This window comes from Rosa chinensis, chromosome 2 (assembly GCF_002994745.2).
Source record: "Rosa chinensis cultivar Old Blush chromosome 2, RchiOBHm-V2, whole genome shotgun sequence".
Taxonomy (NCBI): domain Eukaryota; kingdom Viridiplantae; phylum Streptophyta; class Magnoliopsida; order Rosales; family Rosaceae; genus Rosa; species Rosa chinensis.
Window position 1 is genome coordinate 55,825,296 of NC_037089.1, and position 60,948 is coordinate 55,886,243.

General features: G+C 37.1%; 4 protein-coding genes, 3 long non-coding RNA genes and 1 pseudogene across 9 annotated transcripts in view; 1 reads left to right on the forward strand and 7 right to left on the reverse strand.

Moving 5' to 3' along the window:
• Positions 1-279, reverse strand: part of LOC112190673 — a 3,778-nt gene extending 3,499 nt beyond the window's left edge. Inside the window, exon 1 of the mRNA XM_024330144.2 lies at positions 1-279. This exon is cut by the window's left edge and continues 397 nt beyond it. The gene's annotated coding sequence lies outside the window, so the exon portion shown is untranslated.
• A 12,203-nt stretch (positions 280-12,482) lies between these two features.
• LOC112189559 lies at positions 12,483-17,167 on the reverse strand. Its single transcript, XR_002931968.2, has 8 exons — positions 16,873-17,167; positions 16,341-16,388; positions 15,430-15,479; positions 14,517-14,569; positions 13,981-14,063; positions 13,493-13,696; positions 12,669-12,714; positions 12,483-12,569 (listed from the first exon to the last, which is right to left on the reverse strand). It is a non-coding gene; the product is annotated as an uncharacterized LOC112189559 (long non-coding RNA).
• Positions 17,168-18,297: 1,130 nt separating this feature from the next.
• LOC121051390 lies at positions 18,298-20,832 on the reverse strand. Its single transcript, XR_005805566.1, has 5 exons — positions 20,513-20,832; positions 20,115-20,315; positions 19,034-19,116; positions 18,748-18,792; positions 18,298-18,377 (listed from the first exon to the last, which is right to left on the reverse strand). It is a non-coding gene; the product is annotated as an uncharacterized LOC121051390 (long non-coding RNA).
• Positions 20,833-24,242: 3,410 nt separating this feature from the next.
• On the reverse strand, positions 24,243-25,175 carry LOC112184560 (protein SRC2 homolog). Its single transcript, XM_040513406.1, has one exon. It carries the CDS (start codon positions 25,139-25,141, stop codon positions 24,320-24,322), a length of 822 nt encoding a protein of 273 aa, XP_040369340.1. The 5' UTR covers positions 25,142-25,175; the 3' UTR covers positions 24,243-24,319.
• A 2,348-nt stretch (positions 25,176-27,523) lies between these two features.
• Positions 27,524-28,453, reverse strand: LOC112184907. The gene is made up of 3 exons (XR_002930108.2): positions 28,345-28,453; positions 28,135-28,232; positions 27,524-27,819 (listed from the first exon to the last, which is right to left on the reverse strand). It is a non-coding gene; the product is annotated as an uncharacterized LOC112184907 (long non-coding RNA).
• Positions 28,454-44,421: 15,968 nt separating this feature from the next.
• Positions 44,422-48,086, forward strand: LOC112187707 (G-type lectin S-receptor-like serine/threonine-protein kinase CES101). 3 transcript variants are annotated; one of them, XR_005805778.1, is made up of 6 exons: positions 44,422-45,749; positions 46,177-46,466; positions 46,670-46,880; positions 46,982-47,219; positions 47,290-47,451; positions 47,618-47,758. XR_005805778.1 is itself a non-coding variant. In XM_024326596.2 (6 exons), exons 1-6 carry the CDS (start codon positions 44,594-44,596, stop codon positions 47,927-47,929), a joined length of 2,349 nt encoding a protein of 782 aa, XP_024182364.1. In that variant the 5' UTR covers positions 44,422-44,593; the 3' UTR covers positions 47,930-48,086. The 3 variants fall into 3 exon arrangements, 2 of the variants coding, with proteins under 2 accessions (XP_024182364.1, XP_024182363.1); XM_024326596.2 differs by having other exon boundaries at positions 47,301-47,451; positions 47,627-48,086; XM_024326595.2 differs by having other exon boundaries at positions 47,301-47,451; positions 47,618-48,085.
• Positions 48,087-48,523: 437 nt separating this feature from the next.
• LOC112184561 lies at positions 48,524-49,919 on the reverse strand (annotated as a pseudogene).
• A 2,702-nt stretch (positions 49,920-52,621) lies between these two features.
• LOC112187708 lies at positions 52,622-53,704 on the reverse strand. The gene has a single exon (XM_024326598.2). The coding sequence runs from the start codon at positions 53,639-53,641 to the stop codon at positions 53,129-53,131; it is 513 nt and encodes a 170-aa protein (XP_024182366.1). The 5' UTR covers positions 53,642-53,704; the 3' UTR covers positions 52,622-53,128.
• Between the last annotated feature and the right edge of the window lie 7,244 nt (positions 53,705-60,948).

Sequence of the window (60,948 nt, forward strand, 5' to 3'; positions counted from 1 at the left end):
AAGCTCAATCACAAAGAAATGGAGCTGTTTTACAGAGAAGAAGAATCTATATATATATTGGCAGCTCTGTGAGCTTTTGCCACGTACGCCTCTCTCTTCCTCTCTCTTTTTGCTCTGTGCCTCCCTCCCGCTAAAAATAAATGCGAAAAGTGGCCACTTTTAGGGAAGAAATTACGTGATTTGCCTTGGGAAGGAAGGTGCAAAAGGGGAGGGTAGTTTGGGAAGAAGATTTTTGTGCTGAAACTGCGGACTTCTCGGTTAAGGTTCTCAAGGAGGCAGTCAGATCGAGGAGGAAGAAAGACAGAGACACAAACAAATTGTCAAGAAATTTAGGAGCTCGTTTCTGATTTTGTTTCAACTTTTTTTTTGATTTATTGGATCTTTCATTAATTTTCCTTTTCTATCTAATCTTTTTTAACTATGAGCCAAAGAAAACAACAATCAATCTTAAATGGCAAGTTATCAAAATAACTTGCCCATAATTTAAGAAATCGCAAGTACAATGCTAAAGTTTAGCTCGTTGATCAATGAGCAATTGTTTCTTAATCTATGAAAATCTTCTTTTCTTCCTTTTGCCGAAAAAATCCGAACCTTTTTTTTTCACATGGATATGTGCATGAAAGTGGGTCAAAGTGTAGAATTTTTGGAAATAATTTGGCAGCTCTTATTGTTTCAACTTTGTAGGGGAAAGACCAGATCTTTTGGGGTTTTTAGCTATCAGGCAGATAATCTTTGTCATCACACTAAATTGACTTAGGCTACATTACATGTCCCTAAATTCATGAGATAAACCAAAACTGCTACATATTAGCTCTTATATAGCTGTCCTAGCTTAACGGGCCTGCCTGTATAAATTTTCTTTAAAAAATAAAATAAGTTTTGTATCACTAAAAAAAAAACTTATTTATTGAGAAATAAATATGCTCGCAGCTAAACTTGCTTCATTAAGGCACAATTATGGTTAGAATTGCGTATGGTTTAGTAACTTTTTAGGAAATTGTATTAATGATATCAAGAAACTTCCATGGAGAACCAAAACTACCATTAAGAATGTCACACATTCAAATGGGATGAAATCAGTTGCCCCAGATTTCTGTGTCTCAATTATGTCTCCTCAACATGATTGGTCCACAGAGATTAAAAAATAGAACAAAAAGATTAAGAAAAATATTTTTTAAATCTTTGTGGACCAATCATATTGAGATGACACAATTGTAATAGAATAATAGGAACAGCTGATTTTATCCCGCATCAAATCGGATATCTTTTAACACATTAATAAATTAATAAGCAAGCATTGTTAATGACACCAGAATTTGGTTCCATTAATTCTTTGCTATCAATGACTAAAAATTACTTTAATACAATTGTGTTCGCGCCATAAAAGAGTTTTCTTATAGTAATCTTAATTTTTACCAAAAAGAAAATAACCTATTACTTTCAACCGGCCTAAGTGACCGAGGAACACTTTTATCTTGTCAGTTTTGATTTTTGGTCTCTTGTGAAGTGAAAGAAAAAAACTTTGAGTACGTTGGACATGGTCAGCGTCCATTGGAAGCCAGCTGAAGGAGGCCGGGAGCATCCACATGTCAGCAGTGGCATGTAGCGTGAGGCAAGAGCAAGCGAGTGAAGCAGTCTGTCTTCTAGGTTCTATCTAGCTCCCTTTTGTGACCGACCTATTTCGTTAAGCTTTTACCATCACACCAGCTGTGTTGAACGAGTAACCAAAGTTACTTATATTCATGCATGCTGGCTTAATTAGCATAACAACTAAAGCCAATTGGCCTCCAACCGAAGGTGTTAGTTACTATAATAATCTCTTTTTTCTTGCTCTCCACTACTTCTCTCTGTGTCACTTGTGAGTTTAAAATACTAATTAAATCAAAGCAACAACCCAGAATTATTTAGTATTTCCTTTGTTTATAGCCCTTGATCTGCAAAAGTCCATTTCCTTCTTCTAGTGACTTCACGATCAAGAATCACATGCAGTACTATTAGTCTCTCAAGTGTGAGCCCTCTACAATACTTCTTCTACTTATAAAATTTTTTCCCTATCTGATTTATAATTAAAAAATGGACTGATATCTGTTCTTGAAAGAAAAGATCGCGACTTAAATCAATTTTTCAAACAAGTATATATACCCACCAGAAGTTATGTGCCTAAAAATCTCCATTGGCTTCTAAGAATATCACGTGCCCAAGCTCTATATAGAGAGAGTATCTTCGATGGCAAGGAAATCATAAAGATCAGGAATCAAATTTGTAAAATTGTCAACATCTTTTTGAATCAGTAAGGCCATAAACACGACGAAACTATTTAATTTAATTAAATCAAAGCATATTTTCTGCCTGGAAAGTAGCTTCTCTTTACTGATTAAGCTCCCATATGTATATAGCAAAATCAAGGTTAGCTGGCATTGAGCTGGTTTGTGATACTTGTGACACAAGAAATGAAAACAATTATTAGAGAATTGGCAGCTGGAAGAGATGGAGTAAATGAGTTTGGTTTAGGGTTTTCTGTGGCAGAGACAAAGACTTTGAAAGTAGCTTGACAAATAAGTCGCCGGGCATTCCATGATTGAATCCAAAATTGATGTTTACAGGTTTAAAGTTGCAGCTTGTAGTACTCAGCACGTAGTCTTAGAATTTCGACTTAAGCTAATGACATGCACTACTTAATTAATCTTGATCATATGTAGTGGGTGACAATCAACCATATTTTATTGTAATGACATGGATGTAGCCATATATGTGTATGGATGGATATGTGATGACTTGATATATATATATATATATATATATATATATATATATATATATATATACTAGAAACAGTGCCCGCGCTATGCCGCGGGGGTTTGTTATTGTTAACCATTTTGTATGTAAGGTTTACCGACAAAACATATAAATTTGGGAATGTTATAGATTTTCAATTTGCGAACATTTTAGGTTTACAAAAGGAATTCACAATGATCAACATAAACCAAAATGAGGTACTATTCGATGAAAGTGATAAAATAGTATATATCATACATCAAATTAATAATGTTTTAAGAACACAAATACATATCAATCTCCTACAACAGAGGCGGTTATTTCCTGCATATATATACAAACAACTGAAATGAATCGATTTCGCAGAAACAAAGAGTGAGATTGTAAAGAAAACAACAAATACATATCAATTTCCTAATCAAAACCACAATTTTAAACAACCCAAATCAAACACATACATCTTTTCCTGCTGAAAACTATCCCCGAAACTTGATCAAAATTTTTGAATCCACCTCTCTGATAGGAGCATTTTAATGTGATATTTTAATAGTTAATTCCTCACATTTTGCTTAGTTAATTCCTCACATTTTGCTTAGTTAATTCCTTAACTGAATCGATTTTAATTCAATTTCTATTTTTAGGTACATTGGAGTAAATGAAGGTGAAATGAGCGTTAGGTCCATAATTACCTAGAAATGATGGAGAAGAATGAAAATGCACTAAAAAGTCAACCTTGAATATTTTCTTACTCCGGCTAGGAGAATCAGAGCCAAGCAAGGAAGAAGGAGCGGCCGCCTGACCAAATGAACTTCAAATGAGCTGAAACCTTCCAGATCCATTCTAGACACCCAAAGGATCATTTCTTATGAAGAGTGCCAGAGAAAAATATGAGTGGAAGGCCTTCAAACAATCAGCCCAATTTTCTACAGAAGCAAAACCGGAAAACTGGACATGTAAGAGGTCCAGCAGCATTTCCGGCCCAACCACATGGATTGAAGCTCTGAAAATTTTTCAGGATGATCTACACTCATAGTGGAACATTTCATATGAAGAAGTCAAAGGCATATAATGAAGTCTTGTTGGAGAAATAATTGAAGGAATAAAGGGGAAGAAACTGACCTGAAAACAGCTCAACACCACATATTCATGTTTCCCACCCACATGAAGAAAGCTAGATGCTTTTCTCTTTTTCCTTGGATATATTTTTTCTACAATCTCTTTAATAGATCATCATCACTTCCATGTTGCTGCACCTTCATGCTTTGCTTTCATTTCATCATTTCTCTTTCTTTTCCATATTTTACAAATCACTTTCATACTCCACTTTCATTATTTTTCTTCCACTCATCATTTCACTCTTCTTTTTCTTCCCTATATAAACACCTTCTCCTCTCATTCTAAAACACATTCCTTCATCCATCTCATCTTCTTTGTCTCTCCATTTCCTTTCCATTTTCCTATACACATTCCTTCATCCATTCCATCTTCTTTGTCTCTCCATTTCCTTTCCATTTTTCTATACACATTCCTTCATCCATTTCATCTTCTTTGTCTCTCCATTTCCTTTCCATTTTCCTTCTCCATTCTCTAGTTGCAAAGTTCTGCGTTTTCAAGCAAGGAGAGGAAGAAGAAGAAGGAGCCGTGAAGATCATATCCGTCATCATCCACCTTGTGCCGTGATAGTGAAGTCTTGCTTTAAAGATTCAAGATCAACGTCTCAAGCTCTTCATCATCCACTCCCTTCATGGTGTAATTCTATCTTTTTCCTTGTAATTTCTTTTGGTTTTCTTTGTTTAGATTTGTAGAACTATGAATTCTAGTTAACAAATAATGTTAAGGGCAAAGTTTAAAGCCCGTTTATATGTTTTGAGATAAAGTTGTGATTTCTATATATTGATTTTTATGTTGCTTATGTGGGTTTGTTTAATTAAATTTGCATGATAGAAAACTTTTGTATTTTAATCTTATGTGGTTGCAAACACTTAGGGTTTTGATATAATTGGTGCTAGGTTTAAGAACATGAAATCGACTTTTCGTTTTGTGTAAACTTGAATCAAAGTAGTAAAGGTTTTGTGCAAAGACCGAATTTAATTAAAGAGGATTGCAATTAGGTGGACTTTTCCATACTAAGTTGTACACTTGAGTTGATAGCCTTTCTCTATGTCTAATGCGTTGAACATGTCATGATTGACTAGCTTTCTAGGGCTTGATTGCATGTTTGATAGGATTAATCTAGGTGCTTTCGCTTAGGTTAATTAGCATTGAAAAGTAAAATATGGGAAATCATTTGCTTTCGAATGTTTCACATGATCAACTCCTCTCTCATGACATTTAAAATCAACTATATGAATTGTAATTGGATTTCTTGCATATGGATGTGGTTTTGATCCACCCTTGTATATATGTTTTTACATTTTCTTTATTTTATTTATCTTAATTTTCAATTCTATAATTCTTAAACCCCCTCCCTTTTTATTTTGTTACTTGTATATATTTATATTCTTTATTTTATTTTTGTAAATAATACTTTTCTTTATTTGTTTCACAATTACAAGTGTACCCTCAATCCCCGGATAGAACGATCCCTATTTGCTTATACTACTAACGATATTTCAGGGTTAAATTGCGCGCTTGCTTTGAGCGCGTCAATTTTTGGCGCCGTTGCCGGGGATTGAAAAATCACTTGCTAAATTGTGTCATTTATTGTATATATTTGTTGTATATAAATTGTTTAAAACTTAGTTTAAATTTTTATTTATATTATTGAACATGAATTTTAATTGTAGGTTGTAAATTGAGAGGAATAGGTGAAGTCTCTTTTGTTAATATTGGCCTAAACCCCTTATTGGTACCTAGCTCAGGTCCCTTAAGGTTGAGGGCGGCCTTTATTAACACTTGTTGAACTGTCTTCACACTTATGAACTTTTTCATCTTAGTAAGTATAGCCTATGTGGAATGGTGTCTAGGAAGGGGACAACGTTCATGACGGGTTTTTGAATCCAGAAGTGCTTGCAAATGGGCATAAACCACAATGTGGGAGTAGCTCATGCCAAAATGGATTTTTCCTCTCGTGTTCGCCCTCCCCCACCTGGCTATTTTAGTAAGGTTGCCCAAACGATTTGAAAGGGAGTTTGTGTCTAGGCGACTATACTTGGGCCGCACATCCACTTGATTTACCGCTTGGAATTTGATTCGATATCAATAATGTTTATAATAAAAGAAATACTTGTGAATACTCTATACATGTAAATTATTTTGTTTCACACATTATACTTGTAAAAATACTTTTCACGTTTTATACTCACTTGAGTACTTAACTTGTGTCTTGTGTATAATATACTTGTTAATACTTGTAGTGTGTAATTAATAGTTATACTTGTTTTTATTTTGCATTTCTTTGTTAATTATAGTTACTAACTTTATTTAATGTAGGTACCGTCTGGCTGCAAGACGTAAAATACAAGCGCTACTTGGGAGGCAACCCAATTCAGAATATAATCAGATTTGCTTTCTCTTTCCCTATTTCTTTTTATTTTTCATTTTTTCTCTATTGTTTTTATTTTAGGATTTGTTTTCGTAAATGTCTTCTATCTATGCTTACTTATTTCATTGCATGCTTTTAATTGATTACATTGAGGATAATGCAATATTTAAGTGTGGGGGAAGGGATTTATATTTTTGTCTTTTATTTTTGAGTCCTATATATTAAAAAAAAAAAAAAATTTTGCATTCATTCAGTCTTATTAAATTCAGCTATTTACAAAAAAAAAAAAATAAAAAAAAAAAATAAAAAAAAAAATATATATATATATAATAATAATAATAATAATAATAATAATACTAAGCCATGTCTGCATCTCTGTAGGAGTTGAGACTGAGCTCAAGGAAAATGTGAGAGCCACCGCCATAACCGCCACCTCCCTCGGAAGTAGTCTTCATGTTGCCCAAGATGTCCTCACCATGCATGGGGAATAGTGGAAGGGTTTCAATCTCCTGGTGATATTCTCCTCGTTGTTCCATGATCGATCCTTCAGCACCATAGCCGACACGTGACCCAAAGTTTAGATCAATGGATCTGTCAGTGGATCTGTCATTACTAGTAGAACCAAAATTGAGATCGAGAGATCCACCAACCGGAACGTTCCGAAATTCCTTCAACTTCTGCCTCTCACGAGCCTTGAGGTTCTGGAACCAAAAGAAGACGTTTTTGTCCTCGATCTGCCCATACTGTTTCAGATGAAGGCAGATCTCTTGAATCTGCTCTGGAGTTGGGTACTTAAAACCCTTATCATAGTAAAGGCCCTTGAGGATTCTTAGTTGAGGCGGTGTGGGAGCCCACCGGTTATTAGTCCCGGCTGCTTGGTTGTTTCCTCCATCCTCGATTTGTTGCTGGGTCTGTTGCTCCATTAGTTGCAGAGTTCGTGGTTCCATGTTGATGAAGAAAGGATTTGAGTTTCGAAAGAAAGGCTGAAGGGTTCAGAGAGAAAGGCTGGAACTCGGAAGAATTTTCTTTTGAAGTGAACAGTCGCTCAGAATGCACCTATTTATAGAACGAGTGAGCAGATCTCCACCGTTGGATCGACGATCTCTGAGATTAAATCTACGCGTTGGATTAAAGTCACCCGAAAACACGGAAAAGCTGTTGGCGCGTGGAGGACACGTGGGGGAACCAAACGAATCTCGAGGAGCTGTGATAGACAAGCTACAGCCGAAAGCAGGTTTAATTGCCGTGAATCAAGGGAAAGAAAGGACGCGTGGGGGAATCAAACGAATCTCGAGGATCCGTGACAGACAAGCTATAGCCGAAAGCATGCCATAAATCCAGGAAAAGAAAGGAATATTTACACGTGGGGGAGTTTCTTGGGCCGTGAACTGTCATAACTCTTCTCCTTCTCGGAGAAGCTTTGTTAAAACCCTGTGCTTGTTGAGATTTCTACCCTATTTTGTGCTTTACATATACATCATTTTTTGTCTCCTCCAGATTTTACTAAGGTTTGTCTAAGCGTGCAGTTTCAAATTCCTTCTACTTCCTCATGGCTCGAACCAAGGTTACCCCTCGCAGGGGCGTCAATCAACGCCGTGTTCTCTCTTTGGAAGAAGAAGGTCGTCAAGCGGCCACTAGAGCTGGGCTTACTCGTCCATGGGACCATCGTCCTATCCGTGAGCGTACCCGCAGTCCCCCTCCTCTGCCTCGTCGCTCTCCCAGACTGCATCCCGGAGAGTCTTCTTCCTCACCAGCTGCTCGTGCTCCTCGGCCTATGGCCACCCTGGAAAGCTTGTCGGATTTGATTGATGATTTGCGTTCCTCTCTCCGCGATGGTATTATGGTGACAGATTGGAGAGTCAATTGCATGATCGATTACATCTCTGAGATGAACTGCTCTTTGATCCGCTGTCACACTGCAATAAACAAGCTTGCTCAGGAAGTCAATAACTTGCAGAGTTATCCTCCTGGGTTTCCTCGCAAGGACGCTACTGCATCACAACATGAGGACCCGCCTCCGAAGGCTGAAACCAGCAAGAGGGCTGCCACTCGCCCGCATACCGCTCCTCCAAAGGAGTAAATGGAGGTACAAGTCTAGGCTGAAAGACTTTAAACATTAAGCGCTGCATGGGAGGCAACCCATTTCAACCGTATCTGTGGAGGAGCCATCAAACGCAGATTTGCTTTCTTGAACTCTTCCTTCTATTTTATTTTCATGAATTTTAAGTTGTTTTAGGTTTCGTTGTGTTCATTTTCTCTTCTATGCTTGATTTATGCTTTGCATGATTTATATTTGTTTATACATTGAGGACAATGCATGAATTAAGTATGGGGGACGGATTATTGCTTTGTTGTGTTTTTAGTAGTTAGTATATAATGAAAAAAAAAAAAAAAAATGTGTTTAACAAAAGAAAATGTTGTGATACACTAAGGTATATTGGATTAAACATAGTCTTGAAAAAGGGTAGCTGTTTCAGTCCCATTGCACATCGAGACTCCCTGTTCCCGTACCTAAGTGTTGAAATTAAATTAAATTGTAAAAAAAAAAAAAAAAAATGTTGGTTTTAGAGTGTTTTTGTGTGTTTGAGTCTTAGGATGCTCCTAACGTCTAGGATGAACATGTCTCCGAATTCATGGCTGAAGGTTTTCACAATCAAAATAGGACTTAATTGAATTTTGTGGTTAATCGACATTGTGATGCTTGTATGAAGATTTGAGATAGGATTGTAACTTGGCTCATTAAGCATGCTAGGATTAAGTCTGATTCATTTGACCCAAGTGAGCTGTTGAGCTAAAATACTTTCTTTTTGAGTGCTTACTGATAATTTCAGAATTTCATGGCTGTATTTGCAAAACCTCATCTTTCTTTGAAAATCCAATGATCATGTGCCATAGATTTTAATGGACTAGAGAGTACTTGAACTCGGCTGTTGTGACTGTCAAAACTTGTATGCCATAATATGCACTGATCCTGGATAGGATAGAAGGCATTAGGGTAACCACCATAGCCAAACAAGCTTGTGTCCCCAATTGTGCCCGTCGTGGAACTCCTTAGAATGAACCCCTTTGAGCCTACGTTGAAAACCTTTGTTTCATCACCCTCACTACCCTACCATGAGCTTAGTACAGGATATCTCTACCCTTGTCTTAAGGACTTAGTAGAGCATGACATAGTATGTAGGGGTGACGATGAAAGACAAGTGTGGGGTGGGGAAAATCCAAGAAAAAAAAAAGAAGAAAAAAAGAAAAAATTTTGCCTTGAAAAAAAAAAAAAAAAAAAAAAAGAAAGAAAGAAAAGCGGCAAAAGAGAAGAAAACTCTTGGGAAAATGTTGAAGTGTGGTTTTGGACTTGCAAATTTGTAGAAGGCTCAAAGTTGAAAATTATGCCTTTGTCCATTCCCATGTTGGTTAGAGTGAAGGTTTGGCCCAAAACAATGATATTTGGTCTACCAAAATGATGACATAAGGTGGTCCTTATATGCTCTGCTAGGTCCTTAGGATTTTTTGTATCCTTAATCTTCATTTCAAAAACCCTAGCTTAGCCCAATTACAACCTGTTTTAAGTGCTGACTTGATCCTTGAGATGGGCAGTCTTTGGTTAGTGGAGTCAGTTACGCAGTCGAGCTTATGGTTTAGGTCCATTTGTGCACTTAGTCATTTCATGAGGTCTTTAAAAATTCTTCACAAAATGTGTTTATTGATGAAATATGCAAGCTGTTTGTTGCCTTACAATTTGTTCTCTTGCATATACTTGAGTGTGAAGCTTTTAAGCATAGCCATTTCTGAGAGAAAAATCGAGAGTATGCCCTGTGAGTTTGGATTGGACTTGTTCGAAACATGCTATCATTCACTGTATAACTTAAGTTCTCCATATCTTACTTAGTCATACGAATGTCACAGGTTTATTAACCATGGAATTATCTTTGTGATTTTGATTAAGTGTTTAACGTGAAAGCCATGAGTTTGGAGTCTCTGAGACAACAGTTAGGAGCAATAGAGTCATTTACTTGCTTTTTGTCAAGTCTTTGTTCTGTTTTGGATTTTTTTTTGTTTTGTTTTGCTAAGGGACTAGCAAAAGCTAAGTGTGGGGGAATTTGATAGGAGCATTTTAATGTGATATTTTAATAGTTAATTCCTCACATTTTGCTTAGTTAATTCCTCACATTTTGCTTAGTTAATTCCTTAACTGAATCGATTTTAATTCAATTTCTATTTTTAGGTACATTGGAGTAAATGAAGGTGAAATGAGCGTTAGGTCCATAATTACCTAGAAATGATGGAGAAGAATGAAAATGCACTAAAAAGTCAACCTTGAATATTTTCTTACTCCGGCTAGGAGAATCAGAGCCAAGCAAGGAAGAAGGAGCGGCCGCCTGACCAAATGAACTTCAAATGAGCTGAAACCTTCCAGATCCATTCTAGACACCCAAAGGATCATTTCTTATGAAGAGTGCCAGAGAAAAATATGAGTGGAAGGCCTTCAAACAATCAGCCCAATTTTCTACAGAAGCAAAACCGGAAAACTGGACATGTAAGAGGTCCAGCAGCATTTCCGGCCCAACCACATGGATTGAAGCTCTGAAAATTTTTCAGGATGATCTACACTCATAGTGGAACATTTCATATGAAGAAGTCAAAGGCATATAATGAAGTCTTGTTGGAGAAATAATTGAAGGAATAAAGGGGAAGAAACTGACCTGAAAACAGCTCAACACCACATATTCATGTTTCCCACCCACATGAAGAAAGCTAGATGCTTTTCTCTTTTTCCTTGGATATATTTTTTCTACAATCTCTTTAATAGATCATCATCACTTCCATGTTGCTGCACCTTCATGCTTTGCTTTCATTTCATCATTTCTCTTTCTTTTCCATATTTTACAAATCACTTTCATACTCCACTTTCATTATTTTTCTTCCACTCATCATTTCACTCTTCTTTTTCTTCCCTATATAAACACCTTCTCCTCTCATTCTAAAACACATTCCTTCATCCATCTCATCTTCTTTGTCTCTCCATTTCCTTTCCATTTTCCTATACACATTCCTTCATCCATTCCATCTTCTTTGTCTCTCCATTTCCTTTCCATTTTTCTATACACATTCCTTCATCCATTTCATCTTCTTTGTCTCTCCATTTCCTTTCCATTTTCCTTCTCCATTCTCTAGTTGCAAAGTTCTGCGTTTTCAAGCAAGGAGAGGAAGAAGAAGAAGGAGCCGTGAAGATCATATCCGTCATCATCCACCTTGTGCCGTGATAGTGAAGTCTTGCTTTAAAGATTCAAGATCAACGTCTCAAGCTCTTCATCATCCACTCCCTTCATGGTGTAATTCTATCTTTTTCCTTGTAATTTCTTTTGGTTTTCTTTGTTTAGATTTGTAGAACTATGAATTCTAGTTAACAAATAATGTTAAGGGCAAAGTTTAAAGCCCGTTTATATGTTTTGAGATAAAGTTGTGATTTCTATATATTGATTTTTATGTTGCTTATGTGGGTTTGTTTAATTAAATTTGCATGATAGAAAACTTTTGTATTTTAATCTTATGTGGTTGCAAACACTTAGGGTTTTGATATAATTGGTGCTAGGTTTAAGAACATGAAATCGACTTTTCGTTTTGTGTAAACTTGAATCAAAGTAGTAAAGGTTTTGTGCAAAGACCGAATTTAATTAAAGAGGATTGCAATTAGGTGGACTTTTCCATACTAAGTTGTACACTTGAGTTGATAGCCTTTCTCTATGTCTAATGCGTTGAACATGTCATGATTGACTAGCTTTCTAGGGCTTGATTGCATGTTTGATAGGATTAATCTAGGTGCTTTCGCTTAGGTTAATTAGCATTGAAAAGTAAAATATGGGAAATCATTTGCTTTCGAATGTTTCACATGATCAACTCCTCTCTCATGACATTTAAAATCAACTATATGAATTGTAATTGGATTTCTTGCATATGGATGTGGTTTTGATCCACCCTTGTATATATGTTTTTACATTTTCTTTATTTTATTTATCTTAATTTTCAATTCTATAATTCTTAAACCCCCCTCCCTTTTTATTTTGTTACTTGTATATATTTATATTCTTTATTTTATTTTTGTAAATAATACTTTTCTTTATTTGTTTCACAATTACAAGTGTACCCTCAATCCCCGGATAGAACGATCCCTATTTGCTTATACTACTAACGATATTTCAGGGTTAAATTGCGCGCTTGCTTTAGCGACATCACTCTCCATAAACAAACCCAAACCCTGCCTCCAAAGTCCACCACAATCTTGAATCCACCCTCTTCTCTTTCCCACCCCAGCAACCTATGATGACATCAAATCAAAAATGGAAAATCTCAAATCTGGCAAATAAGCTTACAAAATGAAATCTGTTGATGCAATTAGTGACTCTGAAAAACAAACTTTGTGTGAGAGCCTGCAACTTGGTGGCCTTCCTTCAAGTTTTGAGCTGCAAAGAAAACCCAAAAAGGCAATTAGCTCTAAAGAAACTGAAAAGAAATTGACATTATGATTAAATTCATTCAATACAGGATAAACAAAACTAAAATCTTTCAACATTACCGAAGTAACATTATGATTAATTCTATAATTGATTGCCCAAAACCAGATTAAGAACCGGATTTCTTTTGTTTGTTCTACTTTATTCTCTCTGTCTAAGAGTGTTAAAACAAAAAAAAAACAAAAAAACAAAAAGCAAAAAACTTTGGTTCTTGGAACTATTCAAAAGCTAGAACCAAGGCTACAGAATAAAACCAAATTTCGTATATGAATCATGCAATTAGATGATCTTCGATAAACAAAAGAAACAAACAATGAAATCTTTTGTTTTGAAAGATTGTAAAAGTTGAGAAATCAGTTACTACAGCTGAAAACATGAAACAAACGGTGAATTAAAGGTAATTGTTTTGGGTATATGAGCAAAAGATGAATAATTATGATAGTAATGTTGATTTTACTAAGTTGAAATCTTACCAAGCAAAATTCAATCTATGAACAATTCAATTAAAAACACTTCAAATTTCAAAAACAAAATCACAACCCAAATTTTCACCCTCGTCAATCGTTCTGATAGCAACCAAATTGAAATTCACAAAACAAAATGCTACCCCAATCTTGGATCTCTCCTATTCACAAAACAAACCCAAACACACAATCCAAATCGCTACAACAAATCAAAAATCAGAAGCTATGAAAACAAAACCCCTCCTATTTGCTTTAAGCCCAACCTTTATATCTCACAGCTTGATCAGTACAGTTCATAGTTGCGTTTGACGGAGAGTTTCTATCTAAGAGGAAAACCGAAAGTAGAATGAACAGTTTGCACTTGACTGCACTCGATGAAGGCTTCCAGAACATGTCTTTAATCATTAGTACTTCTTTTTGTATTGTTTTTTGTTCTTTCAACCTGTGTAGAGCTACTCCTGGCATCACTGCACATATAAATGGCTCTGCATTAATTGGTGATTTGCTTGAGCAAATTAGTCTTTTCAGCATGGTATTTTTGTGACAAAATCTAGATGATTACTTTACATATTCATCATGATTGCAGTGTACACACCTTGTTTGGTATTAATCAAACCAAAGACATTCAAGTGAAAGGTTTTAGCATAACTCAAGTGAAATCACAACCAAAGACATTCAAGTACCAGGCCTTAAACATGATTATGCTCAGTAAAAAATGTAAAGTAAAGGCAACACTCAGTAAAAATCTTACCAAATCATGGAGTTGTTCCTCTTCATGAGTTTAGTTTGTGTCTGCATTTCTTACTCCCTTTTGGTAGCCCTAGATTTCCAGATCTACAGACCACCACAAAACGAAAATAAAACCATAACTTTACTACTAAAACTTACATTACAAACACGAAAAACAGAGAATGTGCTAACCTCTTCTAAACTACAAAAAAAAAAAAAAACAAAGAGCATTGCAGAGAACATTATTTGTTGACTTTCAGGATAAATTAACAGCTTCTTGAGTGAGTGATTGGGCTCAGTTAAAGTTGTGATTCTGGAAAGAGAAAGAAAAAAAAAAACTGATTGTTCCCGTCCCCTTGTTCCTTTTATCTGAGTTATCTACTTTCTTCACTTGTTAATTTTATATATTCCCAATCAGATGACTCCAGCTCTTCCAATTATGAGAAACAAATGGAACTGAATTACCAACCTTACCAATCAATGAAGATTTTAAAGCTCGTATATTCTTGTTCTTCTTTCTTCTTGATATGACATAAAAGAGGAAAGACAGAATGTTACCTGGTACAGAGATGCCAAAAGTCAGACTCAACTTCTATCAACACAGTCTACACCTATAACAGCAACAAATACCCAATCAAAATCAAATGCAGAAAAATACAGAACAAAACCATTTGGAAAGAACGCTACCTTAATTTCAAGGGCCAACCTAGAACTCTGTTAACAAATATATTTGGGCAGAGGAAACATGTAAGAATAGAGCATGGTTCAGTTGACAAAAAGATTTTACATGCAACATTCAACTGGAAGAAAATAGAAACAGAGGAATTCCAAGCCTCATCAGAGCAATTCAACCTTAGAAAACTGCAAAACTGTAAGATCTCAATCAAAATTACTGATTCCCATACCAGAATTTCACTTTCAAGTGTGTGGATATGATTTTGGAGGTTGTGTATGGATAATCAGAGTAAAATAATCAGTATTCCTAAACCTGTTTAAATACGTGAAGACTAAAACTTAAAACCATAATCCGACATAACAGAAGAACACTCAAGTCCTACCAAAAATAAAAATGTCACATCCTGTAATCTTCAAGTTTGTACTTTTTTACCCACATTTACTTAATAACTATTAGCAAGAAAAAAAAACTAAAAAGTCCGATTCTATTTAAAGACGATTTAGTTTCATAAAGACCTTATATGAATTTATAGAGTTAAAAAAAAAAAAATCAAAGCATTTACATTCCTAAAGACTATAATGGATTCACTAAAATAATTCAATTAATTGAAGACCATAACAAAAAGAATGTTGGAGACAATGTTTCAAAAATACGATCAATATGAACATGTCTACAATTTTGACCAAAGAGGTGGTCTTGAATATGAACGTCTATAAACTCGATCAATATTTTTGATAAAACATGTTACAACTAAATAATCAGTTCACATATGAATTGAAAAGCCAAGAGGATTACCAAGTTGATCACCTCTGATGACAAAAGTTGATTCAATCGTTCAAGTATAGCTGATAATACAAACAGTAAATTGATCAGTTAGTTATGTATAAACTAAATATAAAAAAGAAAACAACAATGAACTCATTTGGCATATAATATTGATAAACTGATAGAGAACACTTCTAGACATATAATGATTATAAAGTCAAATGATGAAACACCTTAGAGAAGTAAATGATTGTCCACACTATCGATTAAATTCATCAAAGAAAAGAATATCATAAACATTTGGCAAGTTTATAAATATGCTCATAGTCAATAGTTTTAAATAATCTGCATATTGCTGTTACTACATTCAGTTTTGAATTGGCACTACTAAAAGACTAAGTTTCTTAGTTCTGAGTATTAGTAACTAAAAGTTATCAAAAATTAACAAATATGATCAAAGAAAACAATAAGTTGGGGGTTCTGTAATGATCATAAACTAAAAAATATATCAACAATTCAAATATATTTGATCCATTTAGTCGTATTTGATCAAAATTCAGAACACTTAATTGTCTAACGTCAGTTGTATAGTCAATAATGCAAGATACAAAAATAGTCAATCTAAATTTGTCATAAGGCTGGGTTGTTAATTGGCTCTCATTAATTGACACCCCAAAATAAACCCAAACCAATTCCTCCAATAAATGTTTATGGCAATTCAAAAGTTGCAGCTCAAAGAATACCAGCTCAATGACTGACTGCATTATCTCAAACCAATTAAAAGGAACCCAAAGTGATTAAACATGTTATCTGAAACCAATAGAAGGAAGCAGAAGTGAATAGCCATGCAGAAATATTGATCATGGATAAATTCCAAATGCAGAAATGTAAATAAAACAAAGGAATTCATAGATGGCTCATAGTTTTCAAAGAACCTATACCTGGATCCAAAAGATTCAAGGAATCTGACTGCAAACTGGTTCCAAAATCTGCAAACATAAAATAACAACAGTCGAAGTTGTAGATACCATAAAGTCAATAAACAAACACTCTGATAAAACTTTCTAGTTAAAATCAGCTTAATACAATAGTAATCAGATCAATCACGAACACAAAATAATTCAATATTTCTATTGCCATGATTTAATGTTTTCAAGATTTTTTTTTTTTCCGCTTTGCTACCCATTTTCAGCAAGAATATCTCCCACTTACTCAGAATCCTCTGCTAAAAATAGTTCAGAGCATGATAACTATCAAACCAACAAAACTATTAGCTCTGCCATGTTATTTGCCCAATTGCCCATGATCAATTCCCACAATCTTTTTAAGGAAAGCGATCACATCGATTGAACCCAAAAGAAAAGAAGGATCGATCCCAATTAATTGAACCCACAATCAAACATCAAATAGAGATTGATTTCAATTCTAAAACAAATTAAAATTTTGGAGGATCAAAGATTGAAGAAAGAGTACCAGGTGCTCTCGATCGAATGGAAAACCTATCAGCAATCCCTAAATAATTGAGATCGATCTCAAAACAAAACCAGATGGATGGAAGTCTTCCTCCAAAACGCAGGTCTCTCTCTCTCTCTTTCGCTCTCTCTCTCTCTCTCAGTTCTCTAGAAGCCACGCAACAAATCATGAATTATAAAAGCAATTTGTTGATTCGAGTGAGAGCAAGAGCGATTTGGATTGGGTTCTTTGGTTTTGAATTTGTGTGCGAGGAGAGCGAGAGAACTTTGTTGATTCGAGAGGGTTCACAGCGACTGGCGAGAGAAAGAGGAAAATAGATCGATAGCAAAAACGTGAAGGAGGCTTCCAGATAACTGATGTGCCTTTTTTTTTCTCTATGTATGCAACTCGAGGGCAAAACTGGAATTTCGCAGGTGAACAGTGATGAACAGTGCTTAGGAACAGTTGCAGGACTCTTAGTATATAGTAAATACTAGATACAGTTTCCCGCGCTTTGCTGCGGGAGTTAATATGATACTAATGAAACTGAAAATGAAGCAGACAAAAGTTTTTGAAATTGAAGTAAAAATCTAATCTAAGAGGGAGTGCAAGAAGTCTGCAAGGAAGTTCAGGCAAAGTTTAGTTGGTAGTGTTGTTTAGTTGGATGCGAAATTGTACTCAAGGACTCCCAACTGAACTTTGGTTGAACTTCCCTGGAAACTTCTTGAATTTCTCCTGGACTCCAAATAATGTGCACATTACGCGGAAATTTGTGCTTCCGTGAGCCACAACCAAAACGAAACCATTATTTAAACCAGAGCCATTATTAAAAGTATAGATGAATAAATAAGGATATAGATTGAAAACAATTGTTTTTTGATAATTGAAGACCAAAATTGATCCCAAACCCAAAACTGATAACTGTAGTTGTGCTTCATTATTTTCATCAAAATCTGACATCTAACCTCTTCCAACCTATTACTGAAATCGCAAACTCCACAACAAACAATATCCCCGAAACATGAACACCCATATCTGATTCTACCAATTTCTTATTTCAAGAACAACTCATCATTTCCTTCTCATAAATATGCACTACTGTTATAAACTTCAAACCGTAGACATGGAAACCATAAAGAACATAAAACCTCAAAATTCCAACTACTAAAATCCTAACCATAACTGAAAATTGATTATATCATCTTCTAGAACTCGATCAGTAACATAGCCTTAAAATCCACCACAGTACTTTATAAATAAATAAAAAAGAGCAATTTTTCTGCTATCAAATGTTTCAATATTTGCAGAACATCAAGTAAATCCCCAAACCCAATTACCAAACACTAATGTTTTGAACTCAAACAACTAAAAGTATCCCTTATTTCATATGCAAATCAAGAACATAGCAATTAATCAAGAACATAGAATAAGAACAAAAGGTAATACCTAATTAAGTCGATGCTGGATGCGGCAAAACAATCAACAAAGCAAAAACAGGGACATACTCCAGTCCACAATACTGAAAACTGCGAAACCAACAGAGACACTATTCAAATTCATAAAGTTTGGATTATCTGGCTTGACATTTTAAATTAATTCGGTACCTAACAATTTATTTTTTACCACAAATAAAACTAAAAGTATTTGAATTATATATATCCAGGGGCACCATCCCTGAGCAAAACCCAATATTTACCTTAGTTATTTTGACTAATCATTGAATTAAACAATTGATTCATGGCTTTTATTGTTCAATCATTAGTTATTGAATTAATCCATAGGGCTGGGTCTCTCTCTCTCTCTCCATTTGGGTTACACACTGAGAGTGCAGAAACTTATTTTGATAATATTTTAAACGTCAATCACTCTGGTGCAGACCAAAAATGAAAACCTTACCTTCAATCACTGAAATCCGAAACCCAGCAACACTTCTTCTGTTTTCTGCAACCCAATTTCAAAAAACAATACAAACAATCAATAACCAACAATATAGATCCTTGGCTTTATTCAGAATCTTAGTTATATGAAAATAATGAAGCACAGCTACATCAATTGAATGAAAAAATTACAGCAATATTGAAAAATATAAAAAAAGGGGGCACTGATTATATGTGTAACCCAGCCCTTGCGAAACCAACTGACGAAGAATAAATGAAACAAATTAGAAGCGATGGTCCCTCACCTAGTTGATCTAGGACAATTATCTTCAAAACCCAAGCACGATTGGTTTAGTTGTAGCAGATCACCTACCCAAACACAATTATCCTGAAACCAAAGATAAACCAAACTGTTAAAAATGGAGTCAGAAACAGAAATGAAGACACATTAATAAAACAATACCAGAAAATAGAAATTTGGTACATACACCTCCCCCAATCTCAGTAAAAATTTAATCTTCACTTTACCCTATTCTACTGGAAAAAAAAAAAAAAAAAAAAAACTGTGCATCTTCTTTGTCCGCTTCTCCTCACCATCTCTCTCTGTTGCTCATGCTTAACTCAAGTCACATGCTCTCCATTGCTGCTTTCTGAGTTCTTGGAATTTTAATTACACACCTACCTAGTTACACTTCACAGTTTCTTCATGACCCAAGACCACTTTAGGTCCCCTTGATACTGCTTTTGTAGGAAGAACTTCTGTTTTATAAGCTTCTCAAGTGCATTTCTACAGGTGCTTTGTTAAAAAGCATGTAACACCTCAGTTACTTTTGTGAAACGCTACCAAAAACACTTTCAACTCTCAAATTAGCAAAAGCCAAAACGGCTCTGGGCATGAATAACTCTCCCTATAACCCTTCTCCATTTAATGATGTTTACTTTTGGTCTAATTATTTAAAGTCCACCTCTGAACCACACCAACTTTTGGTTATGGTCATTAATCCCTGGGCTTTCACCCCTATTTCTCTTTGGTATTGTAATCTGGGTCTCTCTCTCTCCATTTTGGTGAAGCATGAAGACGGAGTGCTACAGAAGGAGGAGTAGATACAATAAACTAAGCAGCTTGGAAAGTAGTGATGATGAAGAAGATCAAGACCAGAAGAGTCCAATTTTTGAAAGTGATTAAGCCAATATCACTTTCACAGTGCAATTGAGCCAGAAATCTCACAGACATCTCACAATGATGTTCATACAATATTCCCAAAAAAAAAAAAGAGATAAATTGAAAGACTGATTGCAAAACAATTGACCAAGACTGATTGCAAAATCGTTGCAGATATATTCAATAAAAATCAGAACTAACCCAACTTTGATTCACACCCATACCTCTTGTCCTGCTGAAAGATCCCTCCCAAACCGGATCCAAACCTTGCTATAGACTTCGCTGTCAGTGTTTCTGTCTCTCCCTTCTCCTGTTGAAAGATCCCTCCCAAAAAAATCGTGCTGACTTGAATAACAGTGAAATTCTTCCCGTTTCCTTCTCCTTTTTCTTCTTCTTCTTTTCTGCTTCTTTTCTTTTCTTTGCTTCTGTTTCAACAAAATCCCAAAAGAAAAAACAGTTGTATTTCGATCTAATGAAATAGAAACCCAACCTCTATCGAGGGCTAAAGAGTTGATCATCGGTGTTGCTATAGAAGAGAAAACAAATCCCAAAAACAATACAGACAATCAACAACAACCGATCAATCATCCGAAGACCAGATTAAGAAAAAAGAAAAACTCACCAACGATGAACTTTAGCCAAACCGTCAAACCCAAGGACTGAAATCGCCTTCCGCAAGAGAGCGTTTTCAAAGATCTATAATTGAAAAAACTGAACAAATGAAAACCGCGCGCAACAGCGCCGCACAACACAACCCTATCTATCCTCCTTCAACGACCGCAGAGAAAGTGGATTGCTTCTTGATTATAGAAATCCAGATCACACTCCCAATTTAGATCATAGCTGTAGAAAAGAGACTAAGCAACCCACCCTCTCAATTTAGATTAGACGACTCTAGAAGAGAGAAGAAGATAAGATCGACACACAGAAAAACAAAAAAATCTGAAACTCCGGCACTGTAACTGTAATTAAGAATAAAACAAAGGGCAAAAGCGTCAGTTTACTGTTCACTAAAATGAACAGGCCTTATGAACAGGGATTTCCGGCTTTCTACATTAGATGTATGTATAATATATATATATATATATATATATATATATATATATATATATGTATGACCACGTCAATATATTTTTATGAAGTATGAGACAAGTGATTCAATCGACATGCCCTCGTCACTATATACATCTAGTTTGAGACTCGAAGTCTCCTCTCGTTAAATATTGTTTGGGACGTAAAATATGAATTTTTTTTATTTTAATAAAAAGAAGAAAAAAACCAAAAATTAGACAATGTTAGTTTTTTGGAATAAAAAATTTATATACCAATAAGCAGCGGCGGATTCATAATTTAGCTTCTCTGTGAGAGAACTTGAACTACAATAGCTTTTCGGAAAAAAAAATTAATTATTAAAAAAAAAAAAAAAACCCTTACACTACAGTAGCCTGCATAAAAGCCTAAAAACTTAAAAACACACAATTTAAAGATAAAAGTATACTATGAGAGGAGCAGAAACTATTGTGTTTTTAATCATTCTCATGGATAGAAATTTACGGCCTTAAAGAAAAAGGTTACGAGATAGAGAGACTGTAAAAAAACTTATGCAATGTTTAATCATGGCTACTTACGGTTTGCGCCTTCTTAACGGAAGCTTATACTGGATCCGCCAGTGGCAATAGACCGAGAGGACGTATAAGTTTGAGTTCCTCGTTATACGACATTGTATAATTCCTTTAGATTTTTGTGTGCTGGGTCATTAAATCATGTCAATGATTGGATGATCGAGGCTATTTGTTGTGAAGACCTTTGTCTTATTGCGATTAATATAATTTGGTTCTTGGGTATGAAATAAATCAAACTATTCAGGATGCCTCTCCTAGTCCTAAAGACTCATTGTTGCAGTGCATTCTTACCTATTGGGAAGGCCAGGCTTCATTGATATTCCAAAAGCGCATTAGTCTGATACTTCGTCATAAACCCAAAGTTTTATTTTTCTACCCTAAGGTGGATTGGGGGTACAAACATTTCGCATGGGTTATTTGAGACTAGAGCGGTCTTTTAATGGGTGTTTTTATAGGGACGGACCCGTAGCTAGTGATCATGGTGAGAATATGTGTTGCGGTATTATACCCAAACTGGTTATCCCAATGCGTTGTAATCTTTTCGTTTATTAATGGTATTATTTTATTCTTAAAAAAAAAAAAAAAAAGAGGGTGTTTTGCTACTAATCGCTGTTGAACTTCTTGCTATAAATTAAGACTCGTTTGGAGGTTGCTATAAAACTCTGGTTCTTGAATTAGATTGCTTCGAAGTAGTTCTCTTCTAAATGATAACGATGAGTGAACTACTTTAGAGCATCTCCAATGGAGTTTTCTTTTAATTTGTGTCAAATTCAAATTTGACATGTGACATGGCAACCTTCATTTTTACCTAATTTTAATCCAACCGATATGTCAAAATCGTATGTTATTTTAATATATTTTATTCTATTTATTTTGTTTTTCTCAATATAATTAATTTAAAAAAAAAATCTCATCCTCATCTCTTTCTCTGCTGCTTCTGTTTCTTTCGATATCTTCTTTCTTTTCTCTCTCTGTAATCAAGTCCCACCCATCTCTACCCATTGGTCAGTCTTCCTTTCTATAATCAAATGGTACCCAACTACGATCTTCTTTACTCTTCTCTTTGTTTATGTAATCAAGTGGTACCCGACTATTCTTCCCAAATTATTGATCAATCACAGCCCAGATCAATCAAAATTTGCTTGATTCTCAGCTTTATGTTCTACGCCTTCACGAATCCCAGATCTCAAATTGCCATTCCATCAAAGCCCAGAAGGATTCATGAAAATTTTTTATGAGTTGCTTTGGTCTGGGTAGGATGTGAGAATGAAATAAAGCAGCAACAACAAGAAGAGGAGTAGAGTGAAGAAATGGCATGCCTCTTCTGCCACTGCTACTGTAATAATAATTAGAAGATGGAGAACGCGCTTTTCCCATCATTATCAGCATCTTGAGTTTCGAATGGGTATGGGTTTCCTTGAGAAAGCTCCAGTCTTTGAATCTGTCTCCTCAATTCCAGAATAAAAGGTGAGAACGCAGAAGGGAAGAGAGAGAGAGAGAGAGAGAGAGATAGAGAGAGAGAGAGGCGAGAAAGAAAGAGGGAGAATGAAAGAAACAATAAAAAAATAAAAGACAGAGAGAGTTGGGGCTGTCAAATTTGACAGAGCAAGCCTCAATGTCAAATCCACGTGTGTATGACCTATGGGTTGGAGGAGTGTTTTATCAGTCATTTGTTACCGTTTTGCCCTCCACGTGGATTTGACCACTCCGTTGGAGATGGTCTAAAGGTGTTTTTGTTCAAGACGTATGACAATTTTTGGTACACTTGCAAATATTGGCAATTTCTTTTATACTAAGAGAAAGTAACAATTATTCAAAAAAAAAAAAAAGAAGAAGAAGAGAAAGTAACAAAGTGGATCATACGTACTCTATACATTAAGTTTTAATGTTTAAAATAAAACGCTTAATTATCTGTTTGATGACTGGACTACTTCACTAATGGAAAACATATATAACAAAAGTTTAGGCTGCGGGTAATTGCACCTTACGTAGGATTCGTTACGCCCCATAATTAAACTTTTTAGTATATATTACTGTCTCCCTACACTATGTGGGGTGCTCATTACAACCCATAATTAAAAACTTTCATATATATTTTGCTACCTTGCCCTAGCCTCTTCTCCTCTCTCTACACCCCACGTCAATCTCAAACCTGTCTTGCCAAATCCCAGAAGAAAAGGACTCAAGTACCCTATGTAGGATTGCAAGGATTGCTATCTTCGTGTTGCAGTAGATTACTTTCCCCTGAATTATGAGACTCCTTATTGGGACTGCTCCCATCCAAGCTTCAATAAGAGGATAGAGAGTTAGGAAGATGGAATACATAAAATTGCTACCATATGTCCGCTCAATTGACGTTGAGAAATGCACCAGATTTTTCTTTTTCTCAACTTAGAATTGGAATAAGCTTTGTTGGATTAGAAATGATCATGGAAACGTGTTTTTGTGTGTGTGCGTGTGAGGACATTATTTCTCATTCAATTATCTCATCTACAACGCCTTTCATTAATGAGTCAAGATTATCAATTGAGCTGCTTCATTCATTCAGGTATGTTATTCCAAACCAGTACGATTAATTATCATTTATTTTGGTCAATCAAACGATCATCATTTTCCTTTCAAAAAAAAAAACGATCATCATCATTTTCATTTTTACAATTATTGAAAACAAAGAGACAATGAACCTAAAAATAACAAGGCAACAAATGAGATTTAATTAAAAGCCCAGTCCACATATGCATGCAACCCACGTCAAAATGAGTCACTGGCTACTGGACTCTTCGTCTCTCAACTCCCCCATCAACAACTTAGAAGTCATCGCCATCATAGTAGCTCAGATTATCCACCACGTCGTCTGCAATTTTGTCCTCTACATAATCAACACCCTCAGCCAACGCAAATGCACCCAGCGCCCCCGCTACCGCCCCCACAGCCAATCCCGTTCCCATCCCACCAAACTTGCTCTTCTTCTTCTCCTCCTGCCCGTACTGCACTTGACCATAACTTGGCTGAGCTGGCTGACTGTACGCCACCGGAGTCGCATTGTAGGGATACCCGGAAGGCGGTGCAGCGTACGTTCCACCATACACCGGCGGAGGCTGTGGTGGTGCGGCGTATGGGTCGCCATAAGCCGGCGGTGGTGGTGGAGCATGGTAACCTCCAGAGCCTGCCGGTGGAACCCCATAAGGCGGCACATAATACGGCTCCGGCACACGATAGCGCGGCTCCCTCACTGTAACCTTGACGTCCACCTTTCCCTGTGGCCTACCGGAAGGCCTTTTGAGGTGAAGAGTGCGGCTGGCGCGTTCTTCATATCCGACGTCATCGACAACGTCGCGGAGCCGGAGCCGAGCAGATCCCACCAGCTGTTTGGTGTCGGGCTCAGCTCCGGCATGGACGATGTCGATGTGGAGCATGGTGTCGTCGTTGACAGGACCGGGGATAGGGATTGTCAGCGTCTCGTCCCATTCGGGCGACGTGTCGCCATCCTCGTCCACCTTGGTGGAGAGCTTGTTCCTCGGCTCGACCCACCCAACGGCGTACGGCTTGAGGGGGCCGTGTCTCCAGTTCACGTTCTTGAGGTCTCTGGCGGAGGAGAGCTTCACTTGGACTTCGTGGCCTGACGCCATTGGTCGTCAGCGGTGTTTTTTTGGGAGTTGCTCAATGCTCTGCAGGTTGCGATTGAGAATGGGGGAACCGACCTTCTATTTATAGGTCTCAAAGAAAGGGAAGGTTACGAATGAAAAATACGGTGTTACCCATGTTGATGCTTAAGGGAGGCTGGGAGGGGGTTGGTGCGAGGGTATTTCGAGTATAGGGGAAAATGAGGATATCAGGATAAGGTCAAATGATAATAAGTGCAGTTAACCTAGGAAGGAAACAATTGAGGGAAGGTAATAAATATGATATTTATGAGATGGTGATTTTTTTGGCAAGAAAATCCGAGATATGGATACCGTTTCTGATATGCATAAATTGATTAAATTCCTTTAGGAGGAGATTGCCAAATGGGGAGAGGGAGTTGGCTTTACCATTAAGTAAAAGACAGGTCCATGCATGCATGTAAGCCACGCCACAACTACGAAAGCACTAGAAATTAACGGGACGAGACTGGCAAATATCTTAAATTAAGATACTGCATTACGAAAGCTTGAATATTGTCTTTTTTTTTTGGCCTGCATTTCATGGCTCCTTAATGGTAGCATTAGCTCATTTTGATGAGTTGTGATCAAACATAGGCGTTTTAGTGAATACTTGCTCATAAGGGTTTAGTGAACTTGATGTATTCCAACCCAATGTGCATAATTAGTTGAGTATGCTAATTACGTTTATGCATGGTTAATCAGTTAGTGGCCTACAAATGTTATCCCCTTTTACACCTTCAAAATGACACCTTTTTTTCTTCATATTATTTCGCCAAAAGTTGCTTGTATTGATAAATTTTAGGAAAAATTGTCCAAACAATCCTTGACTTTGCTCGACTATTAACCTTTGTACCTATATTTTTTCAAATATCAAAATAGTACCGACTATTTAAGCTAAATGGTAAGAAAATAACAACAGTAAAAAGTTACCCCGTTAACTTTTAAAAGATATTTTTGTCCTCTCCGTATTCATCTTCTCCAAAGTTCGATGACTTTTCTCCGACACCCAAACCAACACTTGAAATAGAGTTGCAGGTATGATTCACGCTGGCGGGACACCGAGAAGCACTGCTTGGGTGACGGAAGTGCGTTGGGCTTCTGGAAATAGAGATGTTGCCGACGGGGTGTCGGTGGCTCCAAGTTTATGATCCATCGCTGGGAGGACGTGTCGGCGAGTGAGAGTCGCGGAGATGAGGTGGGTGCAGCTCGACCGGGTATCGGAAGGGCAGCGAGAGCGGAAGGTCAGAGAGAGGCTTCCGAATTTGAGAACGAGAACTAATGGGTGTGGAGAGAGAATATGGGGGTTGCCCAAACCAGTTCCGACGTGGATAGGTGGGAGAAAAAAAATATGGCCTCCGTTAATTTCATTCGATCTCTCTCTCTCTCTCTCTCTCTCTCTCTCTCTCTCTCTCTCTCTCTCTCTCTCGTCCATGAACCCAGAACGAGAAGCTTGCAGAGACGTAGGTGGGAATTGGGATGATGATGATGATTATCCGGACAAGAGATGAGTTGACCCAATGTTTTCCTTTGTGAGCTTTGCGGTGTTGATGGTGATGCACGTGCGCGCTCCTTCGGCATGAGACCTGATCATCGTGTTGGCATGAAATCTCCGATGATGGCATGAAATCTAAAGCCCAAACATATTGTTCTCTCTTAACTCTAGTCCTAAATCTTCCACTGTTTTAAGCATAACCAAGCATTAATTGATTTTCGTTGTTTCCAATTGGAGGGGTTGTTGATGAACGCTGCATGCAGATGAGAGAGATGGCAAAGAGAAGAGAGAAGAGAGAGAGAGTCATTGTATTTGAACGATGGAGTGGTGGAAGGAGGAGTTCTGTGAGGAGCTTAGTAAAAAAAAGAAGAAGAAGAAGAAGAAGAAGCAGAAGAGGGGTTTCGATTTGGGTTGTGGTGGCAAAAAGATGAGGAGGAGTTGGGGTCGGAGAGTAAGAAGAGGAAGAACGCGAACCAGCACAGTCAGATGGAGAAGATGAATACTGAAAAGACAAAGATACCCTTAAAAAGTCAACTGGGTTAACGTTTTACTGTTATTAGGTATGAAAAATTGAAAATTAGATCCGGCTTAAATACTAAGGTATCATTTTAATATTTGAAAAAATATGGGTATGAAAGTTAATAGTATAGTAAAATTCAGGTGTTGTTTGGACGATTTTCATTCATCAGATACCTCTTGAATGTGATGATCATAATTACTTTATGCAAGTACTTGATCGATCCGCTTAGTATGCAGAGCAATCAACTATATCGCATCTTTCAATTTCCGATTAGAAACTTGGGAAAGAGAAAAGGGAGCTCGCACTTGCCAAGATGAGGAAACTAGGACGTAAAATGAGAAAAGACCTCCTCTTTTATAAACAGATCGATCGAACCCCTAATTACATGATCAATTCTGGTCAACGACCCAAATTTACATACAAGTCAGTTCCTTGCTACCAAAAGCATCTCAAAAAGTTGACAAGAAAATAGAAGAAGTAATTGTCTCGAACAAGGTAATCACGCCGAACCAGTCGCTCCAATCGCCGTGAGTCGAAATTCCGAGGGAGGACATCGCTGTAGTAAAGCAAGGTCGTGATTGTAGCCGCCGGTCGAGCAACTAACGCCGTCACAACACTCGCCATTGAACCAAGCATCACTCGACTTAGAAGCTGCACTTCACATCATTCCTAATTAGTTATCTGATTATATGCATCGACAACATAATTTTCTATAATATTAATCAATCAAGTTGCCACTAAATCTAACCGGCCACCATTTTAAAACATGGTTATTGCAATTACATGTATAGATCCCACTTACAGACAATTAATCTACGTCATCGTCTATAGGTATTGCAGCACAAAGTAGTTTTGAAACTAGAAATTAATCCTATCCAGCTTGAAGCCTTGAACTAACATTCAAAGTTTTATAACAGTACTGAATTACTATTAACAGAGAGTATGAGAGAGAGAGAGAGATCATACCATGGTGATGACAGAAGTGGTCATAACTCCCAACTCAAAAGAGAAGAAGATCGATGGGTGGACATAAGAGGAGTCAATTGTTTTACATGAAATAGAATCTTCGCGCATGCATTGAAAATATAAGAGAGTTAATTTTTATACCTAAATAAATAAATAAAAGGAGAAATCATATATAACTATAATGAGAGAGGGATGTGACTTGGACTTTACAGTAGTTTCAAAAACCACACGTCCAGGCTTCAGCTGGTGTTTCAGAGCTACCCCTTCAATGTGTAAACTGCGGAAGCTATGAAACTGAAAAGAGGGACTGAGAAACGAGAGAGAGAGAGAGAGAGAGAGGGTTCTGAAATATATCGATCAGTTTCTCACTGGCCTCCTGGTTAACACCTATACATAGGGCCTATCGACGTACAAACCACCAAAACTGATCTTCAATTTTAAATCCTAAATGATACTAACTTCTAGTGGAGAAGAGAGAACTGGTCACTTTCTCTTAAATATGGATATTATATTCTTGATCCCTAAGTCTAACCATAACTGAAAGATTTGGCTTTAATTGTCAGCCCTTTTCTGTGTTTCCGGTGTTCCCTTTGGCTTTAATTTTTTAATATTAAAAAAAAATAAACAAAAAACTAATGGATTTGAAAATGCCTAATTCATGCTACTATTTCTCAACTTTTAGTCTTTTATTGTTTGGGCAATGATATGGGGCCTCAATGAGGCTTAAGGTCTGTGGCCTTAAATCCTAGGTGTCATGCCATATAAGTAAATACAAATTTTATTTTCAATTCCACATAATATATCTTGCCACATCATACTATTGCAACACCAACTTGACCCTTTTACATTTCCTTTTAGATGTTAGGGGGTGAATCAATTATATTAATAAATTTAATTAGGTGACGAAAAAAATATCAGCTATTAATTATGTATTAATTTAAGAGATATGTCTATAGATTCTTTGACCAATATTTTTCTTCATTTAGTTAAATATTTTCCTTTAATTTTTCTTTCCAAATGGTATTAATATATTGAATTATGTGCCAAGAGATAGAGTTTAACTTTTCTTTCCAAATATTGATTAATTTCATCAAAAAAAAAATAGCATTAATAAATTGAATTTGGAAAATACTTATGTCTAAATTAAGAGGTAAGAAAAAATTCCCACATTAGCAGCCATGAATTAATATCTACAATCTAGATATAAGGGAAAAAAAAACAAAAAATAATGAATTCAAATCTAACATTTAAACCCTACCTACATAAAAAGAAAACAATGAACAAAAGAATATATATAATCATATGAATATGTATTTTTCACATTATATTTCCAAAATTTGCAGGAACCCAACAAATGTTGAATTCACATACATATGTTATGCAAATCTATTAATCGAACGTACGTGCAAATCTATTGACTGAATTACATGAATTTTTTTGTACTCTCGATTGATGTTGTTTAAATCTAAGCATGAGTGTAATGAAACGAAAAAAAAATGAAAGAAAGCCAAATTTTTTTTTCTTTAGAAAAAATCCAAAATAATTTAGAGTCCTTAGATTTTGGAATGATAAGATTGTCTTTTTCTCAAGAATTACATAGCATGATTTGACAAATAGGTTATGTGTGTGGATGACATGGCATGACACCTAAGATTGAGGCCACAAATCTTAGGCCTCATTGAGGCGACAAATCATTTTCCTTATTGTTTTCCAAGAATACTTGTTCCACAATTTTTCTTATTTCTAATTTCATTAGTTACTTGTCGCACACAAGTTATTTGTTTGAAGAACGTAATTAATATAGTCTAGAAGGATAATTATTCTATGGTCACTATAACGTGACATTATTATGTAGCAGTCAGGGCTAATTATATCACTCGAATTAGGTAGAGACCTTATACGAGGGTGAAAAAAAATTAATTTAAGAGAGCCAATCAGGAATAAGTGTACGTCATGTGGACCAATGACATCAACCCGGATCATCTGGGACCATGTAATAATTTTCCAGTCTAGAAAGGCATCATGTACAAACATAATAGTATTTCAAAGCTAAACAAAAGGTAAAATGAAAAAAAATATAGAGCCCGTACAACCATAATCAATTTGTACATCTATAAAATACTTAATATCGATCATGAAGAAAACACCTAGTACTCTGCTAGGACTTGGGAGTGTCGCCCTGTTTGGGGTCAATGCTGCCTCCACTCTATGGAGCCATAAAATATACTGGCTCCGGGTCGAACTACTCAGTGCTTCGAAAGGGCATAACTACTCTCCTAGGGAACGGGTCACAACCACAATGAATCCAGAACCAAACTTGGACCGGATAATCAGGAAACAATCTCTAAAATTGTCTCCATGAGACACGGACTCCAACCCATAACCAATCCACAATTAATATGGACCAGGTCCAATAGTCAAACAACTCGCCAGCCGAGGAACAACCAAAGTCCAGCTCTATGGCCCAAATACTAATTCGGAACCCACGGTTCCAATCGAGTCCTTCCCAACAGGACTAAAGGCCCATAAACGGGTCAGAGCATGTGGCGACTTACTTGCTAAGTCTGCTCAGCCACGTAGGAAAGCCAATCCAACCTAATTACTACAGTAGAACTCCAAAGGGTTTCGAGAAACTTTCTGTTAGACCTCAAGACAAACCCACTATGGCAACACGCCCCCTAGAGTTTTTTCGGAACACTATCATTATATATATCCTTCATTTTTCATCACTTAAGTAAGTTGAAGTATCATATCTCAAGCTACCTACAAACCCTAAATCAAACACAAAAACTAACTTAATTGTCGGAGCCCTTTTTTACCAGTACCACATCGGTCCTTTTAACCAAAGGGTTTTGATTGTCTTTCTCTTATTGTGTCAGAGATCAAGTCTACAGCCTAAACGAAATTCTGCTGCAACACACTCTCTCCCTAGTAGAGATACTCTTGGGCTTAGGCCTACTTTTTCTTGGCTCTGCCAGTTTCGCCAGAGGAGAAGATGTTCTGGTTTTTGTTGATCGCTGCTTGGGTGTTGGCTTTCAATCTAGCTGCAAGATTGGGGGACCAGATTGAGATGGAATCCAGGTCGATGGTAGGCCTCTGGTCAGTTTAGGCGGGGAGGTGCACCGGTGACAATGAAGGTAAGGCAGAGTGATGACTGGTGGGTCGTTCTGAGGTGAAAGGATGGCTGATGGGTGGCGTGATGGACTCTTCGGCTGTTGGGCTTGAGGATAGCTGGCATGAACTTGATGGAGGTGGTCAAGGATGGGTTCGACTGCAGATGGTGGCAACACCGTGAGTCGATTCCTTTCGAGGCTTTAAAAGTCTTCACCTAAGCCTGATCGCGATCTGATCTGGGTCTGAAGTTTGGCAGTGTTGTCTGAGTGATGGGGGTGCATTGCCGGTGGCTAAGACACTGGTGGAGGCGGGCTTGAAGCTAGTATGCACGGCTAGTTTCCTAAATAGACTACTCACAACCCATCAACAAATTAACAACAATATACATCAATTAAAAAGGTAAAGGTGAAGAGGAGTAACAAGAAAAGTCACAATTGCTATGGAGCAAATATAACAAACCTTGATTTATAGCTTCCCACTTTACCCAATCTCAAATCTTGATGCTTTTTGAAATCCCTTGAGAAAATAATGAAGATTTGATGTGAAAATGTGAGGAAAAGAAAATGAAAAATAGAAATGGGAGTGGTGGCTGGTCTCGGTGGTAAAGATGAAGAGAGATAGAATAGAGTGATAAGATGGGGTGGCGGTTTCTTGGGAAGAAGGGAAGGAATGAATAAATGGTATTTAATGTATTAAATATGTTTTGATTCAATAGTTTTCAATTTCATATATGGTGTATGTTCTAATATATTATATTTTGCTTAAATGCATGATTAGGAACTTGATCAATTCTTAATATGTAGATGAGCATTTTTGGAACAAATTAGGGAGTCTAATCTCCTCTCTAATTTATGGTTGGGACACTAGTTTAGAAATACTTAGTTACAATACCAATTTCGATTACCGTCTTGGCTACTTGGGAACCTTAATTCTAGGACTCTTCGCCTTTTGGTGCAACTAGAGACCCTAACAAGGCTCTAGATTGTCCAAATTGAGTTTATACGACTCTTGATCCGGAGTAGGAATATCATATAAGGAATCTAATGACCCACGAGCCTTGAAAAGCCTAGCGGCAGATTGGTGGTTGTAGTGCCTAGCTTCTTAAGTGCTCCCAGCATTTTGGATCGGTTTGGGCCCCAAGTTGGGGTTGGGCTTGAGGGATTGGTAGGGATTGCATCCTAGGGTTGTGCCTTGGTCTGTTTAAGCCTAATCTGGTTTATGGCCATGGAATTTTGATGCTGGAAAATGTACCCACTTCTGCAATTAGAGAAATATGATGCCAAGGGCGTTATGTACATCTGTGCCTATTGATTTTCATGAATGAAATTTGAACTATTTTGAATGTGCTTCATGGTTGTTTAGAAAGGTAGAGTTGTTTTGATAATGGTTTTTTTGTCAGCCCTATTAAGGTAAACTGTTATGTATGTTTTCACTTATCAATAAAAGAGCTATTATATTGCCTTAAAAAATAAAGGGTCTGGATCAAGAGACACACAATTGTACACAATTTTTTACACTCCTCATGAGCCCTTAGATTTTAAAACATTCAATGATTTAGATTAAGTGTGAGAATGACAAGGCATAAATAACCAATAATATATATTTCAACCAAAATAAATAAACAAACTTTACTTTTCTAAAGAAAAAGTAAAATACAAAAATAATAAAGAATAATGAAATTAAACAAGAACAAGAACACCACTTTGCCTTCCCTAAGCTCCATCCCCGGCCATCACCTTCCCCAAATTCCAAATATAGAAATTGAAATTCATAATGATTTGTGAATCGGTATATGGAGCACCAATTCGTTCAACTTAACCCAGACCAAAATAAGAGGGAAACCATGGGCGATGGAGATTGGGAAGTAGTGGATGTTGAAGGAAGGTGAGAGTCCATGTGGGGGTGTTGATCATCAAATGGCTTGAGGAGTCGTTGATTGGGGTGCCTCGATTCGCAACGCAAATGATGTTTCTGACTAGAATATTGTTCTTGTACGCTTGGGGATTTGGAACTACCTAGGCTGAAGAAACCCAGTTGAAATACCCCACCTGGGGAAACCGTTGCCATCAGTGATGTTAAACTTCATTACCAAAAGTTGAAGAAAATAACAAGGGACACAATTAATCCCAGAATTCCAACCCAAAAATACAAGTTGAGGAAATATTATGGGAAGTATTAATAGAAAAAAAAAAGTTTAATCCACTTTTATTTGTCTCTTGTTTTTTCTTTTTTGTTAGGCAATAAATCAAATGCCATGTCATTCACACACTTAATCTAAACCATTGAATGCTTTCAAATCTAAGGGCTCATGAGGAGTGTAAAAAATTGTGCATAATTGTGTGTCCCTTGATCCGGACCCAAAAATAAGGCAAAATCATAAGTTTAGTCAAACAATTTTGCTTCATAATAAACCTAGCAGAGCGCTCTACTAGGTCTATTATAAAAGAGCTATTATATTGCCTTAAAAAATAAAAGGCAATCATAAGTTTAGTCAAATAATTTTACTTCATAATAGACCTAGCAACGCTCTGCTAGGATGAAATTTGAACTGTTTTGGATGTGCTTCATGGTTGTTTAGAAAGGTAGAATTTTTTTGATAATGGTTTTTTTATTAGCCCTATTGAGGTAAACTGTTATCTATGGCTTTACTGATCAATAAAAGATCTATTATATTGCCTTAAATAAAAGGCAAATTCATAAGTTTAGTCAAACAATTTTGCTTCATAATAGACCTAACAGAGCACTCTGCTAGGGTTTGTGGAGTGGCAATCTTTCTTGTTTTTCGTGACCTACACCTACTCCATTCATAGAGAAAAATTCAGGCTTCGGCCTCTTCATCTTCGTCTTTGTGGACTTCAGAGGTACTGAGTCTTTTGAGAAGAGTTTGGGCGCTGCTGAGGCTGTGTCGGTGGGCCAACGAACTGTTGGTACAGCATCATAGGATGGGGGTATTTACTAGTTGGAGTGGGATCCAAATAGAAGCCACGATGATCTTAGTCGGTTGCCTCTATCCGGTGGTGCTGCTGATATGGTGGTGAATCAGTGGGTGCGAAATAGGGCTTTCCTCTGGCTGGATTGCATGACGTTGTCAGTTTCGTGTTCAACTTGTGGATCTATGCTTAGTCGTGTTAACGTCTGTTTCTGGGTAGCCGGCGAATGTCAACATGGTGAGGCAGATGACTACCCATCGATTGGCAGTAGGCCAGAGATTGGATGTGTCACCGGCGGCAGGGTCGAATGATCAGATGAGGGTATTGGGAGACAACCTAGTGGGCTCTAGGCTCAAGTTGATTTCTTGGACTTGGGCCTGAGCAACTTGAGCTTGAGCTGTAGTGGGTGGACAAGAGCAATAGGTTTTGGGCTTCCTTAGTTTTGGATCCGAATCTGGGATCTGAGTGGTTTTTGCAAATGGATTCGGATCTGGGATTCGGGTAGACTTTGGGCTTGGACCACGACCCATTATCTTTTATGGGCTGTTTGGTTGTTGGAATGGCTTGGGACTCCTGTGTGTTATTGGTATTGAATTCATGACCCCAATCTTTCGTATCTATTTGTGAAAGATCGTTTGCCAACATGGCTATGTTCTGACATCGTTGGTCGGCCTCGATCTTTAGGTGGGAGAATGGCCTCATTCTGGCGCCAAGTTGGTTTTTGTCAATTTGTGCATTGGAGTTGCATGGGTAGTCAAAACGCCGACTACTCAATTCACTAGACGGCTGCAATCTATAGTGTAAAATCAGCACTGCGTCTTGACGTTTCTGCTCTTGCATTATTAATTTTTTATATATATTTCATATGTAATTTTCCTTTTGTACTGTTTTATTTATCTATTTATGTCTTTGACATTGTATCACTGTAATCTTTCAATTTCAATAAATGAATAAATGACTGACCTCCTTCGATTAAAAAAAAAACAATTTTGCTTCATTCGAAAATTTTAGTCAAACAATTTTTCTTTGTTCGATAATTTAGTCAAATAACGCCTTGTTCGTTAATTTTAGTCAAACATTATTAAATTTTTTTTGGAAAGAAAAATACAACAATTAAATACAAGAACCTTACAGTGCAATTCGAATCCCTTTTTTTTTTTTTACATTATTAAATTCGAATCTAAGCGGTCACAAAGGGCTTTAGAAGGTTGGCAAGGAATAGAGAAATTGTCTTCCCAAAACATCATTAAGTTACTCAATCTTTCCCAAAACATCATTATTGAATTTAAAAATCATTACATTTTCCCTCAGTATGCAATAATCAGTTGATCATTGACTACACCCACTACATTATGCACTTGATATTTGAAAAACTCAACCAAAACCAAAACAGAGCTCACCGTAAGTAACCCACACTCATGCCCAGATTAATGCGATAAGGATTAAGGAAGATATGGAAATTACCTAAACTCCGATTGGCTAATAAGTGTTTGTTTTTCTCAACTAAAGTCTAAAACAAACAATAAGCAGACAGCACAAAGGTCACATAACTATGGTTTGATGGTTGACATTTGACTCAAACCATCTTAGCGTAATTGATAGCCGCCTGAAGACGAATCTCATGATTATTTTGTCACAATGACACGAACCTCTGTTGCCAAAGCTTTACAGGACTTCATGAAGGATAATTATTCTATGGTCACTATAACGTGACATTATTATGTAGCAGTCAGGGCTAATTATATCACTCGAATTAGGTAGAGACCTTATACGACGGTGAAAAAAAACTAATTTAAAAGAGCCAATAAGGAATAAGTGTACATCATGTGGACCAATGACATCAACCCAGATAATCTGGGACCATGTAATAATTTTCCAGTCTAGAAAGGCATCATGTACAAACATAATAGTATTTCAAAGCTAAACAAAAGGTAAAATGAAAAAAAAAATATAGCCAGTACAACCATAATCAATTTGTACATCTATAAAATACTTAATATCGATCATGAAGAAAACACCTAGTGCTCTGCTAGGACTTGGGAGTGTCGCCCTGTTTGGGGTCAATGCAGCCTCCACTCTATGGAGCCATAAAATATACTGGCTCCGGGTCGAACGACTCAGTGCTTCGAAAGGGCATAACTACTCTCATAGGGAACGGGTCACAACCACAATGAATCCAGAACCAAACTTGGACCGGATAATCAGGAAACAATCTCTAAAATTGTCTCCATGAGACACGGGCTCCAACCCATAACCAATCCACAATTAATATGGACCAGGTCCAATAGTCAAACAACTCGCTAGCCGAGGAACAACCAAAGTCCAGCTCTATGGCCCAAATACTAATTCGGAACCCACGGTTCCCATCGGGTCCTTCCCAACAGGACTAAAGGCCCATAAACAGGTCCGAGCATGTGGCGACTTACTTGCTAAGTCTGCTCAGCCACGTAGGAAAGCCAATCCAACCTAATTACTACAGTAGAACTCCAAAGGGTTTCGAGAAACTTTCTGTTAGACCTCAAGACAAACCCACTAGGGCAACACGCCCCCTAGAGTTTTTTCGGAACACGATCATTATATATATCCTTCATTTTTCATCACTCAAGTAAGTTGAAGTATCATATCTCAAGCTACCTACAAACCCTAAATCAAACACAAAAACTAACTTAATTGTCGGAGCCTTTTTTTACCGGTACCACATCGGTCCTTTTAACCAAAGGGTTTTGATTGTCTTTCTCTTATTGTGTCAGAGATCAAGTCTACAGCCTAAACGAAATTTTGCTGCAACACACTCTCTCCCTAGTGGAGATACTCTTGGGCTTAGGCCTACTTTTTCTTGGCTCTGCCAGTTTCGCCAGAGGAGAAGATGTTCTGGTTTTTGTTGATCGCTATTTGGGTGTTGGATTTCAATCTAGCTGCAAGATTGGGGGACCAGATTGAGATGGAATCCAGGTCGATGGTAGGCATCTGGTCGGTTCGGGCGGGGAGGTGCACCGGTGACAATGAAGGTAAGGCAGAGTGATGACTGGTGGGTCGTTCTGAGGTGAAAGGATGGCTGATGGGTCGCGTGATGGACTCTTAGGCTGTTGGGCTTGAGGATAGCTGGCATGAACTTGATGGAGGTGGTCAAGGATGGGTTCGACTGTAGATGGTGGCGACACCGTGAGTCGATTCCTTTCGAGGCTTTAGAAGTCTGCACCTAAGCCTGATCGTGATCTGATCTGGGTCTGAAGATTGGCAGTGTTGTCTGAGTGATGGGGGTCATTGCCGGTGGCTAAGACACTGGTGGAGGCGGGCTTGAAGCTAGTATGCACGGCTAGTTTCCTAAATAGACTACTCACAACCCATCAACAAATTAACAACAATATACATCAATTAAAAAGGTAAAGGTGAAGAGGAGTAACAAGAAAAGTCACAATTATTGCTATGGAGCAAATATAACAAACCTTGATTTATAGCTTTCCACTTTACCCAATCTCAAATCTTGATGCTTTTTGAAATCCCTTGAGAAAATAATGAAGATTTGATGTGAAAATGTGAGGAAAAGAAAATGAAAAATAGAAATGGGAGTGGTGGCTGGTCTCGGTGGTAAAGATGAAGAGAGATAGAATAGAGTGATAAGATGGGGTGGCGGTTTCTTGGGAAGAAGGGAAGGAATGAATAAATGGTATTTATGGCACGTTTACTAACTTGGAATGGAAATAATCATGAATCGGAGACAACTGGAATGGGAGAAGAAAGGAATCAGTATTGATTTCGGAGGAGTTGATTCCTAAACCCATCTCCCCCCTTCGGAATCAAATTCCTGAGTATTCAGGAATCGATTCCTTATAAAGAGGTGGGACCTACACTCATTCTGATTCCTACATGTGTTAGTAAACGCATGAATACTTTTACCCGGAATCATTCCAATTCCCTTATGTACGTGTCAGTAAACGCAGGAATAAATTTACCTTGTAATCATTCCCTCCCATTCCAAATAAGTAAACATGCCCTTAATGTATTAAATATGTTTTGATTCAATAGTTTTCAATTTCATATATGGTGTATGTTCTAATATATTATATTTTGCTTAAATGCATGATTAGGAACTTGATCAATTCTTAATGTGTAGATGAGCATGTTTAGAACAAATTAGGGAGTCTAATCTCCTCTCTAATTTATGGTTGGGACACTAGTTTAGAAATACTTAGTTACAATACCAATTTCGATTACCGTCTTGGCTACTTGGGAACCTTAATTCTAGGACTCTTCGCCTTTTGGTGCAACTAGAGACCCTAACAAGGCTCTAGATTGTCCAAATTGAGTTTATACGACCCTTGATCCGGAGTAGGAATATCATATAAGGAATCTAATGACCCACGAGCCTTGAAAAGACTAGCGGCAGATTGGTGGTTGTAGTGCCTAGCTTCTTAAGTGCTCCCAGCATTTTGGATCGGTTTGGGCCCCAAGTTGGGGTTGGGCTTGAGGGATTGGTAGGGATTGCATCCTAGGGTTGTGCCTTGGTCTGTTTAAGCCTAATCTGGTTTATGGCCATGGAATTTTGATGCTGGAAAATGTACCCACTTCTGCAATTAGAGAAATATGATGCCAACGGCGTTATGTACATCTGTGCCTATTGATTTTCATGAATGAAATTTGAACTATTTTGAATGTGCTTCATGGTTGTTTAGAAAGGTAGAATTGTTTTGATAATGGTTTTTTTGTCAGCCCTATTAAGGTAAACTGTTATGTATGTTTTCACTTATCAATAAAAGAGCTATTATATTGCCTTAAAAAATAAAGGGTCTGGATCAAGAGACACACAATTGTACACAATTTTTTACACTCCTCATGAGCCCTTAGATTTTAAAACATTCAATGATTTAGATTAAGTGTGAGAATGACATGGCATAAATAACCAATAATATATATTTCAACCAAAATAAATAAACAAACTTTACTTTTCTAAAGAAAAACTAAAATACAAAAATAATAAAGAATAATGAAATTAAACAAGAACAAGAACACCACTTTGCCTTCCCTAAGCTCCATCTCCGGCCATCACCTTCCCCAAATTCCAAATATAGAAATTGAAATTCATAATGATTTGTGAATCGGTATATGGAGCACCAATTCGTTCAACTTAACCCAGACCAAAATAAGAGGGAAACCATGGGCGATGGAGATTGGGAAGTAGTGGATGTTGAAGGAAGGTGAGAGTCCTTGTGGGGGTGTTGATCATCAAATGGCTTGAGGAGTCGTTGATTGGGGTGCCTCAATTCGCAACGCAAATGATGTTTCTGACTAGAATATTGTTCTTGTACGCTTGGGGATTTGGAACTACCTAGGCTGAAGAAACCCAGTTGAAATACCCCACCTGGGGAAACCGTTGCCATCAGTGATGTTAAACTTCATTACCAAAAGTTGAAGAAAATAACAAGGGACACAATTAATCCCAGAATTCCAACCCAAAAATACAAGTTGAGGAAATATTATGGGAACCATTAATAGAAAAAAAAAAAGTTTAATCCACTTTTATTTGTCTCTTGTTTTTTCTTTTTTGTTAGGAAATAAATCAAATGCCATGTCATTCACACACTTAATCTAAACCATTGAATGTTTTAAAATCTAAGGGCTCATGAGGAGTGTAAAAAATTGTGTATAATTGTGTGTCCCTTGATCCGGACCCAAAAATAAAAGGCAAAATCATAAGTTTAGTCAAACAATTTTGCTTCATAATAAACCTAGCAGAGCGCTCTGCTAGGTCTATTATAAAAGAGCTATTATATTGCCTTAAAAAATAAAAGGCAATCATAAGTTTAGTCAAATAATTTTACTTCATAATAGACCTAGCAGAGCGCTCTACTAGGATGAAATTTGAACTGTTTTGGATGTGCTTCATGGTTGTTTAGAAAGGTAGAATTTTTTTTATAATGGTTTTTTTATTAGCCCTATTGAGGTAAACTGTTATCTATGGTTGTACTGATCAATAAAAGATCTATTATATTGCCTTAAATAAAAGGCAAATTCATAAGTTTAGCTTTACTGATCAATAAAAGATCTATTATATTGCCTTAAATAAAAGGCAAATTCATAAGTTTAGTCAAACAATTTTGCTTCATAATAGACCTAACAGAGCACTCTGCTAGGGTTGTGGAGTGGCAATCTTTCTTGTTTTTCGTGACCTACACTTACTCCATTCATAGAGAAAAATTCAGGCTTCGGCCTCTTCGTCTTTTTCTTTGTGGACTTCAGAGGTAGTGAGTCTTTTGAGAAGAGTTTGGGCGCTGCTCAGGCTGTGTCTGTGGGCCAACGAACTGTTGGTACAACATTAGAGGATGGCGGTGTTTACTAGGAGGAGTGGGATCCAAATAGAAGCCACGATGATCTCAGTGGGTTGCCTCTATCCGGCGGTGCTGCTGATGTGGTGGTGAATCAGTGGGTGCGAAATAGGGCTTTCCTCTGGCTGGATTGCATGACGTTGTCGGTTTCGTGTTCGACTTGTGGATCTATGCTTAGTCGTGTTAACGTCTGTTTCTGGGTAGCCGGCGAATGTCAACATGGTGAGGCAGATGACTGCCCATCGATTGGCAGCAGGCCAGAGATTGGGTGTGTCACCGGCGGCAGGGTCGAATGATCGTATTGGGAGACAACCTAGTGGGCTCTGGGCTCAAGTTGATTTCTTGGACTTGGGCCTGAGCTGTAGTGGGTGGACAAGAGCAATAGGTTTTGGATCCGAATCTGGGATCTGAGTGGTTTTTGCAAATGGATTCGGATCTGGGATTCGGGTAGACTTTGGGCTTGGACCACGACCCATTATCTTTTATGGGCTGTTTGGTTGTTGGAATGGCTTGGGGCTCCTGTGTGTTATTGGTATTGAATTCATGACCCCAATCTTTCGTATCTGTTCGTGAAAGATCGTTTGCCAACATGGCTATGTTCTGACACCGTTGGTCGGCCTCGATCTTTAGGTGGGAGAATGGCCGCATTCTGGCGCCAAGTTGGTTTTTGTCAATTTGTGCATTGGAGTTGCATGGGTAGTCAAAACGCCGACTACTCAATTCACTAAACGGCTGCAATCTATAGTGTAAAATCAGCACTGCGTCTTGACGTTTCTGCTCTTGCATTATTAATTATATATATATATTTCATATGTAATTTTCCTTTTGTACTATTTTATTTATCTATTTATGTCTTTGACATTGTATCACTGTAATCTTTCAATTTCAATAAATGAATAAATGACTGACCTCCTTCGATTAAAAAAAAAACAATTTTGCTTCATTCGAAAATTTTAGTCAAACAATTTTTCTTTGTTCGATAATTTAGTCAAATAATGCCTTGTTCGATAATTTTAGTAAAACATTATTAATTTTTTTTTGGAAAGAAAAATACAACAATTAAATACAAGAACCTTACAGTGCAATTCGAATCCTTTTTTTTTTTTTTACATTATTAAATTCGAATCTAAGCGGTCACAAAGGGCTTTAGCAGGTTGGCAAGGAATAGAGAAATTGTCTTCCCAAAAACATCATTAAGTTACTCAATCTTTCCCAAAACATCATTATTGAATTTAAAAATCATTACATTTTCCCTCAGTATGCAATAATCAGTTGATCATTGACTACACCCACTACATTATGCACTTGATATTTGAAAAACTCAACCAAAACCAAAACAGAGCTCACCGTAAGTAACCCACACTCATGCCCAGATTAATGCGATAAGGATTAAGGAAGATATGGAAATTACCTAAACTCCGATTGGCTAATAAGTGTTTGTTTTTCTCAACTAAAGTCTAAAACAAACAATAAGCAGACAGTACAAAGGTCACATTACTATGGTTTGATGGTTGACATTTGACTCAAACCATCTTAGCCTAATTGATAGCCGCCTGAAGACGAATCTCATGATTATTTTGTCACAATGACATGAACCTCTGTTGCCAAAGCTTTACAGGACTTCATGAAAAATACCAATTGACGAGTCTGTAAGACCGTTTGGTTGACCGGAATGTTATGGTGGGAAAATGAATTGTACTAATTTTCATTTCAAGGATATAATGGAATTGATTTAGCATTTCCATTTGTGGTGTTTGGAAGGATTCAAGACTTGACATTAGAAAATTGTTTGAGAGAATTAATTTGTTAATGATTTTCTAATAATACCCAATCAAATTAAATATGAAAGATTAAAAATGAATGAGTATAGATAAGAATTATTAATTGACCAAATTTTATTAGGGGCTAAACAAGTAAATTTTCAATTCCATTAAGGCCATGTTTGGTTGACTGGAAAAGAAAGGAATCACTTTCCTTTCCTTTGGGAAAGTGTTTCCGGAGGGGGGGTGAAGGAACCAAATTCCTCCACTTTTTCCTTTCATTTGGGAAAGTGTTTCCCGCTCTCCCCAAACGCAGGAAAGGAAAGTTTCCCAATGCCCACTTTCCGGGAAACAAATATAGCCTAAGTGAAGGAATTGAAATACCACACCCTAGATGGTATTTCTATTCCGCCTCTTTTATGGAATTAAACTCCGGTCAACTCATTTATTTTAGTTTCCTTTCTAGACTTTTGACTTAACCAGGGAAAATGATCATTTACCCGATTTTAGGCTAAAAATTGCCCACTTGCTCCACCAACTGTTTTTTAACCTCATTTACCCAAAACACTCTAAGGGATTATTTCCCCTTTACCCAATTATTTCTTTTTTCTTTTTTTTTTGAGACTTTTTTGCCCTCTCCTTCTTTCTCACTTAGAGAGAGAAGTCACCTTCCACCTTGCTGTGCTCCGGTGACCAGTGACCGGCGCGGTCTCCGGCGACCGGTGACCAGACTCCGGCGAACGGTGACCGGATTCCGGGAACCAGTAACCGAAATCCGGCGACCGATGACTGGAATCCGGAATCCGGCTATTATTGCCCTCCAGTAATCATATTACTGCCCCCCAGTAATCATATTATTGCCTCCCAAAAATCATATTATTGCCATCCAGTGTATTGTATGAACTCCCAAAACCAAAATGAATACACTACAGGAACAATTGATCAATTTATAATCATATTACTGCCCCCCAGTAATCATATTACTGCCCCCCAATACAAAGTCCAATGTTTCTACTGCCTCCCAATAGACCACCAAAAATGCACATTTTTGTAGGATTCACAAATAATTTGACTTTAATACACAGAAAACAACAGGTAACTTATCAAAACACCACACTATAGTGATCCCTGTCCCTCATATCAAAGTCTACTGGGGGCCAATAATGTGTCTACTGCCCCCCAGTAGACCATTAAACAAACCCCACAGTTACAGTGCAATTCCTTCCTCATTCCCGGGGTTCACAATGTACAAAAAAAAAAAAAAATTGATCTGGGCACCAGATCAGAATGACTGGGGACGAATCGGACCGGCAAATCTTGAACTCGATATCGGACAGGCAGGTCTTCAAGCTTTGGGCCAATGAGCTCGTCTCCTGCGGCTTCTTCCTCCACCGCACCTCCGCCGACCTCAACCTCAACCACCTTGAGTCTTCGTCGCCGTCGGGTTACCCAAGGAAGACCCGGCCAAGATTCAGATCGAGAAACAGATCTGAGTTGTCCCAAAATCCGCTGGAAAGGTTTCGTCACCGTCATCGGCTTGCCGGGCGACGACTTCTGCAGTGAAATCTTCACCGCCCTAGATCGGATTCTTGGGCTCTGACGTTCCAACGAGGAGGAGCAGGTGAGAGAGAGAGAGAGAGAGAGAGAGAGAGAGAGAGAGAGAGAGAGAGAGAGAGAGAGAGAGAGAGAGAGAGAGAGAGAGAGAGTCTGGTAGGAGGAGAGAGAGAATTTTGTACTTTAATAATTTGTTTGGGGGTGAAAATGTCATTTGCGATTAAATTGGGTAAATGGGGTCAAATAACTCTTAGTGGAGCAAGTGGACATTTTTTAGGTTAAAATTGGGTAAGTGGTCACGGCCCCAACAATTTAATTGAATAGGAAACTATTTCACATTTCAGATTTAATTTCCTGGCACGGGGCCTAAGTACCATATCCTTTTGATCGAACTAATCAAACAAATTACTACAAAAAAAAGGAAAAAAAAAAAAAACCAATGAAACAAATTAGATTAGCCAAAATCAGAAAGTCCCTCAGAAAGGGACTGTGGGTCTATTTCCACCGCTTGTTGGAATATGCAATTTCATATGGTTCTAAATGTCACTCCTGAAAAGTCTATTTATGAGCTCCTCGCAAAAACAAAACAAGTCTATTTTTGAGAGCTGGACTTTATGAGCTGCTTTGACTCTGTAGTTTCGTATCCTGAAGAAATTTCAATTCAACTCCAAATGAAGGTTAACATAACCTGGACAGAATCATTCAGGTTATGTTTGTCATATATTAAGAGTATTAGACCAGTAATTCTCGGAGCTCTTATGTTCAGAATGAGCAAAGTATGAAATCGATGGCCATCATAGACAGGATCATACTTGTTTGTATTTTGTGCTGCACGCTCTTGATGGAGGACTCTGACTCTCAATCAGATACCTTAGCACAAGGCCAAGAGCTCAAGGATGGGATGCAGCTTTTTTCAGCATCTGGGATTTTCAGGTTAGGATTCTTTAAGCCTGGGAATGCTAGTAACTCTTACTTGGGTATATGGTACAACAGAGATGATGAAAAAGCAGTATGGGTTGCCAACCGAAACAATCCGATTCTTGACAATTCTGGAGTTCTTAGAATTGATCAGTATGGTAACTTGAAGATTACACAGAAGATGGTAGATGATATTGTACTATATTCAGTTAAAGAAGCAATCAATGCTAGTGCTATTCTTCTTGACAGTGGAAATTTTGTGCTTAGTGAGTTGAACGCTGATGGGTCTATAAAGCAGGAGCTGTGGCAAAGCTTTGATTATCCAACCGACACACTTTTGCCAAAAATGAAGTTGGGATTTAATAGAAAAACTGGCCTCAATTGGACTCTCAAATCATGGAGAACTGGAAATTTGCCTAGCATAGGGTCCTTTACACTTGGTTTGGACCCTAGTGGTGTTAAACAAATGGTCATTTCTTGGAGAGGAAATCTGTACTGGACTAGTGGATCCTGGCACACTTGGTGCTTCAGCCTTACAGATGAGTTTTGCAGTAACTATAAGTACAACTTTAGCTACATATCAAATGAGAATGAAACATACTTAAGTTATTCAGTAGATAAAGGTGCCACTATTTTCCCAAGACTCCTGTTAAATGAAGAAGGTGAACTCAGAGGTTTCGGAATGGATGCCATGTTTACAGGAGTTTCATGCACTTCTTCCACCAACTCTACCTTGAAAAATGGGTGTGTTGAGCAAAGGCAACCAGACTGCAGGAGCTCTCATGACAAATTCGTGCGAAAACTTGGTGTCATGTCTCGCAGTGGAATCAAGATCCTTGAGAATGAAAACATGACTCTGATTGATTGTTGGGATGCTTGCTTCAAAATGTGTTCTTGTCTTGCTTATGCTTCTGCAAATGATGATGGCACCGGCTGCGAGATTTGGAAGAAAGGGGCAAGTTTCACACAAAACAATTTGGGTAGTCTGAGAGAGATACACATCCTGGAATCCAAAGGTAAGTTATCTACATTTTATGACATGGGTTAATTGCATCACATTATGGTGTAAATAGGAACAAACAGTGAGAACATGAGTAATAGACTATATGATATTTAGGATTGAAACGCCAATTTTCTCTCTTAACTTTGTACAAAGACCTGCATTAGTCCATTGTTTGTTTTGAATTTCTTTGCGTGCCAAGCATCATGTAAACAATAATGACACAAGCAACAAATTTCTACATTCTCACAATCTAATGCATATCTTGCCAACCCAGAAGCAACAAATTGCAACCCCTGGGGATATATTGGGGAAAAAAAAAAACAGACTGAAATGGAACAACTAAGGCAAAGTCAACATTTTAGCTAAAAGTTAAAGAGTTTTTTCCGTTACACTAAGACATTGAGAAGGCAACAAGAGATAGCTGATGTTTGTCAATGCAGTAAAGAAGTGGTGGATATGGCTACTCATTTTGGTGGGCGGAACTGCACTTTTTCCTTTCCTTTGCTCTTCCTGCTATGTACTATGGAAAAAATCAAAATCAAAAGGTACTCACTCAATGGAACAGAATATGCTCTTATATGAACTTGGTGAAGGGAGAAAACACCAGAAAGATGGAAACAGAAACAATAATGAGTTGCAGTTATTCAGTTTTGATACCGTTGCTACTGCTACCAACTGTTTCTCATCAACAAATAAGCTAGGAGAAGGCGGATTTGGACCAGTTTATAAGGTACAATTTATACTATAATGTCACTACATAATCTGTCTATTCATCTAAGAAAGAAGATACAGAGAAGATATACAGCAGTGCATGTGTGTGTGCTTGTGTGTGTTTGTCTGCATCATACCTATGATTACAAGCTAATCAATTAGATTAGATCATTAGAACTTATTCATTATTAGTAGGTATAAAAATGACTTGCATCATTTTAGGGAAAGCTACTTGATGGGAAAGAAGTAGCAATAAAGAGACTTTCAAGAAGCTCAGGACAAGGGCTGGTGGAGTTTAAAAATGAAGCTATGCTTGTTGCCAAACTCCAACATACTAATTTGGTGAGGCTTTTAGGATTCTGCATTCAAGGAGACGAAAAAATATTGATCTATGAGTACATGCCGAACAAAAGCTTAGATTTCTTCCTCTTCGGTAGGCCCTCCAATATGCCATGCAAATTTTTCGCAGAAACTTTTTCTATTTCTAACTCCTGTTCTAACTAGAAACTTTTCTATAACATTTTTCCCTGACAGATGCTCAAAGAAAGAATGTCTTAGACTGGAAGAAACGCTTCAGCATCATAGAGGGGATTGCTCAAGGACTAATCTATCTTCATAAATACTCGAGACTAAAAGTGATTCACAGGGATTTAAAAGCCAGCAATATTTTACTCGACAAGAATCTAAATCCTAAAGTATCAGATTTTGGCATGGCTAGGATATGTGGGTTGAATGAGTCTGAAGAAAACACAAATAGAGTTGTTGGAACATAGTAAGTAGTCACCTAGCTGTTTGCACTTTGAAAATATCCAAATATTTCAAATACCTAATTGTCTTTTTAGTATCACTGCAGTGGTTATATGTCTCCGGAGTATGCCATGAAAGGAATTGTGTCCATTAAAACTGATATTTTCAGCTTTGGAGTCCTACTGCTGGAAATTGTAAGTGGGATGAAGAATAACAGTAACTACCATTCAGAGTACCAACTCAACCTCATTGGATATGTAAGTTCTCTTGTTCAAACAAGTTCTTTATCAAATATCTGGCATAATATGTATATACTTAATTACTTATCAAAGTACCAACTCAGTTCTATCCATCTGTATCAAGAATAGGGTTTAGGCATCGCACGCATTTGACCTAATAAGACATCTAACCTACTTGTTTTAGGCATGGCAGCTTTGGAATGAAGATAGAGGATCTGAGCTAGCAGACACAGGATTAGGTGAATCATGCCCCATTACTGAAGTTCTAAGATGCATTCATGTGGGTCTTTTGTGTGTACAAGACCATGCAGCAGACAGGCCAACAATGCCGGATGTTGTTTCCATGCTTTTAAATCAAAGCATTCTATTACCTCCTCCAAAACAACCAGCATTTTTTATAAATACAGTTGAGAAAGAGTTTATAAAGGCATCAGGAAAGGAGTCCGAAATTTATTCCACAAATGATGTAACTATATCAGTAATGGAAGCAAGATAAATGCAGTAGTAATTACTGTACAATATATGAATTCATGTTACAGTAATAATTGATAAATGGTGATATGGGAATGAGCAATAATCGATACATAGATCAGGTGTTCAAAATTTTGTCATATGATGCAATAAAGGTTCTGAGAAACAACTTACTGTATTGAAATCGAACTCACATAGCTTGCACTGCAACAGTTGCAGCAACCAACAGCAGCAGTCTCAACATTTGGCGCTTCGAAGTACCTACTCCAAAAGGACCAAAACCATCATCACATGATGAAGCGTAATTCACAGTAAGATACTTTAATAATTTGAGGAGAAGAAAGAAATTAAGGACTAGATTTTAATTAGGAGAGACTCCTAACAATTCTATTCTTGAGTTTGAGGGAAGAAAGGAGACATCTCCTTTTGAAGGAAAGCAGAGACATCTTCTAACAGTTTTGCCCATTGGTTATGACCATTATATCTTATACCATGTATACAGTGGGTACCAAGCAACTTGAATTTGTTGATAGAGCTTTGATCTTTAAAAGAACCAACAACAGAATAAAACCAAATGGTGTAGCAAGCATGCAGAAAGCCAGAAAGTAAAACTTACTGCTTCTCTACAAATGAAACCCAAAAGCTTAGGGAAGCAAAAAGAATACAGATCCAAACATCATCCCGGATCAATAAGACGCCACTGCTTGTCGATCCTTTGACTGTTGGCCACTACAGTGCAAACCAGCTTTGTGAGTTGTAGAGTCACCATATTATTTCATACAGCAGCAACCGTAGCACCAGTACCCTTGGATCCTATAGAATCTCATTCCTGCTGACCCTTCTGATCCCTGCTTGATTTCCCATCCCCAACACCTTTTTAAAGATGAAGAAGGTCACTTCAAGTCGTACAAATACATCAGGAAGTGACTCCACATCACCAAGAACCTGTCTGATCGTTGTAGTGACTCCAATGAGACCTCCAGGAACAGCAAACTGCAGCTCACTTTCCTTGGCAAAACAAGGAAACCAGTCTAGAATATAATGGCGTGCATTTGAAGTTGTCGTTCTCGTCCTTTTCAACCTTCCCCGGGCAAACCTCAATCAAGTGGTTCAGTTTCACAACACCCCTGACCCAGGTTCCACCCACCACACCGCCTCTCAAGCGATCAATCTCATACCCAGATTTGTTGACGTCAAAAGAATGAATAATTGATATAATGAGGTGAGGCCAAGTCCCTTTGTGGTACTGGGATATTTTTGACGATGTGCTCATCAACTACATCCATGTTGTGCTCAAGTTGAGCAGTTGGCTGATTCATAGAACTCCTCCTCCATTTTTTTTGTTGCTCAATGGCCCGATCCTCGTCTTGAACTTCAAGATCTACTTTCTTTTGGAGGAAAATAATGTCTTCAAGACGCATAATTGCAAAGAGTAGCCAAATGCTCTTTGGTTTGTGCTGGGGGAAGTTCTTCATTAGCTGCTACGAGAGGCAATGCTCCATCCATAATGGAGACACCATTGCGCATAGCTGCCATCAGCGCATCGTGGGCCAGGCAATCTACGAAAGAAACATTTCTCTGCAGTTTCATCATGCTACCTCATTGGTCACAGAAATGACCGGCAGCTTCTTTTTGAAACAAACTGTCTGAACACCAGAAAGTTTAACCACTGTTGACTTACCATGAGCCACATGACCCATAGAGCCAATATTGCTAGTTGCCTTACAAGATATTACTTCAGGGGAGAGTGAATGCAACTCTGTTACATCCAGTGTCGTCAGGTCTTGCCCTGTTAGACGACCCTTACTATTATTCTTCTTCTTCGACAGTCTTTTGACAATTATTCTGATCTTCTAGCTATTTAATCAGCTAAGATTTTGGGGTCAGGATTTAGGATTCAAGAATGACTTTCTGATCAAACTTCAAACGCGCACAGAAATTTACTTGAGGAGGTTCTCAACAGACTTAAAATAAGAGATTACAGAGAAATATTTGAGAGCTGCTCTAGCTTGCATTAGAATTCCTGAACCTTACTCGCAAGGAAGAACGAAAGAGCTTATATTTCAAAATCTTCTTAAACGATACTTGCAATCTAATAAAAAAGCAAATAACGTGAGCTGCTCTAGTAACCCTTATTCTAATACTATCTATTCATGAATCTGCATACAGCAAAAAAAAAGTACCCTAAATGCTCAAAGGAAATAACGAGAATTGTTAGGAATTGGAAACCCCCATTAATAAAACAAATTAAAAATAAATACAACCACAATTAAATTTTATTTCGTGAATTGATTATAATCCTGAAAAATGCTCAATATATACGCACAGAAAACGAGAGAGGAAGACTATTTCCTTTCAGAAACAGTAACCAAGGAGGATTAAGTTCATGGATTGCCACACAACCACATTGGAAGGGCAATGCAACATTCAGAAATGCATGATTCTACTCGAGCTGTGTTAGCATTTTACGGTAACTATTAGTTTGCTTAATCTTCAAATCTAATGTACATGATGGACCTTTTTATCTTGAAGTTGCAGATGGTGGATTCTTTGTATGATTCCCCTTGATAGTTCTAGGACATTGCAGCATCCTGTCATACCAAAACTTCCTCTTGCTAAATTAATTAGAACTATCAGGAATAAAGAGAAGGGATACATCTATGCCAAGTATTAGACAAGGATTGGAGAATCTAAGAATGTAATAATATTAAAAACTTTAGGCTCATGTAGTCCTTCTATGTCCAAGACTCCAAGCCAATCCCTCAACATTGTAAACAACATATTCTGGTATTTCCCATCCAAATGTTTTATAAAGTCCAAAGTTCAAATCCCATACCTCAAGATAAAGTAAAGTAAAGTAAATCTGGATTGGAATTTATAAATGAGTAGAGTTAGTACAATCTGGCTCTTTCCGATTAAACTTGGTACATGAACTTATGATAACATAAATAAGCAGAACTTAACTTGTATGGGAATGCATTATTTTTGAAGAAGAGATTAACAGAAGAAGAAGGAAAAAACTGTTATAAATTTATAATTGGTTTGACCAATTAATGAAACCTATTTGTCAATGCAGTACACACGTGGTGGATATGGCTATGATTTTAGTAGGAGTGTGTGCGGCATGCGCAATTACTGTATACATCATGCCAATACTTGTATGTTAATCAGTTATTTGCACCCATTCATTATTACTTCTTAGGAGATTTGGTATTGACCCTGAATCCTAAATTCAGATAAAACTACTTGACACGCAAGAGGTAGCAGTAAAGAGATTTTCAAGAAGTTCAGGAAATGGGTTGGTGGAGTTCAAGAATGAAGCTATACTTGTTGTAGACACCAAATAATAAATTTTCACTGGTCCTGTGATTTACCACCACTATGTGTTGCGTTTTTTCCCAACTCTATTGATTTTTCCCTTCAAGGATGAGGCAAAATTTGTTCAATCAAATGCCTGAGAGGCTAATCCAATATCATGATTTGCCCCCCCAACACCACCACACACACACACAATGTAAAGATTCTTGGCTCTGCCACTAACTAGACTTTTTAGCCGTTAAAATACTTTGCAATTGTATAATGGTGAAATGCGAATGAACAATAATCAAACGTACCATTCCTAGGAATTTTTGTGTCACCAATCTCACGAAACTTCTGCAGTTGGAACAACAGCAGCCAACTTCCCATTGACATCAAGTATACGTCACAGAACAGCAGTCTCAATATATTGGTGCTTCAAAACACCTACTCCAAATCATCTTCACATATCAATAGATCACAATTCACAGTAAAGATATTTTAACTGCTTAAGGAAGGAAAGAAACAATTAAATACTAGAAATATGCATTTTGAATTTCATTGGCATAAGGTATGTTAACTTGGTAAGAAAAGAGATAACCTATGCTGACATTACTAAGTTTCTAATCTATCAAGATACTGTGAGAATGCACCCCTACAAGCAACCCAACTTTTTAAACTGTGTTTGGAACAGTGTTTTCAAAGGCGATGCCGAGGCGAGCCCGGTGCGCGCTCCGGTGTGAGGCGAAGGTAAATCGCCTTGCCGGTCCAAACTAAGACGCGCTACTGGAAAAGCGTACGGAAAAGCGATGGGGCGCCTGCTTTTGCAGAAGGCGAGCTGTGATGCGGCCTGGGCGCAAGGAAGAAGGTGAAGTCGTGGGTCCCTTTTTTTTTTCTTTCATCTTTTGCATCAAAACGACGTGGGTTTGAGTTAATTGCTCTAAGTATATTGCTTTAAACGACCTCCTTTATACGACGTCGTCTGCGGCAATTAATTAAAGCAACAAAACGACGTCTTTTATAACCTCATTTTACCTCCTTTTCTTTCTATTTAATAATCATTCTCTATCATTCAGCCAGCAAGATCATTTGGAATTAATTTACTAAAGTTTCTTGTAACCAATATAGACGTTTTTATACATCAGCAATAGAACTGATAGAACTTATATTGCTAGTAGTACCATGATAGTTGCGGATACCACTTGAATATTTGAAAATATATTATTTTTGTGGATTTCTTTCTTTGTTTTAACCTAAATATTTTCTTATATTGTCTATAATTATAATGTATTATTATAATATTTTCGGGAAAGGCGATCGCCTCAACGCCTTGAGGCACTCGCCTCGCGAGGCTCTAACAAGTCGCCTTCGCCTTCGCTTTCGCATTTGAAAACATTGGTTTGGAATGTTTACGAATCTGATAAATGAAGTATGACAATAGTTCTATGTTCTTCATCAGTAGTAAGATTTGACACGCAATTCATGAAAAAAGAAACTAATGACCTCTGAACGTGGGAGAGGCTATGCAGTTCCTATCACCAAGCAAAGGTATCAAGACTGATTCCTCGTGTGTTTTTCCTATGGCTATCCAGAAATCTTATTTCTTCAAATCCTATGCATGACAGCCTTTAGTAAATCAAACATCCAACTCCAAACTCACAATGAAACACTATGCACAGAATCTAACTGGTCCCCCAACTTTATGTTACAGCATGAAACACAGGACTTACATTAAAACCAAGAAATTGAATAACCAACTTGATCAAAACCCCAATAGTAGAGAATCAAGAGACATTGGATATAGATATATATAATATATAATTGGCATTTAGACAAATGAAATGTATATAACTGGTCCAACAAGCATGTATTACTAGAATTGCTCCTTTCGAATTCACTTTCCATCCATCCATAAACTCTAAAGCCCCTACTGTAAACCGAGATAAATGGCGGTGGCAACGCCAAGCGCGTACACCCCAATCGCGGTTCCAACAATGTCCTTACCGGAGCGACTGGCGGCCCCCAAGCCAGCAATCCCAGCGACGCCGATGGGGACCCGAACCATGAGTGCTTGGCGAGCGTTGCAGACGACGGCGCCGGCGAAGAGCTCGACGGCCCACTGCTTGAACTGGGCCGGGCCGAGTGTCGTCGTCGTCGTCGTCGCCTTGGACTCGCGAGGGACGGCCCTGAGAGCGGAGTCGACCTGGGAGCGAGTCGGGGGAGAAGGGACCCACCTGAGGATGAGAGGGTGGGGGTGGGGCCCGGCCTGGAGGGTTTGGTAGAGATGGTCGGAGGCGGTGGCGAGCTGGAAGGGGAAGACGCCGTCGAAGCCGTGCTCGGTCAGAGAGAGGCAGTGGCTGAAGGCCGAGTCGCAGGCTGAGTTGAACTCGGGCGAGTTGGAAAAGGACGACTTGACTCGCTTTGACGGAGACACCCCCATCTTCCAGAAGCTTCTGTCTTCTCTCTGTGTGATTTTGAGTTTTGAGGTAAGCTGAAGAAGATGAAGCGGTGTTGCTTATTATATAGTTTGCGATTGCGATTGCGATTGCGATTGCGATTGCGTTGAAAATAAGAGGAGACTGTGTTTGATCGAAATTGCAATAAGCCACCTCAGCATATCGAAGTTTTTTCTTTTTCTTTTTATTTGATTTAAGATCAAATGGAAATTCATTCATTTTGAAGGCAGGAGACCAGGAGTTTTACATCATCAATCAACTAGCATTTGATTATCACTAGCATTTGATCTGTGCTTTAGCCCAGAGAATTAACACTACAACTTTATTTATTTTATTTTTTTCATCAAATTTTAGCAACTAAATTGAATAAAAGTTGAAAACTGAACCATCAGCAATAATTGTTGGTTTAAAATTGAGTTTCGCATCCACTCTTTTCTTTTATTCTTTCTAATTCTTTTCATTTGATTTTTTTTTTCTTATTCTTGCTAATTCTTTTCATTTGATTTTAGTAGTTTACCATAATACAGTAGAACCTTAATAATTTAATATTCAATAAATTAATAATCTTTATTAAATAATATTTTTGGCCGGTCCTAGGAACAACGTGCTAAATTAGTAATTCACTAAATTTATAAGATAATACATTTAAAAAAAAAATCATATAGAAGCCATGTAATATATAAATTAATAATTTCTTGATACATAATGTGTATGATTCGACTATGAGGTCTTCATAAAAAAATGACTCGATCGTTGTTTGTTTCTTCTTGAAATTAGTGTCACTTTGGATCTCATTTCTAGCTATTCTAAACATGGTAAGAAGTTCTTGTGTGGTTTTCTCATGCTGCAACAAAAAATTATTCAATGTCATCACTGCTTTGAACAATGTAGTTCATTGAACAAAATACAACAATATTTAAGTAAATAAAGAACACTTTGATAAATTTATAAGTTAATTGATTATTTAATATTTGCTAAATTAATAGGATTTCCTTGGTTCCAAGGCTATTAATTTATAGACGATTAACTATAAAAATTTTAGATTTTTTACAAATTAAGTTTATTTTATTCAAAGGGTATTAACGCTATATGGAAGCCCTTCTATGTAAAAATCTAACCGTGTATTTGCGGAAATGTGATCGAAAAGTAGGTCTAACAATAAAGTTTTCAACTAGCCTTTTTAATGAAGACTAGTCGAGGACTGTATTGTTAGACCTACTTTTCGATCACATTTCCGCAAATCGACGGTTAGATTTATAAGTATTTATATGTAGATTCATTTATGGAAGTTTTCAACCAAATTGAAAATCGTTAAGATATTCATAATCGTGATTTCTTAGTTATGACCATGAACCAGTGTTCTAAAACTCGGCCGCCTAGGGCTGGGCGGTGGCTTTCCGACTCGAGGAATGCCAACTCGGTACTATTGGGCGGGCAAATGTTCGACGGCCGCCTAGGCGGGTCTGGGCAGGTTTTAGGCGGATCTGGGCGGGTCTAAGCGGATCTGGGCAAAAGGGATTTAGAAACTTGAAAAATTTTCAAGATCATGAATTCTTCTCTGTTCTCTGTAAAACATGTCTTGGTAAGATCAGATTGCACCCAGAGTGGATCAACTCCGCTTCTAAATTTCTGACCTAGAGTGAAATTGAGAATAGAGATGGAGGGGGAGAGAGAGTGTGTGCCTTCATTTCGATCGAGCTGCTGGAGAGAGAGAGCTGACCCAGAGTGAAATTGAGAATAGAGCTGGAGCGGGAGAGAGAGTGTGTGCCTTGATTTCGATCGAGCTGCTGGAGAGAGAAAGAGAGAAAGAGAGAGAGAGAGAGAGAGAGGAGCGGCGAGGAGAGCAGGAAAAGGGAAATTTTTTTGTTCTTTATATATCTTTGTTGTATTCTCTCTCTGACAGAGAATAAATTTATCTTTCCAATATTCCCCCACCCCTTAATTCATTTATTAACTTAGAATCATCGAACATTGAAATCTGAAAATAAAATATGTTATTATAGAATATCTCATTATTCTTCTTTATTAATTATAATAAGTCTTCATATATATATATATTGAGTCTATATATACTCTTATTTATATTTTTATATGCTATAAAAATGAACTAAAAATTTTAAAAAAATGTAAACCGCTTAGGCACCACCTAGTCACCAGTCTAGTCGTCTAGGCGCTAGTTCCTTGATCACCGCCCGACTAGCGCCTAGCGATTTTTCGAACCTTACCATGAACTATTCATATTTGACAGATTTGGTTCATCTATTGATTTGTTCTACTTCTATACCTTAACAATTAGCAATTTGGAAGAAAATTTTCGGAAGTGATCTACTCATGCATATGTAAATATCTTGTTGGAAATTTGATTGATGGATGCTACTTGAGTCACCATATTTTGATTTCCCTATAAAATCACACGAATACAACATATATTAATAATAAATAATTATAATAATATTATTGTCATAATAAATTAAATAACAAGGATTATAGAACTTATCTCTTGGATTTATAGGCTTCCGAATGACACATTACTTGAAAGAGTTTAAAGTTGAGGCGTGTAAACACTGCCCTTAAGAGTAGATTTCGCCCCTAGGAAACAATGTCTCGGTGTAGCAGGTTTGTGGCGCCCTACCCTTCAGGGTACAACAACCTCGATCCTTGTAGGTGTACACTCACAATACTCGGATCGTATCGAACAGTTTGAAACTTTCTTTTAGTGGAATAGATAAATTAAACAAAACACATAAATACTTTGAGCTCGGAAATGAAACAAAGGAGATTGAATTTCTTGTTGTATATTTTGATTTGGAAAGCTAGAGATTATATAGGGCAAGGATGATTAATTCAATAACAATTTGCTAATAGCAATTAAGCTTTCTAACTTCTCGTTTCAAAAAAAAAAAAAAATTAAGCTTTCTAACTTATGTAACAGAAATGAATATAATGACATTTATTAAGAAAAATCAAAACGGAAGTGTATCAAATAAGGAATGAACCAATATAATTGTAGAGTTAACCAAATTAATGGTATAAGAACAATTCCAGCTGATGAAATCTTTGTAACAATCACAATCAAAGAGAGTTAATGACACAAAAAGAGTTCATGACTATTACTATCTACAAATAACGGTTCAAAGGAGGTTTCAAAAATATAAGATATTTTGAAATATTCTAATTAAATTCCAACAATCCCCCACTATTTCAAAATACCAAAATTTCAAGGAAAGTGAAAGATAAGGAATACTAAAAGAAAGTGAGAATCAATGTATCAGTACCGGTGTCTTTTGGACTATGAACCAGCCATAGGACAAATTAGTCATGACCCACGAAACCTTGGTGAAAATAAAATTTTCTATGAACCAAAATTTCTAATTGTGAATCAGACAACTAAGCATCCACATTAACTCTCGGATCAAGCTGTTCGAAGCGGGGTGGCGCGAATAGGCCATGTGCCCTACCTGGATATTCATGAATGCTCTAGAGAGTATGTCTTGCTCTCATAGGAAGCGGCCTTACTTCCACACCCATATAGGTGAATCCATCAAGTGTGTACTGCAAACAAACACACCACCCAAATGTTTGGGCTATGGAACTCATTAAGAACATTTGTTCAACCTTACATATTGTAGTTCAAGCACTATTTATTTACACCATAGGGAGGGACCATCAGTAGCTTTATTTGATAGTGCAACACTGACCAACAAGTGACTTGTTCTTACCCATATGAACCTACTTCATGGGATCTCCAATCACATAGGTTGGGTTACCATCACTCATGATCTTTGTCTATAGGCATAAGCCTTTCAGCTCTAGTGATTTTATCAGAGTATTGGTCAAAATCAACTCTGACCTACAAAGCTCATTGATTAATCTCAACAGTAAGTAGTCCTTAATGGATTTTTAGCTATCCAATCTCATATAAATATAAGAGCCTATTTTTCTTGTTTTTCCTTAACCCCCACATTTTTGAGTCTGTCTGAATTAGCCTCAGGCTCATAAATATAGGCAAGATAATATCAAGCCATATATATTTACGCAACGAATCTTCGCCGATCAAGGACTTGAGAATTTTGAAGGCAACATTATGTATCCGATTTCGTTACTTTTGATACTTTAGTCACCCCCACATTTGTAGCCATCAAATGTCTCTTAATTCTTTATCAAAATTAAATTTGATCATATAGGTACATTGAATGCCAATTTTCTCAAAGCATAAACCAAAGGCAGCCATCAATGAGATAGTTTTCCAGGGCATCAGCCTAAGGGACAATATCGAGGCGTCAACGAATGAAAGTGCATATATTTATTTGTTTTGAGGCAACATTAATTGACCGAAAGGCCATGAAAATTCAAAAGGCAACCCAAAACCTTTAAGGCAACATACTGACCTAATCATCTGAGCAAATACCGTAGTAAGCAATAATATATCATTGTTGTAATAATATTGACGTACACCTTCAATGGCTAGGCAACCATGTTTAAAAACTTGTTGTCTCTGTATTATATCTGGAAGCACTGATAATATATATTCAGGCAACTATTTATCAAATTCTCAAGGCAACCATGTTCATTATCATTTGAATATCGAGGCAACCCTTACTACTAACTTGTAGCCAAATTATAAGGCAACATTTTACTGAAGGTATCAATCGCAATGACATATTAATATCTTGTGGCATCAAATTGCCAAAGGCAACCGTCAATGTAAAACTAACAAATAATTTCTCAATGAGTTATTCACGATAACACTTTTTTTTTTAGGCAGCCGAGGCATCATCTTAATCAAGAGGCAATGGCAATATTGAGAGGCAACAACTTTATTATTTCCGAAGAAACAATAATCCAAAGGAAACATTTCAAATTTTTTCTTTTTCTTTGAAGAAACAATACTTTGAAGGGACATATTCCGAAGGCAACACCAAGGAATAACTTTTCGAATTATAACGGTAAAGAATATTTTAATGCATTTAAAATATGCAAAACCATAAAATCAATAGCAATGATGCACAATAAATAGTACAAAAATGGTAAAATGATATTATATACAGCTATTAATATAGAAAAGTAAAAATGCAAAATTGTTTGTTTTACGTTACAAACACAATGCATTGAACAATGAAGTGAATGCAAATTAAACTAAAATTAATAGTAGCACACAACTTAAATCATCATTACACCATGCATTAATAACCGAAAAATGCACATTATAGGATCAACATTCCAATGTAGAATTATTTAGTTTTTCAAGTTATAACCTAACACCAATAACAAAAATGAATGCAATTGAGTAATTTAAATATAGGCAGAAACTTAAATGATCATAAGCCATAAGCAAATGAAATATAACCGAAACTTAATGCATGATTAAAGTGCAATATGTACTTTGCAATCAATAGAAAGCCAACTAATCACATATAATTCGAAATCAAATGGTTCCTATTGCAAAAGGAACAACTAATTCATAAAAATAATTCAAGATAATAGTGAACCTTCATTCTCAAAGGAAAATTTCAATAGTTCTTTTCAATTCTCGGAGCTGAAAAGTAATATGTTTAACAAGATAGAATTATGTTCAATCAAAGAATAAAAGACTTATCTTCATCTCTTAAGCATTCCACAAGGAAACATCCACCAACATTTTCTACTTTTAAGATTGTTGGAAATTTGGTTGATGGATGCTACTTCTGTCACCATATTTTAATTCTCCTACACAATCACACAAATACAATATATATTAATAACAAATAATAATCATAATATTATTTTCATAATAAATTAAATAACAAGAATTATAGAACTTATCTCTTAGATTTATAGGCTTCCGTAGGACACATTACTTGAGAAGTGTTTAAGGTTGAGGCGTGAAAACACTGTCTTTAAGAGTATATTTCGCCCCTCAGAGACAATGTGGTGTAGCAGGTTTGTGGCGCCCTACCATCCAAGGTACAACAAGGTCGATCCTTGTAGGTGTACACTTACAATACTCGGATCGTATCGAACAGCTTGAAACTTTCTTTTAGTAGAATAAATAAATTAAAGGAAACACATGAATACTTTGAGCTCGGAAAGGAAACAAAGGAGATTAAATTTCTTGTTGTATATTTTGATTTGAAAAGGTAGAGATTATATGAGAAATTTTTGTGTGCTCCCGTCACTCCACGTGGCATATGTGACGGACCACTATGATTGGTCCACGTCATTGTCAATTGTATTTTTCTTTTTTGTTGGAATTTGAAACCGTGGTCAACCAAGAACACACTTCATAATATTATTGGAATTATGAACAAGATCTGAAATCTCTTCCACTCTGACTATATGCAAAGCTGGAAGTTTTATTAATTTTAGTACCATGACGAAAACTTGGACGGAGAAATTGGGAGATTCAATGAAGCATAACCAATTATACAAAGTTGGATTGTTCTTGAATTTCTCCTTCCCAAAATTAAGTTTCATTCAATGATCTGATCTCATACATTTTTTTTTTTTTTTTGAAAAACATTTGATATCATACAGTTGGAGCTTATTGCTTAGCTGTAGTTCGATATATATAGGATGTATTCCACTAGGATTATTCATTGGGAATTTCATAACGACCAAAAGCCCAGTTCTCTCCCACCTTCGATCTATTGGATGTTCACAATTCATTTTTTTTTTCAATCCAATTCCTCCTGATAAGCCAGAGAAGCAAAACTACCATTTTCACTCTCTCAATTGAAAATGAGAAGGTTCTTGGTATTCATCCATTTTAAAAGGGTCAAATCTCAATTCTCTCCCGCCTAGCCTTCATGGATCCTTCCCAATCAGATGTTCAAAGCTTTATTCATTCTTTTCATTGTTTTCTAGGTAGAGATAACGTTGTTATGATTATTTTAACAGGAGAAAAAAAAATGAGGTGGACCAATCAGAGTGGTCGGTCACATATGCCACATGGAGTGACAGGAGCACACAAAAATTTCTAAGTTCTCTCCCACCTTCGATCTGTTGGATGTTCACAATTCATTTTTTTTTCAATCCAATTCCTCCTGATAAGCCAAAGAAGCAAGACTACCATTTTCACTCTCTCAATTGAAAATGAGAAGGTTCTTGGTATTCATCCATTTTAAAAGGGCCAAATCCCAATTCTCTCCCGCCTAGCCTTCATGGATCCTTCCCAATTGGATGTTCAAAGCTTTATTCATTCTTTTCATTTGTTTTCTGGGTAGAGATAATGTTGTTATGATTATTTTAGCAGGAGAAAAAAAAATGAGTGGTCCGTCACATATGCCACGTGGAGTGACGGGAGCACACAAAA

Coding starts and splice junctions, on each gene's coding strand:
- LOC112187707 (XM_024326595.2), top strand. CDS start 44,594: ATGAAATCGATGGCCATCATAGACAGGATCATACTTGTTTGTATTTTG. Junction 45,750..46,176: donor ACACATCCTGGAATCCAAAG/GTAAGTTATCTA, acceptor TTGTCAATGCAG/TAAAGAAGTGGTGGATATGG. Junction 47,220..47,300: donor AATAGAGTTGTTGGAACATA/GTAAGTAGTCAC, acceptor GTATCACTGCAG/TGGTTATATGTCTCCGGAGT.
- LOC112184560 (XM_040513406.1), bottom strand. CDS start 25,141: ATGGCGTCAGGCCACGAAGTCCAAGTGAAGCTCTCCTCCGCCAGAGAC.
- LOC112187708 (XM_024326598.2), bottom strand. CDS start 53,641: ATGGGGGTGTCTCCGTCAAAGCGAGTCAAGTCGTCCTTTTCCAACTCG.